General features: G+C 49.5%; 1 protein-coding gene across 2 annotated transcripts; it reads left to right on the top strand.

Annotated features, from left to right (window-relative positions):
* Window positions 1-21,881: 21,881 nt before the first annotated feature.
* LOC142258797 (uncharacterized) lies at window positions 21,882-66,575 on the top strand. Of its 2 annotated transcripts, none has more exons than XM_075331392.1 (3): window positions 21,882-22,303; window positions 22,387-22,605; window positions 63,891-66,575. In XM_075331392.1, exons 1-3 carry the CDS (start codon window positions 22,171-22,173, stop codon window positions 65,645-65,647), a joined length of 2,109 nt encoding a protein of 702 aa, XP_075187507.1. In that variant the 5' UTR covers window positions 21,882-22,170; the 3' UTR covers window positions 65,648-66,575. The 2 variants fall into 2 exon arrangements, with proteins under 2 accessions (XP_075187507.1, XP_075187506.1); XM_075331391.1 differs by having other exon boundaries at window positions 63,888-66,575.
* Window positions 66,576-72,089: the final 5,514 nt, after the last annotated feature.

Below are 72,089 nucleotides of genomic sequence, written 5' to 3'. Positions count from 1 at the left end.
GGACACTCGGAAGAGCTGTTCACATTTCAATTCGCACATTCTGGCCTCTCGCCAGCTCATGTTGAAGTGGGTCATGAGGAGATCGTATGTACAGATGCCCAAATATTTGAGCAGCCACGTTCTCACGAAGTTGGCAACGTGTCTCAACAAGGGGTGGACGATGATGAGACACAATTGTCAGGAAGTCAGGAGGAGGAGCAGGGTGCGGAAGAGGAAGACGACGTGGTGGATGATCCAGTAACTGACCCAACCTGGCAGGAGGATATGCAGAGCGAGGACAGCAGTGCACAGGGGGAGGGAGGCGTAGCATCCCAACAGGCAGTAAGAAGCAGGGTGGTGGCTCCAGGCAGAAGTCAGGCAACCGTTCCCCGGAACAACAACACGACATAAGGTGCCTGTACAAATGTTAGGTCTTCCCGAGTCTGGCAGTTTTTTAAGTTGGCTCCAGATGATTCTAAAAAGGCCATTTGCAACACCTGCCATGCCAGCATTAGCAGGGGTACCAAAACTAGCAGCCTGACCACCACCAGCATGATCAGGCACATGTCAGCCAAGCACCCGACTTTGTGGGAAGTACAACAGAGTCGAGGAGCAGTGCTTGCTGATGTCACTGCTACGACTTCACTGGTTGTGCATGCGAGCCAATCCCCTGTCCATGCTGCCTGCGAACAAGCCTCCTCCGGTCCTGCACCTGCAGTTGCCTACGCAGAAATAACACCATCATCAAGCACGTCCTTGTCCCAGCGCAGCGTTCAGTTATCCATTCAGCAAACCTTTGAACGCAGGCGCAAATACACTGCCAACGCCCCACATGCCACAGTTCTAAATGCTAACATTTCGTGACTGCTTGCGCTGGAAATGTTGCCTTTTAGGCTGGTGGAGACAGAAGCATTCCGCGACCTGATGGCGGCAGCTGTCCCACGTTACTCGGTCCCCAGCCGCCACTATTTCTCCCGGTGTGCCGTCCCCGCGTTGCATAACCACGTGTCACAAAACATCACACGTGCCCTGAACAACGCTGTTTCACCCAAAGTCCACCTAACCACAGACACGTGGACAAGTGCTTGTGGGCAAGGCCGCTACATCTCGTTGACGGCACACTGGGTTAATATTGTGGAAGCTGGGACCCAGTCTGAGCGAGGGACGGAACACATCCTTCCCACACCAAGGTTTGCAGGCCCTACCTCAGTCAGGGTTTCACCCACACTCTACAGCTCCGGAATGTCATGCTCTTCAGCCTCCTCCTCCTCATCCACTTTACCCTCCACACCAGTCCCAAGTTGGAAGCACTGCAGCACTGCCTCGGCGAAGCGGCAACAGGCTGTGCTGAAGCTAATCTGCATAGGTGACAAACCCCACAATGCAGAAGAGGTGTGGACAGCTCTGAAACAGCAGGCAGATCACTGGCTCACACCTCTGAACCTAAAGCCAGGAAAGGTCGTGCGTGACAATGGCCGGAGCCTGGTGGTGGCTTTGAGGCGAGGCCAGCTGACACATGTTCCATGCGTGGCCCATGTGCTCAACCTCGTGGTTCAGCGGTTTCTAAAGTCATACCCAGAGCTGTCTGATCTGCTGGTAAAAGTTCGCCGCCTGTCTGCACATTTTCGAAAGTCACCTACTGCTTCAGCCGGCCTTGCCGGCTTTCAGCGCCGTTTGCATCTTCCGGCTCACAGACTGGTGTGTGATGTCCCCACGCGTTGGAATTCAACTCTGCACATGTTGGTCAGGATATGTGAGCAGAAGAGGGCAGTTGTTGAGTACCTGCATCACCTAAGCCGTCGGGAAATGGGTCAAACTCCACACATAACACCTGAGGAGTGGAGATAGATGTCCGACCTATGTACCATCCTCCAAAACTTTGAGGACTCCACCAAGATGGTGAGTGGTGATGACGCCATTATTAGCGTCACCATACCACTACTCTGCCTTCTAAAATGGTCTCTGCTCAAAAACAAACATGATGCATTGCAGGCGGAGCGCGATGAGTTGCAGCAAGAAACAGTAGTGCGTGTGGGTGATAACACACAGCCCAGCCTCGTCTCATCACAACGTGCAGTGGAGGACTATGACGAGGAGGAGGATGAAGACATGGAGCAACTCTCCGGCCAAATTGAGGATATGACATGCACACCAGTCATATCCTCGGTTCAGCGTGGCTGGCCAGAGGACAGGGTAGATGAGGAGGAGGAGGAGGAGGACAGCATGTTCAGTCATCGTGTTGGTCAGGCTACTGAAGTCCTGGCTGTTAAGAGTCTGGCGCACATGGCTGACTTTATGGTAAGCTGCCTGTCTCGTGACCCTCGCGTTAAGAACATCTTGGCCGACAATCATTACTGGTTGGTAACACTGTTAGACCCACGCCTCAAGGAGAACTTTATGTCTCTTATTCCCAAGGTGGAGAGGTCAACCAAAATGCAGCAGTTCCGGAAGGCCATAGTCACGGAAGTAGGCAAAGCATTCCCCTCACAAAACGCTAGCGACATAGGTCAGGAATCAGTGGACAACCAAGGCGTACAGCCGAGAGAGGCACAAGTCCAATCCGCCAGAGGTAGGGGAACAGTCTTTAAGATGTGGGACAGTTTTCTCAGCCCCTCACGTACCACAGCCCCTGAGGTGCAGGGTAGTGCCACAAGAAATCCTAAGTTTGCCCAGATGCTCAAGGAGTACCTTGCAGATCGAACAACTGTACTCCGACATTCCTCTGTGCCTTACAATTATTGGGTATCCAAGGTGGACACGTGGCATGAATTGGCTCTCTACGCTTTGGAAGTCCTGGCCTGCCCTGCCGCTAGTGTTTTGTCAGAGCGTGTTTTTAGTGCCGCAGGTGGAATCATTACAGATAAACGCACCCGCCTGTCAACTGAAAATGCTGACAGGCTGACTCTGATCAAGATGAACAAGGGTTGGATTGGGCCAGACTTCACCACACCACCAGCAAATGAGAGCAGAATTTAAAGTTTGTAACGGGAATTTGCCATGTACCTCCACTCACCCATGGGTACACACTTCTGGACTTTGGATAATTGCTGGACTGCTCCTCCTTCTCCTCATGCGCCACCATGATGACCGTTACAATAGTTAGGCCTTTGTTTCAGGTATACCCCCAGTGGTAAATTTTTTCGCCCATTCTTTGCAGAATGGACATTACAACGACAGGAGACCCGCTCCTTTGCAATGGGAACAATGTTTTGAGGCCCTCATGCACGTCTCTATCCAGGGACAACGTGGAGCCTCCCAATTTTTGGCTGCCCTGCCTAAGGGCTATACTATAATACACCCACTTCCTGACAATGGACACTTAATGTTTTGAGGCCCTCATGCACGTCTCTATCCAGGGACAACGTGGAGCCTCCCAATTTTTGGCTGCCCTGCCAAAGGGCTATACTATAATACACCCACTTCCTGACAATGGACACTTAATGTTTTGAGGCCCTCATGCACGTCTCTATCCAGGGACAACGTGGAGCCTCCCAATTTTTGGCTGCCCTGCCTAAGGGCTATACTACAATACACCCACTTCCTGACAATGGACACTTAATGTTTTGAGGCCCTCATGCACGTCTCTATCCAGGGACAACGTGGAGCCTCCCAATTTTTGGCTGCCCTGCCTAAGGGCTATACTATAATACACCCACTTCTTGACAATGGACACTTAATGTTTTGAGGCCCTCATGCACGTCTCTATCCAGGGACAACGTGGAGCCTCCCAATTTTTGGCTGCCCTGCCTAAGGGCTATACTATAATACACCCACTTCCTGACAATGGACACTTAATGTTTTGAGGCCCTCATGCACGTCTCTATCCAGGGACAACGTGGAGCCTCCCAATTTTTGGCTGCCCTGCCTAAGGGCTATACTATAATACACCCACTTCCTGACAATGGACACTTAATGTTTTGAGGCCCTCATGCACGTCTCTATCCAGGGACAACGTGGAGCCTCCCAATTTTTGGCTGCCCTGCCTAAGGGCTATACTATAATACACCCACTTCCTGACAATGGACACTTAATGTTTTGAGGCCCTCATGCACGTCTCTATCCAGGGACAACGTGGAGCCTCCCAATTTTTGGCTGCCCTGCCTAAGGGCTATACTATAATACACCCACTTCCTGGCAATGGACACTTAATGTTTTGAGGCCCTCATGCACGACTCTATCCAGGGACAACGTGGAGCCTCCCAATTTTTGGCTGCCCTGGCAAAGGAAAATACTACAAAGACTCACTTCCTCAAAATAGGCACATTAGACTCAGAGGCCTTTATGTACGTCTCTTCTCAGGGACATCGGAGTGCCACACAATGTTTTACGTAAAATCTTTCATGTATTAATCTCAAAAAGTAACATACACCAGCTCTAGCTCACTATTGGGTATGTGCCCTTAACATTTCCGCCATGAAAATTCATTTTGGTGTCATTTTGGAAGGTTTTCTGGTGAGTCCGTAAAAATGGCGTAAAACACCGACAAAATTGTTCACAGCTGTGACTTTTGAGTGATAAATGCTTCAAGGGGTCTTCCCCATGCTGTTGCCATGTCATTTGAGCACTCTTCTGAGACTTTTGTGCTATTTTTAGGGTTTCTACATGCTGCCGGGGGTCATTTCACAAAAATACTCGGGTCTCCCATAGGATAACATTGGGCTCGGTGCTCGGGCCGAGTACACGAGTATCTTGGGATGCTCGGCCCGAGCCTCGAGCACCCGATTTTTTTAGTACTCGCTCATCACTAGTTGATACCTTTTAATGGCTAACTGAAAAGATGGTAATAATAGCAGCTTTCCAACTACTCAGGTCTCTTCATCAGGCTCAGTATAACACAAAATCTGAAGTCACATATTTATACACAACAGGACATAGAATAGAGCAGTAAATAAGACAAGTTATGTGAAGCAGAGCGATCAGTATGGGAAGGGGACAATCAGTTATGGCCATAAATATTGCAGCACTTCATAGATAAGGAGTGTGAAAGTTTTATCGTCCTCTGATTGAGGTCTGGTCCAGAGTTGTGATGCCCCCAGATGCTCTGAGGAGCACATTTCTTAATTGATGTAAAAAGACATTAAATCCATGTGACGCTTTCATTCCTGCTCTGAATGTGTCACCGGTCATCATAAGTTTGTACACCCAGACTCTCCTGTCTCTCTGGGATTTGAAGTTTCCTTTCAATACCAGCAATTTCATGTCCATGATGCTGTGCTCTGGGTACAGAAATGTTTGGCCACAGGTAGATCTATCCTTTTTTCTCTAATTGTGTGGTGATGAGAATTCATCCTTGTCCTGAGCTATTGTCCTGTCTCCCCTACATACAGACCCCCAGTTGCACATTTGGTACATATAATCAAGTACACCACATTAGTTGTGGTGCAGCCGAAGGTACCTGGGATCTTGTAGTCCTGATGTGATCTGGGAATCTTTATCTTGTCCGTTGTCAGTATAAATGGACAGGTCTTACATTTTTTCTGGTTGCAGGGAAATGTTCCTGTTGTTGGAGAGGACAAGGAGCTTCTGACAATGATGTTCCTTAGATTTGGGGGCTGCCTAAAACACAGAAGTGGGGGGTCTGGAAAAATAGATTATGATCAGGCATCTTTTTGCAGTAATGGTTGTAGTTTTCGTGCAGCTCCTCTTAACACCTCCAGATGTGGATTGTAGGTGATCACAAGAGGGACCCGGTTGTTTTCTTCTTTAGTTTTATAATGTAGGAGATGGTTTCTTGATATTCTGGTGGCTCTTGTAATCTGGTTTTCAATTGTTTTTTTGGGTAGCCTTGATTCAAAAAGGTCTTTCTGAGGCCCTGAAGGTGATTGTCTCTATCTGTAGTGTTGGAACATGTGTCATTCCGTGTCAAGTGGACCAGTGGTCTTCACTCGACCTTCTCCGATTTTGCTGAAAATATATAAGGATGTACATGTATGTTTGAAAAGAGGTTCTGTAAATTTTTAGTGCCAGATCTCAAGTATATTGGGCACTGTTGACCTTTCACTGGAGGCCCCCCCCAAGCCTGCGTCTTCAGCTAAGAGGATTTTGCAAACTTTGGCACATAGCCATTAGAGTTCTATACTGGCTATGATGCTGAAATTTGGCATACTAGCTCAACGTTTGCTGCTAAACACGATAAAATTATTACCGGCTATGACAAAACAATATTTCGGACGCAATTTTGTATCAAAGTAGCTTGTAAAATGTGTCACATAAAATGTATGCCTAACTTTGCCCATATATTACTCAAGACCAAAATCCAATAGTAACTGGTGCTTTGCCCTGTACACCAAACATCTACATGACTTTGCATTGCTGCAATATCACGGTCAAAGCATATGTATTTGTGGAAATATTCACACCCACATATGATGAAAAACTTTAAAAAAACGAATTTTACCTATTTTTAGGTCAAATTTCTCAAAAAGGGTACCCCTAAAATATATTAATTCTGATATCATTAGAAAGAGCACATTTTTCTCTACAAGGATCATTGGGGTTTTTTTTGCAGTCTCAGTTTAAGAAAAGAAAAATGCCACTGAACATGGTGTTATTTATTAATACGCAATGAATGGTAACTGCACTATTCAAACCCTGGCGTTGGTCCATGGTGGTTATACCACAACCAATTCACTAAGAATTGGTCTTATAATCCTATTAACCCCTTCACCCCCTGCCACTAAAACACCCTAATGACTGGGCCATTTTTTGCAATTCTGACCAGTGTCACTTTGACAGGTTATAACTCTGGAACGCTTCAACGGATCCTGGCGATTCTGAGATTGTTTTTTCGTGACATATTGTACTTCATGTCAGTGGTAAATCTAGGCCGATATTTTTTGCGTTTATTTGTGAAAATTTAGGAAATTGTGCAAAAATTTTGAAAATTTCGCAATTTTCAAACTTTGAAAATTTATGCCCATAAATCTGAGAGATATGTCACACAAAATAGTTACGAAATAACATTTCCCACTTGTCTACTTTACATCAGCGCAATTTTCGAAAGAAATTTTTTTTTCGTTAGGAAGTTAGAAGGGGTCAAAGTTCATCAGCAATTTCTAATTTTTCCAACAAAATTTACAAAATAATTTGTTTAGGGACCACATCACATTTGAAGTGACTTTGAGAGGCCGAGGTGACAGAAAATACCCAAAAGTGACCCCATTCTAAAAACTGCACCCCTCACACTGCTCAAAACCACATCCAAGAAGTTTATTAACCCTTTAGGTGCTTCACAGGAACCAAAGCAATGTGGAAGGAAAAAATGAAAATTTTACTTTTTAACACAAAAATGTTACTTTAGCCATAAAATTTTCATTTTTACAAGGGAGAAAAGAGAAAGTGCACCCTACAATTTATTGTGCATTTTCTCCTGAGTACGCTGATACCCCATATGGGGTAAAAATCAATTGTTTGGGTGCACGGCAGAGGTCGAAAGGCAAGGAGCGCCATTTGAATTTTTGAACGCAAAATTAGCTGCACTCATTAGCGGACGCCATGTCGGGTTTGAAGACCCCCTGAGGTGCCTAAACAATGGAGCTCCCCCACAAGTGACCCCATTTTGGAAACTAGAGCCCTCAAATAATTTTTCTAGATGTTTGGTGAGCACTTTGAACACCTGGGGGCTTCACAGAAATTTATAACGTTGAGCCGTGAAAAGAAAAAAAATTTTTTTTACCACAAAATTGTTGCTTCAACTAGGTAGCTTTTTTTTCACAAGGGTATCGGGAAAATATGCAACATAAAATGTATTGTCCATTTTCTCCTGAGTACGCAGATACCTCATATGTGGTGGAAATCAAATGTTTGGGCACATGGCAGATCTCGAAAGGGAAGGAGCGCCATTTGAATTTTTGAACGCAAAATTAGCTGCACTCATTAGCGGACGCCATGTCAGGTTTGAAGACCCCCTGAGGTGCCTAAACAATGGAGCTCCCCCACAAGTGACCCCATTTTGGAAACTAGAGCCCTCAAATAATTTTTCTAGATGTTTGGTGAGCACTTTGAACACCTGGGGGCTTCACAAAAGTTTATAAAGTTGAGCTGTGAAAATATTTTTTTTTTTTTACCACAAAACTGTTGCTTCAACTAAGCAGCTTTTATTTCCACAAGGGTATCAGGAAAAAATACACCATGAAATTTATAGTGCATTTTTTCCTGAGTACGACGATACCTCATATGTGGTGGAAAGTAATTGTTTGGGCGCATGGCGGGGCTCAGAAGAATAGGAGCACCATTTGACAGCAAAATTTGTTTGAATCATTAGCGGATACCATGTCACGTTTGGAGACCCCCTGAGGTGCCTAAACAGTGGAGCTCCCCCACAAGTGACCCCATTTTGGAAACTAGACCCCTCAAGGAGTTTATCTAGATGTTTGGTGAGCCCCAAGGGGCCCCACAGAAGTCGATAATGTTGAGCCATGAATACAATTTTCTTTTGTTTTACCACAGAACTGTTACTTGAACCAGGTAGCTTTTTTTTAAACAAGGGTATCAGGAAAAAATGCACCATAAAACGTATTGTGCAATTTCTCCTGAGTATGCAGATACCTCACATGTGGTGGAAAGTAATTGTTGGGCGCATGGCGTGGCTCAGAAGAGAAAGGCACCATTTCACAGCAAAATTGGTTGGAATCATTAGCGGACGCCATGTCACGTTTTTAGACCCCCCCTATGGTGCCTAAACAGTGGAGCTCCCCCACAAATTACCCCATTTTGGAACTAGACCCCTCAAGGAATTTATCTAGATGTTTAGTGAGCCCCTTGTACCCCCAGGGGCTCCACTGAAAGTTGATAACGTTGAACCGTGAAAATTATTTATTTTTTTTTAAATTTTTGCAGCAACAAGGTAGCTTTTTTTTTTCTTTTTACAACGGTATCAGGAAAAAATGCACCATAAAACGTATTGTGCAATTTTTCCCGAGTACGCAGATACCTCATATGTGGTGGAAATCAATTGTTTGGGCGCATGGCGGGGCTCAGAAGACAAGGAATGCCATTTGACTTTTCAAACGCACAGACGCAGTGCACTGATCGGCCGTTGCAGGAGGCACGGTCGGATGAGATACAAAAAGCGCTGGGGATACGGAAAAAAAAAAAAGTCACACCAAAAATTGAGCAGGGATGCTGATCCGCGCTCAGCGGGACGCACGGACAGATGCGATACTTTTTTTTCCGTATCCCCGACGCTTTTTGTATCGCATCAGTCCGTGCGTCCCGCCGAGCGCTGATCAGGGATGCACATAACGGATCGGCATCCCTGCTCAATTTTTGGCGTGACTTTTTTTTCTGTATCCCCGATGCTTTTTGTCACGCCAAAAATTGAGCAGGGATGCCGATCCGTTATGTGCATCCCTGATCAGCGCTCGGCGGGGCGCACGGACTGATGCGATACAAAAAGCGTCGGGGATACGGGAAAAAAAAGTCCCGCCGAAAACTGACCACGGATGCAGATACGTTATCTGCATCCCTGATCAGCGCTCGGCGGGACGCACGAGGTGTAAAAATGGGCAGGGGATAGAGGAATAAAAAGAAAAAAAAAAAAAGTTAGGCTATGTGCCCACGCTACAGGATTTATCGCGGATTTGCCGCGGATTTTGCCGCGGATTTATCGCGGATTTGCCGAAAATCTGCAGCAGCAGCACTTCCAAGCCATTTCAATGGCATTTTGGAAATGCTGTGCCCATGCTGCGGATTTTTCCGCTGCGGATTTTGCCGCGGATTTTGATGCGGAACAATCTGCAGCATGTCAATTGTTTGGTGCAGATTTTGTGCGGATTTTCTGTTTTGAATGGGGAAAAAAAAAAAAATAAAATCCGCATCAAAATCCGCGGCAAATCCGCGGTAAATCCGCGGTAAATCCGCGGTAAATCCGCGGTAAATCCGCGGCAAATCCGCGGGTGCGGATTTGCCGCGAAAGTCGCGGATTTTCAGGCAAAAAAATCCGCAGGGACCTTTTACTATTGGACACATAGCCTTATACTCACAGTACCCAGAGGATTAGCAGGAGGAACAGCTTTACAGCAGCAGCAGGCAGGAAGTTGGACAGCTCAGCAGAAGACCCAGGAAGAAGGACCCAGCGATGGAGGCAGATGTGATCGGCCGGTGAAGACAGGTAAGAGGACGTCGGGGGGACAGCAGAGGTCGGGGGGACAGCAGAGGGGGGGGAAGCAGAGGGGGTGGGACAGCAGAGGGGGAGGGGGAGAGCAGAGGGGGAGAGCAGAGGGGGAGGGAGAGAGCAGAGGGGGAGGGGGAGAGCAGAGGAGGAGGGAGATACCGGAGGAGCTGCAGAATAGAGATCACGGGGGAGGCCGGCAGATTGGGATGTCGGGGGGCAGATTGGGATGTCGGGGGGCAGATCGAGATGTCGGGGGGCAGATCGGGATGTCGGGGGGGGCAGATCGCAGTCGGGCACGGGCAGGGGCCATTACGGGAGCGCGCAGGAGCAATCACAAGAGCGCGCAGGGGCTGCAAGGAGAGCAGAGGAGGAGGGAGATACCGGAGGAGCTGCAGAATAGAGATGGTGGGGAGCAGATCGGGATGTCGGGGGGGGGCAGATCGGGATGTCGGGGGGGCAGATCGGGATGTCGGGGGGGGGCAGATCGCAGGGGGGCATGGGCAGGGGCCATTACGGGAGCGCGCAGGAGCAATCACAAGAGCGCGCAGGGGCTGCAAGGAGAGCAGAGGAGGAAGGAGATACTGGAGGAGCTGCAGAATAGAGATGGCGGGGGGCAGATCGGGATGTCGGGGGGGGTTGATCGGGATGTCGGGGGGGCAGATCGGGATGTCGGGGGGGCAGATCGCAGGGGGGCACGGGCAGGGGCCATTAAGGGAGCGCGCAGGAGCAATCACAAGAGCGCGCAGGGGCTGCAAGGAGAGCAGAGGAGGAGGGAGATACCGGAGGAGCTGCAGAATAGAGATGGCGGGGGGCAGATCGGGATGTCGGGGGGGGGCAGATCGGGATGTCGGGGGGGCAGATTGCAGGGGGGCACGAGCAAGGGCTATTACGGAAGCGCGCAGGAGCAATCACAAGAGCGCGCAGGGGCTGCAAGGTGAGCACAATACTCACCGCTCCTGCTCCGTGACGTGGCAGCAGCGGTGGCGTGGTACCACTAGTACCAGCCAGTGCTGCACGCTGCAGACATGTTGGGGGAGGGTCCCCAGACCAGCACAGGCCTGGGGAGGGCGGCCACCGGCAGATCAGACCGCCCCACTGCACACTGATTGGAGCGATTGCGCGTCATAGCACGATCGCTCCAATCAGTGCTGCAGGGGCTGGGGGCGGCATGTTTGAGATCCACCTATGATCTGCTGTACCTGCTACAGCACATCATAGCCGGATCTCATAGTATCGCACTAATTCCGGCATTATTTTTACCGAAATCAGTGCGAAAGATGTGGTTGGCGGTTCAGATTTGAACAGCCAATCACATCGATCGTCGATGGGGGGTGGCGATGCCACCCCCCCTGGGGTGAAGCAAAGGTCCCCTGCTGTAAGAAACAGCAGGGGACATAATTTGAAAGCCGTTGCTATGGCCACGGCAATCAAATGAACTTTAGTCCATAAAATTACATCCCTGGTCGTTAAGTCACGTTAAAATAGGACGTAATTTTACTGCCCGCGGTCGTGAAGGGGTTAAGAATTGTAATAATGCTGTCTTTCGAGAATTGGCAGCCCCATCGCCTAGGAGCCATGGCCATCAATTGGCACAAACTGGTGATTTTCTCTTGTTCCAGCAATTGTATTTCCATCTTTGAACCTTTCCTCTTGAACTACCCGTATTTTGTAAATTTTTTCTTTTGGAACAAAAAAAACCTTGATTCCATGCAGTTGCTCGTTGCAAAAGTTGAATAAATACACCGTGGTCAGTATTTGGTTTTCAGTTGGGTGTTGAAGACTGGCACGAGCTGCCAACCTCTTTGCTGTCCCTCCAAGCCCATCACAGGGCGACTTTCCTTGACTGGTACCAAAAAAATTCCATTCAGCGCTGATATTGAAATCAGCATTGCGGTGGCACAAGCTGAGAAAATTTTTGAAATTTTTGTACTGGGCTGCAGATCCATCGCTGAAGCAACAATTCCAGACCACTTAGACTGAACATTATGGCTTGGGAATCAACAAAAGATACCCAATATTAGGCTTGGGATCCAAGGCAAAGACACCCACCCTCAGGCTTCGGAACCTGTGATAGAGACCGCCCGCGGCTGGCCTTGCACGGCTATCGGCCATGGCTCCTAGGCAATGGGGCTGCCAATTCTCAAAAGACAGCATTATTACAATTGCTAATAGGATTATAAGACCAATTCTTAGTGAATTGGTTGTGGTATAACCACCATGGATCAACGCAAGGGTTTAAATAGTGCAGATACCATTCATTGCGTATTAATAAATAACACCATGTTCAGTGACATTTTTCTTTTCTTAAACTGAGAGACTCCAAAAAAAACCCCATTGATCCTTGTAGAGAAAAATGTGCTCTTTCTAATGATATCAGAATTAATATATTTTAAGGGTACCCTTTTTGAGAAATTTGACCTAAAAATAGGTAAAATTCGTTTTTTTAAAGTTTGTCATCATATGTGGGTGTGAATATTTCCACAAATACATATGCTTTGACCGTGATATTGCAGCAATGAAAAGTCATGTAGATGTTTGGTGTACAGGACAAAGCACCAGTTACTATTGGTTTTTGGTCTTGAGTTATATATGGGAAAAGTTAGGCATAAATTTTATGCGACACGTTTTACAAGCTACTTTGACACAAAATTGCATCCGAAATATTGTTTTGTCATAGCCGGTAATAATTTTATCGTGTTTAGCAGCAAAAGTTGAGCTAGTATGCCAAATTTCAGCATCATAGCCAGTATAGAACTCTAATGGCTATGTGCCAAAGTTTGCAAAATCCTCTTAGCTGAAGCCGCAGGCTTGGTGGGACCTCCAGTGAAAGGTCAACAGTGCCCAATGTATTTGAGATCTGGCCCTAAAAATCTACAGAACCTCTTTTCAAACATACATGTACATCATTATAAATTTTCAGCAAAATCTGAGAAGGTCGAGTGGGGACGGTTTTTAAAACTGGTCCACTTGATGTGGAATGACCCACATATCCGATTGTACCTGATGGCCTGACTGTACTGAACACTATAGAGTTTTTTATGTGTTTTGGATGAAAACTGTCCCATTTCAGGTATGTTGGACGGTCAATTGGCTTCTTGTACAGGGATGTCTCTATTTTATTGTTCCGTAGTTTGATGATAAACCAACAAAGTGGAACTTGCTGTGCTTTCTAGGGGACTTTCATTTTGTCCTACTAAAGCTCTAGATAAAACTGAACTCTGCAGGGACATGGAAGATTACTTCAGGAGACTACGCCTGAGGGAATATTTTAACGATGCAGATGATTTAGAATCCACCCAGACTGAAGGAAGATGGATCTTAACAACCAAGAAAAGGTCAGATTGGACATCTGCACCTAGACGCAACCCTCATTTGGATAACTATATAGACATTTTCAGACGTTTGGTAAAATCCACTATCCTAGACACACACAGGAGGCAACCATCCAACATCAGTGCCCAGCAGAGAAGGGCCATAAAATCTTTGAAAACAAATAAAGAAATCAAATCATAATTACACCTGCAGACTAGGGGGGTGCAATAGTCATGAAGAACAAATCAGACTACATGAAGGAAGCACACACACAACTGATGGACACACGCTACTATAAAAGATTGGAGTCTGACCCTACACAGGACTACTACGAGGAACTAAACAAGTTGGTCTCTTGTCTGCCTAACATATCCTTAAAAGCTGATGAACTGATACCGGTAAGTCCAAGAATAGGCACATTCTACATGTTCCCAAAATTCACAAATCTGGAAACCCAGGAAGACCCATCATTTCATGTGTGGGCACCCTCACTGAGCAAGTCTCTGGATGGGTAGAGGGTATACTTAAACCCTTGGTAAGGGATACAACCATCCACATCCAGGGCACGACTGACTTATTGAAGAAACTACCAGCAATAGGTCCTCTTCCAGAAGGAACCATCCTTGCCACTATGGATGTGGAATCCTTGTACTCAAATATTCCACACCAGGATTGAATAAATGCTTGCAAAGTCTTCCTGGAAAATACAGGAATTGATGCTGATTCTGTGGTAAAACTTACAAAATTCATCCTCACCCATAATTACTTTGCATTTGACAATAACATATATCTACAGGAGACTGGGACTGCAATGGGAAGCAAAATGGCACCACGATATGCAAATCTTTTCATGGCCAAGCTTGAGAGTGACTTTTTATCCTCTTGTCCTATCAGGCCTCTGGCCTACTACCGGTACATCGATGATATTTTAATCATCTGGACAGAGTCTGAGGAGCAGCTGAAGACCTTCCATAAACACTTTAGTCAGTTTCATCCCACCATCAACATACCTGAAATGGGACAGTTTCCATCCAAAACACATAAAAAAACTCTATTGTGTACAGTCAGGCCATCAGGTACAATCGGATATGTTCCAACACTACAGATAGAGACAATCACCTTCAGGGCCTCAGCAAGACCTTTTTGAATCAAGGCTATCCCCCAAGAACAATTGAAAACCAGATTACAAGAGCCACCAGAATATCAAGAAACCATTTCCTACATTATAAAACTAAAGAAGAAAACAACCGGATCCCTCTTGTGATCACCTACAATCCAAATCTGGAGGTGTTAAGAGGAGCTGTACGGAAACTACAACCATTACTGCAAAAAGATGCCTGATTAAAATCTATTTTTCCAGACCTTTCACTTCTGTGTTTTAGGCAGCCCCCAAATCTAAGAAGCAGCATTGTCAGAAGCTCCCTGTCCTCTCCAACAACAACAGGAACATTTCCCTGCAACCAGAAAAAATGTAAGACCTGTCCATTTATACTGACAACAGACAAGATAAAGATTCCCAGATCACATCAGGACTACAAGATCCCAGAGACCTTCAGCTGCACCACAACTAATGGGGTGTACTTGATTATATGTAGCAAATGTCCAACTGGGGTCTGTATGTAGGGGAGACAGGACAACAGCTCAGGACAAGGATGAATTCTCATCACCACATAATTGGAGAATAAAGGATAGATCTACCTGTGGCCAAACATTTCTGTAACCGTGATCACAGCATCATGGACATGAAATTGCTGGTATTGAAAGGAAATTTCAAATCCCAGAGAGACAGAAGACTATGGGAATACAAACTTATGATGACCGGTGACACATTCAGAGCAGGAATGAAGGTGTCACATGGATTTATGTCTTTTTACATCAATTAAGAAATGTGCTCCTCAGAGCATCTGGGGGCATCACAACTCTGGACCAGACCTCAGTCAGAGGACAATAAAACTTTCACACTCCTTATCTATGAAGTGCTGCAATATTTATGGCCACAACAGTTTGCCCCCTTCCCATACTGATCGCTCTGCTTCACATAACTTTTCTTATTTACTGCACTAATCTATGTCCTGTTGTGTATAAATATGCAACTCTTCAGATCTTGTGTTATACTGAGCCTGATGAAGAGACCTGAGTAGTCTGGAAAGCTTCTATTATTACCATCTTTTTAGTTATCCATTAAAAGGTATCAACCAATGAGGACTTCAGTTCTTTTAAAGAACTTTATTTATTGTTAAAAATATATCCCTTAAATATAATTTTCTTCGAATACGTGATAAACGCATGAAAGACAAACTTCAAAAAATGTAAAAATAAATAGATGTATTTTATATCTAATAAATCTAATAAAATGGTTGCCAAAAATTCAGTTACAGAAAGAAAAAAACAATATTCTTTGTTAGCTTACGTAAAGAGTTCAATAATAGTCCATACTAAATCAATAAAAATCTTCATCCATCTTTCCTTAGTTCCTGAATGGACGGCAAGGATGATATGCTGTAGGCCTGACAGCATGTGTTACTTCATCTTGGGTGGGCTGGATGGATTCTGGCACAGCTGGCGACATGTGCAAGAGGGAGAGCGCCCCTCCCACCGTGTCATGTTTATATACAGCTGTCCAAATCCATGTAGGGTGATTCTGCTGAATGCATGTTACACATGATGTAACCCTCTGGAAAATTCCAGATAGAATGGTATATATATATATATTCCATACTATGTCAGCATTTATCTATATTCAATATAGATAGCTTAATTTAATTTATTGTTATCAATAAATTCTGCCACTATAGCTCTATTATCTGGATATATTATATTATAAATTATTTAATAAATGTGAACTTTTTACATTTATCCTATTGTTTTGTACATTCAGGTTAATGATCTGTGAAAATCTTTTTTTCTTGTTCGGACATTCCAGTAAATTTTGTGTCTTTTTCCAGTATTTTCTCGGCTTCATTTTTCTGTTTCTGTCGTCGTCTTTATTATTTGTTTGCTTTTATAACGATGCTGAAGTCGGTTTCGTATTCGGCAGGAGTTTTTTGTGTTTTTTTTTTTTTTTTAAAAAAGGAAAATTCTGGCACCAGGCGTCTCTTCATTAAAATCTTCAATATTTATTTGCATGTCAAGAATAAAAAATTCATGTGGGGACAAAGACCATAAACACCTGAAGCGTTTCGAACAAAGTTCTTAATCATAGGCATGTGAACAATACATAAAACATCCTTATATACCTATTCCATTAGATAAAACCATATACACCTGTTACTTGACAAAGTTAATTGTGAACATTGTAACTTAAATGTGAGGCAGCCTACCCAAAAATCATGACACCAGCATAGACTGTCGACCCTCCCTCTACTTAGACTAGCAAAAAGCATTCCTATACACCAATTTATTGAATGGAGGAACGAGAAAAAAACAAAACACACCCAAATACATTTAATAAAAATGGCTGATGTCACTGCATATATTATTCCCAAGGGGAATATAGCCTCCAACTCAATTATCCAAGGCATTCCCATATACCAATCTATTCAATAGAAGGTTTAACAACAAAAATAAAAAATGACAACAATATAACCCTGCAGTGCGGAGCTCGGATGTGAATACACTGAGGAGCAGCAACAAAAATCATAAAACTGGCACAAACATGGGCATCTAACTGGCACCGAAGGGCGTTATGGAAAGGGCTAAATGGCCTTGGGCCACTGATCGATATAGGTAAAACCATAATAATTTGCTCATAGACTGAAATCAGAGAACAATGGCGGCTTTCCCTTTGTGATTACTAATTAGTGACACAAACCCATTTACATCAGCCGAAAGTGAACTTTACAAAACATCAGCTACTTATTCAATCTGTGAAAATTGGCTATTTGCTCACTTTGCTGCCAGTTCTGATGCCCAGAACCCATTTGGGCCGGGCTGGAGTGACCTGAATTTGATGTGAGACATCACTATATAATGATGGTGTGAGATCAGTGACCCAAAGTCATTTAACCCTTTCAAAAATGTTCTTCGGTGCCCACTTTTATGCCCATTTTTGTGCCAGTTTTATAATTTTTGTAGCTGCTTTTAAGAGTATTCACATCCGGGCTCCTCGCTGTATTCTACTTTATTATTGTGATTTTTTTACGTTTGTTGTTAAACCTAAAAAGAGAAAAAACAAAAAAAATCCAAATAAGAAACCAACCTCAGCCCCGAATAAGAAACTGGACCAATAAGAAACCAACTTCAGCCCCGAATAAGAAACTGGACCAATAAGAAACCAACTTCAGCCCCGAATAAGAAACTGGACCAATAAGAAACCAACTTCAGCATTGAGTTTTTATTGCTGGTGTCGAGCGATACTGGTGGGAAAATAAGGGAAATGTCTGTTATTACCACATACCGTATTTTTCGTTTTATAAGGCGCACTGGATTATAAGACGCAACCCAAATTTAGAGCTAAAAAAAGGTAAAAAAAAAAATGTGGTCCGTCTTATAATCCAGTGTCCTCTTACCGGAGGAGGGCAGCAGTGGGGGTCACAGGAGGCAGAGGTTGTGCTGGTAGCCGCGGCGGGTTAGAAGCGTCAGCCGCAGCGGGTCCGTGGTGACAGCGGCGGTCAGTGGCGGCAGTTGCGGCGGCATCCATGGTGGGAGCCGCGGCGGCATCCGTGGTGGGAGCCGCGGCGGGTCTGTGGTGGGAGCCGCGGCGGGTCCGTGGCGGCGGGTGACACGTGGAGCAGGCCGGTAAAGTAAGTGTCTCAGTGTGTCCGCGGTCCCGCTTCAAATGATGGCGCCTGGAGCGGCGCATGCGCAGATAGAGCGCTCATCCAAGTCTTCATTTGCGCATGCGCTGACTCCCGGGGCGGCGCGTGCGCAGATGGAGCTCTCATCCAAGAGATCCATATGCGCACGCATTGACTCCCGGCGCCATCATTTGAAACTGGGAGCGCGGACACACTGGGACACCTGCCGCACAGGCGCCCCCACGTACGCACAGAGAGGCAGCCGGCACCGACGGGCACTCGGCTGCCCGCCCGCCCGCACACACGTACAGAGAGCCAGCCGGCACCGACGGGCACCCGGCTGCCCACATGCACGTACAGAGAGGCAGCCGGCACCTACAGGCACCCGCCGCCCGTCCGCACGCACATTCGCCCGCACGCACGTACAGGGAGGTAGCCGGCACCAATGGCCACCCGGCTGCCCACACGCACGTCCGCCTGCACGCATGTACAGAGAGGCAGCCGGCACCGTCGGGCACCCGGCTGCCTGCACGCAGCCACAGGCAACTGGCCACCAGAATGCACCCGGTTGCCACACAAACAGCACCCCGGTAAGCTGTATTCGGATTTTAAGACGCACCCCTCATTTTTCTTCCAAATTTTTGGGAGGAAAAGTGCATCTTATAATCCGAAAAATACGGAATATACCCTGCCCCCCTCCCCCTGCAGTGACTGACAGCCACTCAGCATTGGAACCTGCTGTCAGTCAGTGCCCAGAGCACGGTATACTGAGCGGTGATTAAAATCTCATCGGTGCCATCCATATGACTGAAAGCTGAATGCTGTCATAATATATGTTGTTTGAGTTAAAATAATTTGGGGATCTAAGTAACTTTAAGGTCAATTACGGAAATCAGAAGCCTTGAATGTTACTTTGAGCCCCCCGGAGGTATCTATGGCCAAAATTAACTTCTCTTTTAAGTTCCAGTCCAGGGCAATCAAATTTGTTAGGTATCTCCATCCTTGCTAATGTAGACTCCCTCTACTCCATGAACTATCAGGCGCTTTTGTCACATACTGTAAAGGATCTTCTAGCATATCATAAAAAAATCATCTCTTGGTTCGGGCGTACTAATAAATTCAAAATGGATATACTCCCTCATTTCTTATGTGTCTTCCAAGCAGTCCCAATACTCGCCAGTTTTTTTTCCCACTTTGAAGTCCACCCTGCATAAATTATGTGGGGACACTCTAGAGCCAGGATTAAGTATCAGATATTCACACGCCATACCTCTACAGGTGGCATCAGTCTCCCAGACTTCCGTAGATATCATTAGGCTGTACTACTAGTGCACATGTTTGACTGTCATTTCCATGCAGGTACTAAAAAGTGAGTTACCTTGGAACAGGAAGTACCGAATTTTTCGTTTTATAAGACGCACCCCAAATTTAGAGATAAAAAAGTAAAAAAAAAATGGTGTCCTTCTTATACTCCGGTGTTGTCTTACCGGAGGGGGGTGACAGCAGTGGTGGAGCGGGGTCACAGGAGGCAGAGGCTGTGCTGGCAGCGGCGGCAAGTCAGTGGTGGCAGCATTGCAGAGGGTCAGTGGTGGCAGTGGCAGGTCAGTGGTGGCAGCGGAGGCGGCGGATCAATGGTGGAGCAGGCCGGTGCGGCTAGTGTCCCAGTCTGTCTGTGGTCCCGGCTTCAAATGATGGCGCCTGGAGCGGTGCGTGCGCACATGGAGCTCTCATCCAAGAGCTCCATCTGTGCATGAGCTGACTCCCGGAGCGCTGCGTGCACAGATGGAGCTTTCATCCAAGAGCTCCATCTGCGCACGCGCTGACTCCCGGCACCATCACTTGAAGCCGGGACCGCGGACAGACTGGGACACCCACCACACTGCTACTGCAGTCTGCAAAGCCACCCGCCCGCACAGAGTGACAGCCAGCAGGCCGCCTGCTAGCCCGCCTGCACAGAGAGGGAGCCGGCCACCGGGACAGGGACAGCCAGCCGCCGGCATTGACAGGCACCCGGCTGCCCGTATGCGCTGACAGACACCAATCCGCGCCCGCACACAGAGCCGCACAGAGTGGCAGCCAGCAGGCCGCCTGCCAGAGCACCCGCACAGAAAGGCAAACGGCCATCAGGACAGATAGACAGCTGGTCGCCGGCATTGACAGGCACCCGGCCGCCCGCACGCACCATCACGCACCCATCCGCCTGCCCGCACACAGAGCCACACAGACAGCCTCCGGACAATTCTCCACCTCCCAGTAAGCTATATTCGGATTTTAAGACGCATCTCTCATTTTCCTCTCACATTGTAGAACATCACTGCAGAGTAAGTGCTAGATGGCATGAACAATTAAAGCCTACGAGCTCCAAAACTAGTAAAGAATAGCTGATCTTTGTTATTTACATAGTTTTTCTAGTTTAGGAGTGAAATATAATGTGGGCACATTTTGTAATCGGGTTAATTTTCACTCTTTTGCTGCCTTAATACAAGAAATAGGTGGTAAATTGTGCATGGGACCCCGCTACGGTCACACTTGTCTCCATGATCAGATTTCCGTACAAGCGCTCTCACTGTGCCGTATCACTATAGTCTTGAGATGAACAAAACGATTCTCAGACCCCTGGTGTAGAGGCCAGGTCAGTAATCCACGGGGGCTGAACAGGAGCCATGTGAATTTTTTTTTTTATTCTTAAAATAAACAACAAAAGGAAATCGAACAGACCCCATATGAATCAATGCTGGGCCCCTCTGCTTCTGTTAGAAACAACAATACCTAATTCCATTGCTCTGTTCCTAACCAAAAACTGGGACATTTTTTGTTTTTACTCTTTTGTATTTTCCTGCTCTTATTCCGGGAGTAATAATTGCTTTTATTTTTCCGCCCACATGCCATATGAAGGATTTTTTTTTTTTTTAAATGGATAAAGTTTAAGTAAAAGTTCAAGTATGGTGAAATGGTGAATAAATAGTGGGTGCACACTACATCCGATCACGCTGTTACCCCCAGTGCGAGCCGATCAAACACTGCAAGCGGCTCACACCGGGCTGAGCACCGAGCGCACCCGAGCACAGCGATGCTCGCGAGAGTGGTTTACATTCGTAAAGCATCCGATCTCTGCACCTTCTTGGAAAAGTCTGAGTTTGTACCAAACACTGAACTTCAGGTTCACTCATCTCTAGTGGTGAATAAAAATCACTTTTGTAAAAAAAATCAGTTTGTGTCTCCATTTTCCGACACCGGTAACATTATTATTTTTGCATCGATTGAGTTGAGTGAGGACTTGTTTTGTGCTTGATGAGCCGACATTTTCATTGATACCATTCTAGGTGCAATATGGATAATTGATCACTTTTCATTGTATTTATATTGCTATAAAAATAATGTGCTACCTTTATGGGTCAGTTTTACTACTTAAATAGCACATTTCATGATAACATTTTTTTCTTACCTCCATTATTATCTGCAGTATTTTACATATCGGCTCATCTCCTTCCCATTCAGGTCCTTACAATATCGGATCCTCTCAGTGGAGATCTTCTATAGAAGAGAATTCTCCTGATTGCCCCGTGAAGGATGGATATGGACAGGGACAAGATGGCGGAGAGGATATTACACCTCACCCTAGAGATCCTCTTCCGGCTTACTGGAGAGGTGAGAGATTCTGATGAAGTCACATTACATCATTCTTATCTATGGGAATAACAGATGGACAGAACTGGAGAGGTGAGGACTCTGGAAATGTCTGGAGTGAGATTTATTACTGTGTCTCTCCATAACCAGGATTACACAGTAGTGAAGAAGACCTCTAGTGAGCGCTGTCAGGCCCCTGTGTCTGAGGGATGGGGAAGACCCCTGAGCCCAATCACGGGGCCTCCACCTCACCCCCCGATACATGAGGACATCAATGACCAGAAGATCCTAGAACTCACCTACAAGATGATTGAGCTGCTGACTGGAGAGGTGACACTGCTGGGAATGCTGGGACATTATACAGTAACGCTATGAAGGGATCGGGGGTGACGGTATCATTGTATGTGTCAGGTTCCTATGAGGTGTCAGGACGTCACCGTCTATTTCTCCATGGAGGAGTGGGAGTATTTAGAAGGACACAAAGATCTGTACAAGGACGTCATGATGGAGATTCCCCAGCCCCTCACATCACCAGGTAATAGACAGGACTAAATACACACGGCCTATAATTATCTGTATGTAAGGAATGAATTCAATCCCTGTATTTTTCTCCTCCAGTTCTATCCAGTAAGAGGACAACACCAGAGAGATGTCCCCGTCCTCTTCTCCCACAGGTCTGTAACCAAGAAGACCACGATGTTCCTCAGGATATGTTTCCTCCAGATCTATCCAGTAAGAGGACAACACCAGAGAGATGTCCCCGTCCTCTTCTCGCACAGGACTGTAACCAAGAAGATCCTGATGTTCCTCAGGATGTGTTTCCTCCACCTCTATCCAGTAAGAGATATCTACTCATGTACTTTCTGCACTAATTTTGTGTTTACATTTTTAGACTTTCTGCTCTGGGTTTTGACATGATGTAACCAAAGGTCTCTTAATTACAGAAGTCTAAATTCAATTTCATAGAAGACAGACTGGCATTAGGGGAAAGGGAGAGCAAACTAACCCATTCTCTTAGCAGCCCCAGTATTTATATGCTGATTATAGGACTGCTTATGTGGCGCCCTGGACAAGCCAGGTCATCACAGGTACTACACCATCACACCCTACACCCCAGTCAAGCACACCGAAGCCAAACACAAATCCTTGTTGCCTCCCTCCAGGGGCTGATGTCCACACCAGGGGGTGGAGCCAGGCGGTTGGCACCACCCGCCGATGAGTTCACAGTCCTGGAGGTGGGAAAAGGAAGTTAGTTGAAGCGACAGTGGAGTTCTGAGGAGTTGAGGTAGCAGTGAGAGATAGTGAGAGGAGAGTGAAAGAGAAGGAAGTAGAGTGGTAAAGGAGCAAAGAGACTGACGGTGTCCGGGTGTGTGGCCCGGGCACAAACAGCAAGGTTGGCAGACGGTGGTGACCGTCTGCAGGAGAGGCTAATTGGAGCGAACCGTATGGACCGTGGACGGGCGGTGGCCCGGCGGTACCGGATCGGTTCTAATGAGCATGCTCAGCATGTCCAGGAGAACTATCTAAATAGTTTAAAATCACTCCTGGTCTCTCTGTCGGTCGGACTCTCTCTCTCTGTCGGTCTCTCTCTCTGTGGGTCGGTCTCTCTCTGTCGGTTGGTCTCTCTCGCTCTCTATCTCTCTCTGTCGATTGGTCTCTCTCTCTCACCCCCTCTCTCATACTCATCTCTCTCTGTCAGTCGGTCTCTCCCTCTCACCCCCTCTCTCATACTCACCGATCACCGGCGTGGCACTGCACAGCTGTCACACTGCTTTAGCGGCTTCTCCTGCTTTTGAAAATGCCGACCGCGGGGAGGCGTAGGTGGACATGACTAAGTAAAGACGCTGTTTCTTTGAGCTCCTCTCTATAATCCCCCATAAAGCTGGTTTTTACATCTAAAATGGGCAAATTTTCAACCAAAAAGGTCAAGCCTCGCACCCCAAGATGACCACCCTCATCCCAGAGCAACTTTGGATCTTATCTCACCCGCTCTCGGGAGCCTGGGACAGTATCACAGCCAGGGCGGGAGCTGAGGCCTGCAGATCCTGAACTAGTATTGGATCCGATGCCCGAAACTGCAGCGGTTCTGGAGACCCGGAGGATGGGAGAAGCGGCGGGGAGCCCCCGTGATGCAGAGGGACCCACAGTCAGATCCACGGTGGCGGCAGGAAGCAGCAGAAGCTCCGCGCAGAGCGAGGTGGTAAATCCAGTGGCGCCATTACAAGATGGCGGCCGCGTACATGGAGAGCAGGCCGGCGGTTCAGTGTTGGAGGATGGGACATCCACAGCCATAGCCTCACCTGCCGCACGCTCCGCTGTGACTCTGCTGGGACCGGAGAGCCCTCACAACCCACCTGCGGTCGGCGCCCGTGGGAATCGGACGGTTGCGGCCGGTGATAGCAGGGTGCACATGCGCTCGGGCACAGGCGCTGACTCACCGCTGCAGCCCCGGGCTATGGGGAAGCTGTCAACGCGCCGAGCAAAAGGGGAGAAGAAGCCATCAACCCTGCATACAGGTGCTGTGGAGGGGGGGAGGAAAGGGCTGCATTTAACTCCGATGGATGGCCTGTTTGCAGCTCTCAGGCGCTCTGACTGCGGTAGGACCTGGTGAAGGGGGCCCAAGCTAGGGACTGTGGCAACAATCTCAGCCCCACTCCCCTATTAGAGGTCTCAAGCTCCACAGTGGGCTTTGGGGACGGAGAGGGGCCACATAGTCCCCTGGTGGCTACTAATGAGTCCAGGGGAATCCCCCAGAGGGAGACATCCCCCACCCATTCAGAGAGCTGGTTTATGGGTTCCTCCTGGGCAGAGAGCCTGACAGGCCCAGATGGGGATCTGGATAGGGGTACACTGATGCCCGTGAACAGAGGGCCCAGGGTGCTCGGGTCCCCCACACTTCGACTTACGACAATGCCACAGGCATGGGAAGGCATAAACAACCCCCAAGGTACGCAGAAATTGATATATGGTCCAGCTCTACAGGACTCTTTCTGTGCATATCCCAACATGTCTCATACTGCTGCCTCAATGGGCAAGGACCATCCGGCATCCTTGGCAGATCTGCGGTCATTGTTACAAGCGATTCCCACCAAGAATGATATTGCAGCACTGGCCAATCAAGTGGTAGCAGAGTGTAAACAGGAATTCATCCAATTGCGGACTGAACTTTCTTTACCCATAGGGTCTATGCCCTTGATGAGCGGCAATCAAATTCTCAGGTTTCTATTCAATCTATCCAAGAGACAGTAAAGAACCAGTCCAAGCAATTATTTGCCCTCCAACAGCATGTAGATGATTTGGAGAACAGAAACAGAAGGAACGTGTTAGGGGCCTTCCTGAATCCATTGCCACTCCTGATATTCCTGCAGTCCTCCGTTCAATTTTTAATAACTTACTAAAGAGGCCACCAGGAGCCCCTCTTGAACTTGACAGAGCCCACAGGGCCCTGCATCCCCCAGATACAGAGGATTTTTGCCCAAGAGATGTTGTGTGCAGGGTGCATTTTTTTGCCGCCAAGGAGGCCATTTTGCAAGCTGCTCGGAGGAAACAGAACTTATCATACAATGGCTCTGCCATTCAAATAATGCCGGATCTTTCAAGGCACACCCTAGCTTAACGTTCTACTCTTAAACCCCTTCTGGATGTCTTAAAAGAGAAGGGTCTACCGTTCCGGTGGGGATTGCCCTTTTCCCTATCGGTACAGAAGGACTCACAGTGGTGGGTCTTTTACGTTCCCCAGAGGACTTTCCGGCATTCATCTCAAGCCTGGATCTGCCTACAATCTCCATTTCAGCATGGCCTACCACTTTGCTCCAGCCTTGGGTCCCCAGGGGATGAACTGGCACCTCCGGGCCGATCCCACCTGCAGAGTCCAGTAGGGGGCTACTCCCGAGAGGCGAAAGGGGTCGCAGACCAGCCCGTCCTCGGCAGACAACATAGATAAGCTCAGAGGCTGTGCGTGCCTTTATGACCTATACTACCTACAGTTATTTAAGTTGAAGGGCTTTTACATGTTGCCTTAAAGTCTATTCATCGCCCATGTTGCATAAGCATTTGATACCTTTACTGGTGTTTATGGCTATCTTTAAAGTTTTAAGTATATTTAGAGCTCAGTTCGGTTATGTCTGACATCTTTTTTCTACAAATGGGTTGGGATCCTCTGTCCTGCCCTGATGAGGCGGATATATTCCCTAGGAACATTTGTTTGGACTTAGGGCTACTTTGCACACTATGACATCGCACGTGCGATGTCGGTGGGGTCAAATCGAAAGTGACGCACATCCGGCGTCACTTGCGATGTCGTAGTGTGTAAAACCTTTTTGATACGATGAACGAGCGCAAAAGCATTGTTATCGTATCATCGGTGTAGTCTCCAACATTTCGATAATGCTGGTGCAGCGACAGGTACGATGTTGTTCCTCGTTCCTGCGGCAGCACACATCGCTGTGTATGAAGCCGCAAGAGCGAGGAACATCACCTTACCTGCGTCCCGGCTGCTATGAGAAGGAAGGAAAGGAGGTGGGCGGGATGTTTACATCCTGCTCATCTCCGCCCCTCCGCTGCTATTTCCGCCTGCTGTGTGACGTCGCTGTGACACCGCACAGCCCGCCCCCTTAGTAAGGAGGCGGTTCGCCGGCCAGAGCTACGTCGCAGGACAGGTGAGTACATGTGAAGCTGGTGTAGCGACAATGTTCGCTACGCCAGCAATCACAAGATATCGCACGTACGACGGGGGCAGGGACTATCGCACTCGACATCGCAGCATCGGCTTGTCGTAATGTGCAAAGTCCGCCTTAGATTATTGTGCAAGGTCTTTATGCCTGCTGTTCTCTTTGTTTTTTTCCCTGCTACACTCTACCCACCTCAAGTATTTTCTTCTCTCTACCTTTGGCGGCCGGGCTGATCGTGTTCGATTCCTTCTCTCATGTATCTCTAATGTCTCATCCTCTTATAGATGGCGGACCTAACCATCGCTTCTTTAATGCCAAGGGCCTCAACGTTCCGGAGAAACGGACACAGATACTTTACCACCTCCATAAACGGAAGGTGAGAATAGTATGTTTCCAGGAGACCCATTTCAAACAAGAACATGCCCCATTATTAAAAATAAGTATTACCAGACATGGGTATCCTCAGACAACCCAGATTCCCGTTCTAAAGGAGTGGCGATAGCCATTCATAAATCCTTTCCACATCAAATCTTAAAGTGCCCGACAGATAGTCTTGGAAGGTATATTATCCTCTCGCTGAAGGTGGGGGACCAAACATTCATAATAATTAATACATACGCCCCAAATCAAAAGCAGGACAGCTTTGTTGCTCGTTTGGTCGACGCCGCGATCCCCTTTATACAAGGTACAGCAATTTTATGCGGCAACCTCAATGTTACCCTTGACCCCACATTGGATAATTCTAGGGGGAAATGCAGCATTACATACACTACCATTAAATGTATCAAAAAAGCTTTATTGCGCATTCAATTGTTAGACACATGGAGACTAAAACACCCGTCGGACAGAGACTATAGTTTCTATTCCCACACACAGGACTCATATATTCGTATAGGCTACATACTATTACAGCACAATGCCCTCCCCTTGATCCAACATACTGGGATTAATAACATACTGTGGTCACACCACGCGCCGGCCTATTGTACGATTGAGATTCCTTCTCTCTCGGCCCCAGAGGGTCGTGGCGGCTGAATGAGTCGTTGCTGCTGGATGAGCTCTGTGTTACCGATGTTCAGACCTCTATCACAAGGTTCATAGAGGACCACTCAGTGGATGACACAGCCCCCACTTATAAGTGGGAAGCATTGAAGTGTGTCCTACTGTAACATCCTGGAGGTGGATTCACGGGACCGTGCACCGGACTCCCCCAGAGAGGCAACCCGGAGCTAACCCCTATACAGGGACTGTCCGATCACCCCACCAGAGGGCCTAGATGCACGGTAGCCGGAACACTCGGGGTACGGAGTACGGGTCCTACAGAAGTCTCTAAGGGAGATGACTAAGAGTCCAATGGGAGGGGGCGTGGCTATGGCCTGGAGCTAGGAGGACGCGTGTCTGGCAAGCTCCGTTATCCTGAATCCTGGATATATCCCAGCGGGGGAGACTGTAATTAACCCCTTGAAGGTCCCTGGAGAGAGACACAAGCAGTGGAGAGGTCGGGGGTGCGGTGTGGCGACCGGGAGAGCTGAGAGGAGGGACGGAGTTACAGTGCCTTGCTGTGTTTTCAATCAGCTGCAGCCATTTTACAAACGGTGACCTGTGGTGGCAAGGAAGTAAGGAGGGGGCCTGGTGCGGAGGTGGAAAAAGAGCCTACCTGCTAAGGGAGCCAGAGCTGCAGCAATTGATCCTGGTAGCGGGCAGAAAGAGGAGCACTGTCAGTGTGGGGATTTCAGCCTGAAAGACGCCAAGGAAAGACTGAGGTGAACTGGATCCTAGTGCCCTCCATTTTCTCCCTGAGGTTCAGAGGCAACGTTACATCAGTGCCAGCGGTGGTGAGTGAGAAGCTGCAGAGAGGGCCCCTGGGATTACACACCAGCAGTGGGGGAGTGTGATACCAATGTGATATGACTGAAGACTGAATGTGATTTAGATAGGGATCATAATCAAAAGATATAGTGATCCCAGATATTATTTGATCCATCAATAATTCAGTATCAAAGAGATGTCCTCTGGATTAACCTATCTCACTATGACCAAAGAATACATGTCAAACAGATCTTAAGATAATGAGGAAGTAACATTTACAGTTCCACTTACCGGAAACTTGTGGTTGGCTTAAAGACAGGTATAAGGAAGCTTGCATATAAAATTTACGGCTCATTGCAATATTTCACTAAAACTATGGTCAACTATGGTCGGTCAGTTGTCAACTGGCGGGATGTACAAGTAAATGTGCAGGAAGCTGCTGGTGCCCACAGCAGTTTATGGTCAAGTTATATGAACATGACTCAGCTGTCACATGCTGGTGACCATTTAAACACAACCTACAAAGTTTTCCTATAAAAATACACCGGACTCGCTTAATGTTAGGGAAACCTTCCAGGACATTGAAGTGTACGTACGCACTGTTCCTGTGATGCAAGAGGCCGGGTTGTTGTTTCCTTATCATTAAATCGAGTCCCTCCAATGAGAAGGATTGCTGCAACAAACGGTAATGTTGATGCATATTTCTATTATTGTATAAGATTCTATGACTAAAAAATAGTTCTTATGCCTATATGTAGCATTGACTATTCATATGCTATTAAAATAAATAGTATCTTGCTATAAAGAATATTAGTATTCGTGCCTGATTAGGATATCAGTGAGCGCTTCGTAAGTACGGTCTTTCAGCCCCCTTTTTAGTAGAATTTAGCAAGACAGGGAGAAGGGAGAGGAAGCGATGGGACCACCCAGGGCTGTAGGGAAGGCCACCCAAGATGGCGCTGCTGGTGCTGGAGTAGCGGGAAAGGGAGGCAGAGCTGCATCTGCGTCACAGCAGAAGGCTGCTGCAGGACGCTTGGCCCAATATGCCAGGAATAGCTCCTCGGAATCTGACTCTGGTAATAGGGAGACAGCTTCGGGGTCATCCCATGCTGGTCAGCAGAGGCAGCGGCAGGAAAATGCCCGGGAATTACAAGACCCACAGGCCACAATGGAGGATGGGAAGGGGAGCTCGTCTTCGCCTCCCCCGTCACCCCCAATAGATGAATTGCGGCGGGCGCTCCTGCAATCAGATTCTTCTGCACAGGAAGCTGCAGCTCCCCAAAGAGAACCTACTCTATCAGGTGTCATGGCGGCTCTAGGAATTTGCAACACCTCCCTCAATAACCTCACGTACCAAATGAGCTGTATTAAGAGAGATTTGGCTAGTGTGACACAAGATTTGAAGCGGCAAGCTGAAAAAACCACAGCCCTGGAGGAGAGAGTGAGCGAAATTGATGATGTACTGTGGCCCATGACGCAGAAGGTGCAGGGATATGGCAGAAATATCGATGCCATCCAAGCCAAACAGGATGATCTGGAGAACCGCCTGCGCAGAAATAATATACGCATAGTAGGGGTGCCGGAGAAGGTGGAGGGAACAAAGCCTGCTGAGTATTTTGAAGACTGGATTACACAGACTTTTGGAAAAGACACACTTACGCCGTTATTTGCGATTGAACAGGCTCACAGGGTTCCTACCCGACCCCTTCCACCAGGGGGCCCCCCTCGCACGGTGCTTATGAAGATCCTGCATTACAGAGATAGAGACATTATCTTGAGAGCAGCTAAAAACAACCCAAATCTATCCATAAATGGTCAGAAAGTGCCGCTCTATCCTGACTACTCAGCAGAGGTCCAAAAGAAGAGGGCACAATTCTTGGACATCAAGCGCAGATTGCGCCAACTGGATATTCCCTACTCAATGCTGTACCCAGCGCGACTCCGAGTGGTGGCTATGAATTCTACACATTTCTTTGAGGCTTCAAAAGACGTAATGGAATGGCTGAACCAACATGAGAAAACCATCCGGGAGTCAAGGAGGCAGCGGAGCCCACTGGCTGAATGAAGCTGCCTTTTGTTGTATGTCTGTTTTTCTCTCTCATTGGGAGATGGAGCCCTTTCCCTTTGCTTGTAGCTCTCTACCAGCCCCGGTTTTAGTTGACATTGCTGCTGAAAAAGGTCATCTTCCGGAACCGTGGCTGGGAGGAGAGGAAATGGTTGGTGGGAAGTGGCGACGTGGACTGCCTCGCCTGATGGACAACTACACTTGGGTAATAATTCTACATGAAGGATTGATTATATTGTAATGCTAAATTCAAAGTTTGTCCCCCGGGGCTGCCTATGGTCCATGGGCTTTCTTAGTCTCCCCTCTGTGAGTGGGGTCCTCCTTTTTTTTCTTTTTTTTTCTTTTTTTTATTATTTATAGTCTCTCGTCTCTTCTCATTCCTATTTCTATATTTGAGATGCAGGGATGTCGCAATATTGAGGCTTCATGTGGGGGACGGAGGGGGGGTTGTAAAAAGGGAATGAAAAGCTTAGTTCTATGAACAGTGTCGGGAGAAGTTTGCCACGGTTATTTTACATTGCTGAATGCAAGTATGTCTCCCGGGGCTTCCTGTGGTCCACGGGCTTTATTGGTTGCTCTCCTATATTCTTTCCTCTTCCTTCCTCCTCCATCCCCTCCTCCCCCCCTTTTTTTTTTCTTTCTCTCTCTCTTTTTTTCTTCCTCTTCTTCTCTTATCTTTTCTCTCTCTCTCCGCTCCCACTCTATTTTCTATATAGATATTGTTATAACAATGATAAGGTTTGATGCGGGAGGGGGGGAGGGGGTTACAATGTTATACTTAAAAAGTAGCCTTATGTAAAGTTTTAAAAGGAGCTTGCAATTGGACAAAAAAGGTCCTTTGAGTTGCACACGTTCCCCAAAGGGTAGGAGTAGTATTTTTGGACAGTAGTTTATTTCTCGGTCTGGACTCCTACTGGAGAGGAGTATTTTGATAGACCCTACTGTCAACTTGTTTTTGGTTATGGTTGTTAGGATGTTGGGAGGGTGGGAGAGGGAGTAGGGGAACTATGTTTGTCTACAAAATGGAAGGCTATATCGGTGGTCCAGACGTCATGAGGGTGTCTGTGGGACAGTCCAAGCTGCACTTATTTGGTTTGCTGTGACATAATGGCTGAACAGGTGATGATGTTGACTTGGAATGTGAGAGGGTTGAATGATAGGGTGAAGCGCAGGGCGGTGTTGGATTATGTGAAGACTTTCCCATCTTCAATAGTATGTTTGCAAGAGACTCATCTGACTAAAGACAGGACTCATCTGTTGAAGTCGGGGTGGATTGGTCATAGTTTCCATGCCACTTCAAACTACTCCAGAGGGGTCAGTCTGTTGGTGCATCTTAATGTACCCTTTGTCTATCAATCGGTCAAAATAGATGTGGATGGGAGGTATATTTGTCTCCTGGCACAGTTGGCAGGGATGGTATACATAATAGTGGTGGTTTACGTTCCTCCTCCATATTCGGGACAAGTCCTTCAGGATGCTCTTCACTTTGCGGCGCAAGCACCCTTGTTGCCCTTGTTGATCCTCGGAGATTTTAACAACATAATTGATGTGGAATTAGACAAAATGGGGGAAGGAGAGGGTGGGGGACTGACGCCGTTTGGGAAACTGCTGTTAGAAGTGGAGTTGATGGATTTATGGAGAGTACGGAACCCGGGGGTGAAGGTTTACTCATGTTTGTCTGCCTCTTTCGGCTCGCTCTCAAGAATTGATATGGGCCTGGGCAATGCGCAAATGGCAAGGGCGGTGAGCTTAGTGGAGTATTTACCTCGTAGCATTTCAGACCATACTCCACTTCGGGTTGTGATACAGTTAGGGATAAGGGAGGGGGGAGTACCATTCCTTGGAGGTTTAATCCGTTTTGGTTAACTTTATTCCCTAAGAGTAGTAAGATTCCCACCCTACTTGAGGAATTTTTCACTTATAATGTGGGGTCGGCCTCGAAGGCTATGGTATGGGACACAATGAAAGCGTTCCTTAGGGGTACCCTGATTAAAGAGGTAAATGGAATTAAGAGCGTGTCCAGAGAATTTGGGAACACTCTGCGGAAAGAGGTTCAGGAGGCTGAATTACTTTATGTTACACATCCGTCAGACGGTAATAAGGCCACGCTGGAACATGCACAGACACAGCTATCCCAACATATGTTGACAACAGCAGGGGATAAGTTATTCTTTAAAAAACAAAGCTATTTTGAAGAAGGAGAAAGGGTGGGACATTTGTTGGCAGTGGTGTCGCGGGCCCAGCAGGGAGTGTCCTTCATTGCTGAATTGAAAAAGAGTGATGGCTCACTGACACGATCTGATAGGGAGGGGATGATGGTGTCGCGGGCGGAGGAGGGGACGCTGCGCTCTCCCACTGCTCGGGTCCGGCTGCCGCTGCTGCTGCGGCCTCTGCTGCTCGGTGGCTCGAGTGATGGGCCGGATCCCGGGGACTCGAGCGGCGCTCCTCGCCCGTGAGTGAAAAGGGGATTGGTTTTGGGGATTTATTGCCCCTGCCAATGGTGCTGGCTTCTCCTTGTGTACCGGTCCGGTACCGCCGGGCCACCACCCGTCCAGGGTCCTTACGGCACCTCCGATAGGCCACTCCTGCAGACGGTCACCGCCATCTGCTAACCTTGCTGTCTCTGTCCGGGGCACACACCCGGACCAACTTCAGGCTGCTCTTTTACTACTTTCTTAGCGTCACTCCCACTCCTCTCACTTGCTCCTCTACCACTCAACTCCAACTTCAAAACCCTTCTCTCCCTGTTCTGCCTGGTTTTCCCGCCTCCAGGACTGTGAACTCCTCGGTGGGCAGAGCCAACCGCCTGGCCCACCCTCTGGTGTGGACATCAGCCCCTGGAGGAAGGCAACAAGGATTTCTGGTCTAGCTTAGGTGTACCTAACCGGGGTGTAGGGTGTGGTGATGTCATTACCTGTGACCCCTGGCTTGCCCAGGGCGTCACATTCCCCCTTAGCAAAATGCAGACCGTCCGCGGGCTGCCCGTCCAACACCGGTTTTATTTTTCTGAAAAAGATAAAAAACGGTAACACATACAGTCATATTAACATCATCCCACAACGGGAGGCACTTTTCTTAAACGTTGCAAACAGTTTCAAACGGTTAACGGTTTCCGCTCTCTCCCACCCAAGCAACCTGGCCCTGATGCTGCCCCTAAGAAATAGGCAGCACCCCTTGACCCCAGTCCAGTACCAAGTTACCCGAGCGGGATCTGTCCTTTCCAGGGGACCCACATCCATGGGGAGCCCCTGGAACCCCCAGAGGGTAGCCACCAGTTCCGGTGGTGGCTGGGCCCCAGCCTGCTCCACTCCGGGCCCTCCCTCTAATCTGCCTCTCTGGAGGCGGCAACGGTAAAGCCATAAACATTTTTATTTACATTCCACAAGTTTGTGGTTGCCCTGCAAGTTCTCGGGCCTGTTCATAGAAGTTTCTATGCAAGGTGAAGGGGGTCCCAACGGGGACCAGTTGCCGGCTGCAACCGGTTCCAAATCAGATGACTTCCTCAGTTGATCACTTATCATTTTCTCATAACTTTCAACTTTAAAACCTTTAACACACATGTTCACCCCCCCTCTAATTAGTAGTTTCCCTGTACCTAAGTGGGGGTCTACCTAGGTTGGGGCGAGTGGACCTCCGGGGTCCAGTGTCTGTGGTGACAGGCAGCGGGGGAGAGGGAACAATCAGTCCCTCTTCCCTGTTATTGTGTGGGACAGGCGGAGGCATAGGGGAGCTGGGCACAGGTTCATCCCTGGGCACTGGCACTGGCTCTGGCTCACGGTTGACCACCTCCATCATTTCTTCATCCATGGGTTGTGGGAATAGTATCACTGGAAGAATCACCGCGCCGTTCTGTGTAGGACAGTCCGCTGGGAAGTCACCCATCACGGTGTGGATTACCTCTTTTGCCTTCTCTGCTGGTGGAGGAACCGGTACTTCAGCCGTTGCCCTCAATGCTGGCGGGCACCTTTTCAGATGATCCCGGGAAACCGTGGCCAAAGTGCCTCGGTCGGAGCTTTCGGCTAGCTGGCTGTGCTGGCTTCTCCTTGTGTACCGGTCCGGTACCGCCGGGCCACCACCCGTCCAGGGTCCTTACGGCACCTCCGATAGGCCACTCCTGCAGACGGTCACCGCCGTCTGCTAACCTTGCTGTCTCTGTCCGGGGCACACACCCGGACCAACTTCAGGCTGCTCTTTTACTACTTTCTTAGCGTCACTCCCACTCCTCTCACTTGCTCCTCTACCACTCAACTCCAACTTCAAAACCCTTCTCTCCCTGTTCTGCCTGGTTTTCCCGCCTCCAGGACTGTGAACTCCTCGGTGGGCGGAGCCAACCGCCTGGCCCACCCTCTGGTGTGGACATCAGCCCCTGGAGGAAGGCAACAAGGATTTCTGGTCTAGCTTAGGTGTACCTAACCGGGGTGTAGGGTGTGGTGATGTCATTACCTGTGACCCCTGGCTTGCCCAGGGCGTCACATTCCCCCTTAGCAAAATGCAGACCGTCCGCGGGCTGCCCGTCCAACACCGGTTTTATTTTTCTGAAAAAGATAAAAAACGGTAACACATACAGTCATATTAACATCATCCCACAACGGGAGGCACTTTTCTTAAACGTTGCAAACAGTTTCAAACGGTTAACGGTTTCCGCTCTCTCCCACCCAAGCAACCTGGCCCTGATGCTGCCCCTAAGAAATAGGCAGCACCCCTTGACCCCAGTCCAGTACCAAGTTACCCGAGCGGGATCTGTCCTTTCCAGGGGACCCACATCCATGGGGAGCCCCTGGAACCCCCAGAGGGTAGCCACCAGTTCCGGTGGTGGCTGGGCCCCAGCCTGCTCCACTCCGGGCCCTCCCTCTAATCTGCCTCTCTGGAGGCGGCAACGGTAAAGCCATAAACATTTTTATTTACATTCCACAAGTTTGTGGTTGCCCTGCAAGTTCTCGGGCCTGTTCATAGAAGTTTCTATGCAAGGTGAAGGGGGTCCCAACGGGGACCAGTTGCCGGCTGCAACCGGTTCCAAATCAGATGACTTCCTCAGTTGATCACTTATCATTTTCTCATAACTTTCAACTTTAAAACCTTTAACACACATGTTCACCCCCCCTCTAATTAGTAGTTTCCCTGTACCTAAGTGGGGGTCTACCTAGGTTGGGGCGAGTGGACCTCCGGGGTCCAGTGTCTGTGGTGACAGGCAGCGGGGGAGAGGGAACAATCAGTCCCTCTTCCCTGTTATTGTGTGGGACAGGCGGAGGCATAGGGGAGCTGGGCACAGGTTCATCCCTGGGCACTGGCACTGGCTCTGGCTCACGGTTGACCACCTCCATCATTTCTTCATCCATGGGTTGTGGGAATAGTATCACTGGAAGAATCACCGCGCCGTTCTGTGTAGGACAGTCCGCTGGGAAGTCACCCATCACGGTGTGGATTACCTCTTTTGCCTTCTCTGCTGGTGGAGGAACCGGTACTTCAGCCGTTGCCCTCAATGCTGGCGGGCACCTTTTCAGATGATCCCGGGAAACCGTGGCCAAAGTGCCTTGGTCGGAGCTTTCGGCTAGCTGGCTGTGCTGGCTTCTCCTTGTGTACCGGTCCGGTACCGCCGGGCCACCACCCGTCCAGGGTCCTTACGGCACCTCCGATAGGCCACTCCTGCAGACGGTCACCGCCGTCTGCTAACCTTGCTGTCTCTGTCCGGGGCACACACCCGGACCAACTTCAGGCTGCTCTTTTACTACTTTCTTAGCGTCACTCCCACTCCTCTCACTTGCTCCTCTACCACTCAACTCCAACTTCAAAACCCTTCTCTCCCTGTTCTGCCTGGTTTTCCCGCCTCCAGGACTGTGAACTCCTCGGTGGGCGGAGCCAACCGCCTGGCCCACCCTCTGGTGTGGACATCAGCCCCTGGAGGAAGGCAACAAGGATTTCTGGTCTAGCTTAGGTGTACCTAACCGGGGTGTAGGGTGTGGTGATGTCATTACCTGTGACCCCTGGCTTGCCCAGGGCGTCACATTCCCCCTTAGCAAAATGCAGACCGTCCGCGGGCTGCCCGTCCAACACCGGTTTTATTTTTCTGAAAAAGATAAAAAACGGTAACACATACAGTCATATTAACATCATCCCACAACGGGAGGCACTTTTCTTAAACGTTGCAAACAGTTTCAAACGGTTAACGGTTTCCGCTCTCTCCCACCCAAGCAACCTGGCCCTGATGCTGCCCCTAAGAAATAGGCAGCACCCCTTGACCCCAGTCCAGTACCAAGTTACCCGAGCGGGATCTGTCCTTTCCAGGGGACCCACATCCATGGGGAGCCCCTGGAACCCCCAGAGGGTAGCCACCAGTTCCGGTGGTGGCTGGGCCCCAGCCTGCTCCACTCCGGGCCCTCCCTCTAATCTGCCTCTCTGGAGGCGGCAACGGTAAAGCCATAAACATTTTTATTTACATTCCACAAGTTTGTGGTTGCCCTGCAAGTTCTCGGGCCTGTTCATAGAAGTTTCTATGCAAGGTGAAGGGGGTCCCAACGGGGACCAGTTGCCGGCTGCGACCGGTTCCAAATCAGATGACTTCCTCAGTTGATCACTTATCATTTTCTCATAACTTTCAACTTTAAAACCTTTAACACACATGTTCACCCCCCCTCTAATTAGTAGTTTCCCTGTACCTAAGTGGGGGTCTACCTAGGTTGGGGCGAGTGGACCTCCGGGGTCCAGTGTCTGTGGTGACAGGCAGCGGGGGAGAGGGAACAATCAGTCCCTCTTCCCTGTTATTGTGTGGGACAGGCGGAGGCATAGGGGAGCTGGGCACAGGTTCATCCCTGGGCACTGGCACTGGCTCTGGCTCACGGTTGACCACCTCCATCATTTCTTCATCCACGGGTTGTGGGAATAGTATCACTGGAAGAATCACCGCGCCGTTCTGTGTAGGACAGTCCGCTGGGAAGTCACCCATCACGGTGTGGATTACCTCTTTTGCCTTCTCTGCTGGTGGAGGAACCGGTACTTCAGCCGTTGCCCTCAATGCTGGCGGGCACCTTTTCAGATGATCCCGGGAACCCGTGGCCAAAGTGCCTTGGTCGGAGCTTTCGGCTAGCTGGCTGTGCTGGCTTCTCCTTGTGTACCGGTCCGGTACCGCCGGGCCACCACCCGTCCAGGGTCCTTACGGCACCTCCGATAGGCCACTCCTGCAGACGGTCACCGCCGTCTGCTAACCTTGCTGTCTCTGTCCGGGGCACACACCCGGACCAACTTCAGGCTGCTCTTTTACTACTTTCTTAGCGTCACTCCCACTCCTCTCACTTGCTCCTCTACCACTCAACTCCAACTTCAAAACCCTTCTCTCCCTGTTCTGCCTGGTTTTCCCGCCTCCAGGACTGTAAACTCCTCGGTGGGCGGAGCCAACCGCCTGGCCCACCCTCTGGTGTGGACATCAGCCCCTGGAGGAAGGCAACAAGGATTTCTGGTCTAGCTTAGGTGTACCTAACCGGGGTGTAGGGTGTGGTGATGTCATTACCTGTGACCCCTGGCTTGCCCAGGGCGTCACATTCCCCCTTAGCAAAATGCAGACCGTCCGCGGGCTGCCCGTCCAACACCGGTTTTATTTTTCTGAAAAAGATAAAAAACGGTAACACATACAGTCATATTAACATCATCCCACAACGGGAGGCACTTTTCTTAAACGTTGCAAACAGTTTCAAACGGTTAACGGTTTCCGCTCTCTCCCACCCAAGCAACCTGGCCCTGATGCTGCCCCTAAGAAATAGGCAGCACCCCTTGACCCCAGTCCAGTACCAAGTTACCCGAGCGGGATCTGTCCTTTCCAGGGGACCCACATCCATGGGGAGCCCCTGGAACCCCCAGAGGGTAGCCACCAGTTCCGGTGGTGGCTGGGCCCCAGCCTGCTCCACTCCGGGCCCTCCCTCTAATCTGCCTCTCTGGAGGCGGCAACGGTAAAGCCATAAACATTTTTATTTACATTCCACAAGTTTGTGGTTGCCCTGCAAGTTCTCGGGCCTGTTCATAGAAGTTTCTATGCAAGGTGAAGGGGGTCCCAACGGGGACCAGTTGCCGGCTGCGACCGGTTCCAAATCAGATGACTTCCTCAGTTGATCACTTATCATTTTCTCATAACTTTCAACTTTAAAACCTTTAACACACATGTTCACCCCCCCTCTAATTAGTAGTTTCCCTGTACCTAAGTGGGGGTCTACCTACGTTGGGGCGAGTGGACCTCCGGGGTCCAGTGTCTGTGGTGACAGGCAGCGGGGGAGAGGGAACAATCAGTCCCTCTTCCCTGTTATTGTGTGGGACAGGCGGAGGCATAGGGGAGCTGGGCACAGGTTCATCCCTGGGCACTGGCACTGGCTCTGGCTCACGGTTGACCACCTCCATCATTTCTTCATCCACGGGTTGTGGGAATAGTATCACTGGAAGAATCACCGCGCCGTTCTGTGTAGGACAGTCCGCTGGGAAGTCACCCATCACGGTGTGGATTACCTCTTTTGCCTTCTCTGCTGGTGGAGGAACCGGTACTTCAGCCGTTGCCCTCAATGCTGGCGGGCACCTTTTCAGATGATCCCGGGAAACCGTGGCCAAAGTGCCTCGGTCGGAGCTTTCGGCTAGCTGGCTGTGCTGGCTTCTCCTTGTGTACCGGTCCGGTACCGCCGGGCCACCACCCGTCCAGGGTCCTTACGGCACCTCCGATAGGCCACTCCTGCAGACGGTCACCGCCGTCTGCTAACCTTGCTGTCTCTGTCCGGGGCACACACCCGGACCAACTTCAGGCTGCTCTTTTACTACTTTCTTAGCGTCACTCCCACTCCTCTCACTTGCTCCTCTACCACTCAACTCCAACTTCAAAACCCTTCTCTCCCTGTTCTGCCTGGTTTTCCCGCCTCCAGGACTGTGAACTCCTCGGTGGGCGGAGCCAACCGCCTGGCCCACCCTCTGGTGTGGACATCAGCCCCTGGAGGAAGGCAACAAGGATTTCTGGTCTAGCTTAGGTGTACCTAACCGGGGTGTAGGGTGTGGTGATGTCATTACCTGTGACCCCTGGCTTGCCCAGGGCGTCACATTCCCCCTTAGCAAAATGCAGACCGTCCGCGGGCTGCCCGTCCAACACCGGTTTTATTTTTCTGAAAAAGATAAAAAACGGTAACACATACAGTCATATTAACATCATCCCACAACGGGAGGCACTTTTCTTAAACGTTGCAAACAGTTTCAAACGGTTAACGGTTTCCGCTCTCTCCCACCCAAGCAACCTGGCCCTGATGCTGCCCCTAAGAAATAGGCAGCACCCCTTGACCCCAGTCCAGTACCAAGTTACCCGAGCGGGATCTGTCCTTTCCAGGGGACCCACATCCATGGGGAGCCCCTGGAACCCCCAGAGGGTAGCCACCAGTTCCGGTGGTGGCTGGGCCCCAGCCTGCTCCACTCCGGGCCCTCCCTCTAATCTGCCTCTCTGGAGGCGGCAACGGTAAAGCCATAAACATTTTTATTTACATTCCACAAGTTTGTGGTTGCCCTGCAAGTTCTCGGGCCTGTTCATAGAAGTTTCTATGCAAGGTGAAGGGGGTCCCAACGGGGACCAGTTGCCGGCTGCGACCGGTTCCAAATCAGATGACTTCCTCAGTTGATCACTTATCATTTTCTCATAACTTTCAACTTTAAAACCTTTAACACACATGTTCACCCCCCCTCTAATTAGTAGTTTCCCTGTACCTAAGTGGGGGTCTACCTAGGTTGGGGCGAGTGGACCTCCGGGGTCCAGTGTCTGTGGTGACAGGCAGCGGGGGAGAGGGAACAATCAGTCCCTCTTCCCTGTTATTGTGTGGGACAGGCGGAGGCATAGGGGAGCTGGGCACAGGTTCATCCCTGGGCACTGGCACTGGCTCTGGCTCACGGTTGACCACCTCCATCATTTCTTCATCCACGGGTTGTGGGAATAGTATCACTGGAAGAATCACCGCGCCGTTCTGTGTAGGACAGTCCGCTGGGAAGTCACCCATCACGGTGTGGATTACCTCTTTTGCCTTCTCTGCTGGTGGAGGAACCGGTACTTCAGCCGTTGCCCTCAATGCTGGCGGGCACCTTTTCAGATGATCCCGGGAACCCGTGGCCAAAGTGCCTTGGTCGGAGCTTTCGGCTAGCTGGCTGTGCTGGCTTCTCCTTGTGTACCGGTCCGGTACCGCCGGGCCACCACCCGTCCAGGGTCCTTACGGCACCTCCGATAGGCCACTCCTGCAGACGGTCACCGCCGTCTGCTAACCTTGCTGTCTCTGTCCGGGGCACACACCCGGACCAACTTCAGGCTGCTCTTTTACTACTTTCTTAGCGTCACTCCCACTCCTCTCACTTGCTCCTCTACCACTCAACTCCAACTTCAAAACCCTTCTCTCCCTGTTCTGCCTGGTTTTCCCGCCTCCAGGACTGTAAACTCCTCGGTGGGCGGAGCCAACCGCCTGGCCCACCCTCTGGTGTGGACATCAGCCCCTGGAGGAAGGCAACAAGGATTTCTGGTCTAGCTTAGGTGTACCTAACCGGGGTGTAGGGTGTGGTGATGTCATTACCTGTGACCCCTGGCTTGCCCAGGGCGTCACATTCCCCCTTAGCAAAATGCAGACCGTCCGCGGGCTGCCCGTCCAACACCGGTTTTATTTTTCTGAAAAAGATAAAAAACGGTAACACATACAGTCATATTAACATCATCCCACAACGGGAGGCACTTTTCTTAAACGTTGCAAACAGTTTCAAACGGTTAACGGTTTCCGCTCTCTCCCACCCAAGCAACCTGGCCCTGATGCTGCCCCTAAGAAATAGGCAGCACCCCTTGACCCCAGTCCAGTACCAAGTTACCCGAGCGGGATCTGTCCTTTCCAGGGGACCCACATCCATGGGGAGCCCCTGGAACCCCCAGAGGGTAGCCACCAGTTCCGGTGGTGGCTGGGCCCCAGCCTGCTCCACTCCGGGCCCTCCCTCTAATCTGCCTCTCTGGAGGCGGCAACGGTAAAGCCATAAACATTTTTATTTACATTCCACAAGTTTGTGGTTGCCCTGCAAGTTCTCGGGCCTGTTCATAGAAGTTTCTATGCAAGGTGAAGGGGGTCCCAACGGGGACCAGTTGCCGGCTGCGACCGGTTCCAAATCAGATGACTTCCTCAGTTGATCACTTATCATTTTCTCATAACTTTCAACTTTAAAACCTTTAACACACATGTTCACCCCCCCTCTAATTAGTAGTTTCCCTGTACCTAAGTGGGGGTCTACCTACGTTGGGGCGAGTGGACCTCCGGGGTCCAGTGTCTGTGGTGACAGGCAGCGGGGGAGAGGGAACAATCAGTCCCTCTTCCCTGTTATTGTGTGGGACAGGCGGAGGCATAGGGGAGCTGGGCACAGGTTCATCCCTGGGCACTGGCACTGGCTCTGGCTCACGGTTGACCACCTCCATCATTTCTTCATCCACGGGTTGTGGGAATAGTATCACTGGAAGAATCACCGCGCCGTTCTGTGTAGGACAGTCCGCTGGGAAGTCACCCATCACGGTGTGGATTACCTCTTTTGCCTTCTCTGCTGGTGGAGGAACCGGTACTTCAGCCGTTGCCCTCAATGCTGGCGGGCACCTTTTCAGATGATCCCGGGAAACCGTGGCCAAAGTGCCTCGGTCGGAGCTTTCGGCTAGCTGGCTGTGCTGGCTTCTCCTTGTGTACCGGTCCGGTACCGCCGGGCCACCACCCGTCCAGGGTCCTTACGGCACCTCCGATAGGCCACTCCTGCAGACGGTCACCGCCGTCTGCTAACCTTGCTGTCTCTGTCCGGGGCACACACCCGGACCAACTTCAGGCTGCTCTTTTACTACTTTCTTAGCGTCACTCCCACTCCTCTCACTTGCTCCTCTACCACTCAACTCCAACTTCAAAACCCTTCTCTCCCTGTTCTGCCTGGTTTTCCCGCCTCCAGGACTGTGAACTCCTCGGTGGGCGGAGCCAACCGCCTGGCCCACCCTCTGGTGTGGACATCAGCCCCTGGAGGAAGGCAACAAGGATTTCTGGTCTAGCTTAGGTGTACCTAACCGGGGTGTAGGGTGTGGTGATGTCATTACCTGTGACCCCTGGCTTGCCCAGGGCGTCACATTCCCCCTTAGCAAAATGCAGACCGTCCGCGGGCTGCCCGTCCAACACCGGTTTTATTTTTCTGAAAAAGATAAAAAACGGTAACACATACAGTCATATTAACATCATCCCACAACGGGAGGCACTTTTCTTAAACGTTGCAAACAGTTTCAAACGGTTAACGGTTTCCGCTCTCTCCCACCCAAGCAACCTGGCCCTGATGCTGCCCCTAAGAAATAGGCAGCACCCCTTGACCCCAGTCCAGTACCAAGTTACCCGAGCGGGATCTGTCCTTTCCAGGGGACCCACATCCATGGGGAGCCCCTGGAACCCCCAGAGGGTAGCCACCAGTTCCGGTGGTGGCTGGGCCCCAGCCTGCTCCACTCCGGGCCCTCCCTCTAATCTGCCTCTCTGGAGGCGGCAACGGTAAAGCCATAAACATTTTTATTTACATTCCACAAGTTTGTGGTTGCCCTGCAAGTTCTCGGGCCTGTTCATAGAAGTTTCTATGCAAGGTGAAGGGGGTCCCAACGGGGACCAGTTGCCGGCTGCGACCGGTTCCAAATCAGATGACTTCCTCAGTTGATCACTTATCATTTTCTCATAACTTTCAACTTTAAAACCTTTAACACACATGTTCACCCCCCCTCTAATTAGTAGTTTCCCTGTACCTAAGTGGGGGTCTACCTAGGTTGGGGCGAGTGGACCTCTGGGGTCCAGTGTCTGTGGTGACAGGCAGCGGGGGAGAGGGAACAATCAGTCCCTCTTCCCTGTTATTGTGTGGGACAGGCGGAGGCATAGGGGAGCTGGGCACAGGTTCATCCCTGGGCACTGGCACTGGCTCTGGCTCACGGTTGACCACCTCCATCATTTCTTCATCCACGGGTTGTGGGAATAGTATCACTGGAAGAATCACCGCGCCGTTCTGTGTAGGACAGTCCGCTGGGAAGTCACCCATCACGGTGTGGATTACCTCTTTTGCCTTCTCTGCTGGTGGAGGAACCGGTACTTCACCCGTTGCCCTCAATGCTGGCGGGCACCTTTTCAGATGATCCTGGGAAACCGTGGCCAAAGTGCCTCGGTCGGAGCTTTCGGCTAGCTTTCGGCTAGCATAGGCAATCACTTTTTCCTTCCCATCCTGGACCTGAGACAAGACTGCCCCCAAGCCCACATTGCTGGCATCGGTGTAGAGGATGAACGGGTGGCTGTAATCAGGATACGCTAGGATCTCCTCCCCGGTCAAGGCCGCTTTCAGCTGATGGAAGGATTCCTCATGCCTCTCTTCCCACACCAGTGGGGCTCTGAGGGGTCTACCACCTTTGGTCTGTCCCACGAGCAGGTCTTGCATGGGGGCAGCCTTCTTCGTGTATCCCTTGATGAAGCGACGGTAGTACCCTACCAGACCCAGAAACTGCCTTACTTCCCTCACTGTGGTTGGCCTCGGCCAGTCTTGGATGGCAGTGACCTTCTCGGGGTCGGGGGCGACACCTTCTGCTCCCACCACATGCCCCAGATACTGCACTCTGGGTTTCAGCAGATGACACTTGGAGAGCTTCAACTTCATCCCGTACTTGGCAAGGGACGCGAACACCTCGGCTAGGTGTTCCAGATGGGCTTCATATGTCTGTGAATACACAATTACATCATCCAGATACAATAGGACGGTCTCAAAATTCAGGTGCCCCAAACAGCACTCCATCAGCCGTTGGAAGGTACCCGGGGCATTGCACAGCCCGAACGGCATACTGTTGAATTCACAGAGTCCCATAGGGGTGGTAAAGGCAGTTTTCTCTCGGTCTTCGGGCGCCACGGCCACCTGCCAGTACCCACTGGTGAGGTCAAGGGTGGAGAAGTAGTTGGCGGTTCTCAGTGCGGACAAGGACTCCTCGATACGGGGCAGAGGGTAGGCATCCTTATGTGTTATCTGGTTAATCTTCTGGTAATCCACGCACATCCGCATGGTGCCGTCTTTCTTCTTAACCAGCACCAACGGGGCGGCCCAGGGACTACAGCTGTCCCTGATAACCCCTGCCTCCCTCATATTCCTCAACATGTCCTTGGCGCACTGGTAGTGTGCAGGGGGAATGGGCCTGTACCTCTCTTTGATAGGGGGATGTTCACCGGTAGGGATATAGTGTTGGACCCCTTTAATCTGCCCAAAGTCTAGGGGATGTTTGCTAAAAACGTGCTCGTACTCCCGTACCACCCTGTATACCCCTTCTTTGTGATGTGTAGGAGTATCGTCAGTGCCCACGTGTAGCTGTTGGTGCCACTCCTCTGACTCCCCTTGGGGCGGGTGAGTGCTGGCAGTAGGTAGTGAAACTGGAGGAGCTGCTTCATGGATGGTGTGGGGATCTAGGGTGAGCAACTTGGCAAGTGTAGCATACCGGGGAAGCCTGACTTCTTCCTCCCCACAGTTCAGCACCCTCACGGGCACTCTCCCCTTCTTTACATCTACCACCCCTCGGGCGGCCATTACCGTGGGCCAGTGTTCAGAGGGCATGGGCTCTATCATGGCAGGGTAGTCACGCCCCTGAGGCCCTACTGCTGCCCTACACCAAATCATCATCTCACTCCTAGGGGGCACAGTCAACGGGGCAACATCCATCACTCTCACTCCACCAATCTCCCCTCCCGTCGAGTTTACATGCTGGCGGTACATCAAGGCACGGATCTCACGCTGCACAGCTCTTTGTCGGCTCCCCGCCGCCGTGGCGGCAAGCTGCTGCAGTAGGGCCAACACATCACTCATACAGTGCTCCATCTCATTGGTTCCCAGCACTATCTTCGGTTTATGATCACTGGGTTCATTCATGATCACAATCATACCCTGGTGTTGCAGTTCAGCTCGCCCCACCATCATGGTCACTTGTTTATACCCCACTTGGTTCAGTGGGAGTCCATCAGCAGCAATCAGTGTTATACTAGTATCTGGGGGAGCCAGCTCGTCTGTCCCCCAATACCGTTGGTACAATGTGTATGGTATGGTGGTTACCTGTGATCCAGTGTCCAAGAGAGCCATCACCGGTATGCCGTCCACAGCCACGGGGATGATGGGCCGGGCCCCGATATACCAGTCCCGCCAGTCTGGGGGGCCACGGGGTTCTACTCCTGAGGATTGGCCCATGGCCCCAGGGGTTGCTCGTTTAACGGGCACTGTCGGAAGTAATGGCCAGGCTTGCTGCACCTGTAGCAGGTTGGAGGTCTGTTCCGCGAGTTGTTAGCACTTCTCCGCTGCATCCAGGGAACATCCTCAGGGCTGTCGGCGAGCTGTATCTTGGTTGGAGGCTGGGATCTGGTCAGAGGTTGGAGTGCGGCGAGAATCTTGGCGAGGTCTCCATCCATGCGGCGGACCTGGGCAGCCAGTTCTTCCATCGTGCTGCTTGGAGCTGTAGGTACTGGAGAGGCTGGTAGGGCAGGGGCCACCATGACGGGGGCCGTCTCAACTGGCCACGGGGCTGGTTCCAAGACTTCCGAAGCTGGGGGTTGCAGAGCTTTAATGGCCCGTTCCTTTAACACAGCAAAGTCCACATCAGGGTGTTCTAGGGCCCACAGCCGGAGTTGTTTGCGATCCTCAGAGGACCTCATCCCCTGCACAAATTGCTCTACTAACATTTTGTTGCTGTCCGCCTCATTGATGGTGTCCACCCGCTTCAGTGTGCGGAGGGCGGTTTGCAGACGTAAAGCGTAGTCCTGAATGCTGTCCACAGACCATTGCCAACATTGGTAAAACTGCATCCTCAGCTCAGCTTCGGTACGGGTCTCGGGCAGTCTGTAGTTTCTCAAAGATGGTGGCTACAGAGAACCGGTCCCCCTCGGCCCAGGTCTCCGCCTCCTGCTCAGCCGCGCCGGTTAGCTGGCCCAGCACTACCGCTGCACGTTGCTTATCAGTCAGGGGGTACAATTCCAGGAGCGGGTTAAGCTTTTTCCGGAAGACCTGTAACGCATCAGGTTTCCCGTCGTACTGCGGTAGCCAGGTAGATCCGGGCACATAGGGCAAGGAGAACGGCATCACCTGAGCGAGAGCTGGGACCGCGGCACCCCCCGCCAGCGCGGCCGGGACCTGGGCAGGCCCATTCCCATCCACGGGTGCCACTGCGGTTGCGACCGCCGCTCCTCCAGCAGCTCCGTCGGGCGCAGACATCTTGCTTCCGTCCCCCTTAGCCTCTTTCCGACTCCTCCTCTATCGGGGCGGGATTTTGGCCTTCGCGCCTCCACTACTCGAGGAGACGCTCGAGCAGGAACTTTTCGCGCCAAAGATGGCGGCTTCTCAAATTTTCTGGCCGGACACCTCCGGCGGTAACAAGGCGCACCTCTACCTAACGGCAGAGCGGTAAGATCCTGTTCGTGACGCCAAGTTGTCGCGGGCAGAGGAGGGGACTCTGCGCTCTCCCACTGCTCGGGTCCGGCTGCCGCTGCTGCTGCGGCCTCTGCTGCTCGGTGGCTCGAGCAATGGGCCGGATCCCGGGGACTCGAGCGGCGCTCCTCGCCTGTGAGTGAAAAGGGGATTGGTTTTGGGGATTTATTGTCCGTGATGCCACCCACGGTTGTGGTGATTGTGTGGGCACCACCGCTGCTCTGTATGGGGATCTCAGGAGCGGTGACAGGGAGCAGCAGAGTTGTTAGTTCTCCCCTCCGTGGGTAGGGGTTGGTTGTCCCGGGGCCCAGTGATGGGGTGGAGGATGAGGGATGGAAGGCCAGGTGCGGGGCCTGGTGAGGTGCAGGGTCGCGGGGGGGGGGCAGCGCTGTGCCTCACGGCACGGTGGTACTCACTCAGCCTGAGACGGTGACACAGTTCTCGGTAAAACACACGGCTGGAAAGACGGTTCCCACGGACGGCTGCTGTTGCTTTTCCCCGGTAGTTAACGGTGACTGTCTCTCCCTGCACCTTGTGTAATGTTGGTAGCGATGGGTTCCCACCGGTAACCCGCTCCCCGACTTGGATATGGGCCGGAGGAGCCCCTCTTTGCCCGCAGGCGCTGGCCCTGAGAAACTGGTGCCTTGGCGGTGGCGGTGTCTCTCTCATACGGTTGGACGGTTGCCTTCAATCGGGACTTAGTTGTTTGGAGACCCGGAGGTCCCCTTCACTGACGGATTTGGCAAATTCACGGCGACTCCTAGCCTTGCCGGGATCCGAAAGGCCCCTGCCAATGGTGCTGGCTTCTCCTTGTGTACCGGTCCGGTACCGCCGGGCCACCACCCGTCCACGGTCCTTACGGCACCTCCGATAGGCCACTCCTGCAGACGGTCACCGCCGTCTGCTAACCTTGCTGTCTCTGTCCGGGGCACACACCTGGACCAACTTCAGGCTGCTCTTTTACTACTTTCCTAGCTTCACTCCCACTCCTCTCACTTGCTCCTCTACCACTCAACTCCAACTTCAAAACCCTTCTCTTCCTGTTCTGCCTGGTTTTCCCGCCTCCAGGACTGTGAACTCCTCGGTGGGTGGAGCCAACCACCTGTCCCACCCCCTGGTGTGGACATCAGCCCCTGGAGGAAGGCAACAAGGATTTCTGGTCTAGCTTAGGTGTACCTAACCGGGGTGTAGGGTGTGGTGATGTCATTACCTGTGACCCCTGGCTTGCCCAGGGCATCACAATGGTGTTTCAGGAATTCTTTGGGAGCTCTATAGTTCTAAAGTGTCCCCTGCTGTGGAGGATATACAAGATTTTTTGATGCAGGGAGATCTACCGACTCTCCTGCAGGACGATGCACGGGCATTAGATGCCCCATTTCGTCTGGAAGAGCTGGAGCTTGCGTTGTCATCAATGTCTAGTAATAAGTCCCCAGGTGCGGATGGCCTGCCGGCTGAGGTCTTTAAGTCTTATGGCTCAGTACTACTCCCCCAGCTGCTGGAAGTGTTCAATGAGGCCCTAGAGATTGGAAGGCTGCCACCCTCCATGAACGAAGCCATAATTGTGGTAATTCCTAAACAGGATAAGGACCCCAGTCTGCCGGAATCCTACCGCCTGATATCCCTTCTCCCCGTGGATGTTAAAATTCTGGCAAAAGTCTTGGCTAACCGGTTAGCACGGATAATATCCTCCTTTATACATCCTGACCAAACGGGCTTTATGCCAAATAAATATACGGCCATTAATATCTGACGGCTCTATCTAAATCTGCAGCTACCAGCGGAAGGGGATCAGTTTAAAGCGGTGGTCTCTCTGGATGCTGCTAAGGCATTTGATAGTGTCGAGTGGAATTTTCTATGGGTGATATTGGATACAATGGGCTTTGGCGAAAGATTTATTTCATGGGTAAAGGTAAACGGGCTGTTGTCAGAGGGGTTTTCATTGCCTAGACTCTAGAGGGACTAGGCAGGGATGCCCATTGTCCCCACTGTTGTTTGCCATTGCCATTGAGCCACTTGCCGCGGTCCTGAGAACATCAAGAGGCGTGAAAGGTTTCCATCATGGTAACTTAACAGAGAAAGTCGCACTCTATGCGGACGATATGCTCCTTTTTTAGATGACTGGCTAAACTCCCTAAGAGAAGCCATAGATGTTATTGATCGTTTTGGCGCACTATCGGGTCTGACAATTAATTGGGGGAAATCATCTTTGATGACTTTGGGACCCGTCCCCCCTACCCCTGAGAACTTGGTAGGGCAGTTGATGATTACTCTTTCATTTAAGTACCTGGGAATCTTGATCAGTGAGAAGGTGGCAGACTTTGAGAAATTGAATATTACCCCTCTCTTGAGCAGATTTCAGCAGAAAACCAAGGCGTGGTGTAAACTCCCTTTGTCGGTGGTTAGCAGAGCTAATTTAGTGAAAATGATTCTAATGCCACAAGCTCTGTACCAGTTACATAATGCACCAATTTGGTTACCTCAACGGATTTTTCACAAAATCAACAGTATTTTCAGAGAGTTAATTTGGAAAAGGGGAATTGCGTGGATAAAATTGCAAACCCTTCAAAAGTCTAAAATGAGGGGGGGGGGGGAGGGGGCTGGCGGTTCCAGACCCATTTCTTTATTATCTGGCAGCCCAGTTACAACATTTTAAGAACTGGGAGGGGGAGGGTATGGGAACCCCATCGTCAATAGTATCAGTATTGCGTCATACTTTGAGGAAGAGAGCCTTACCTACGGAATTAGATTCAGGGGGATTTCTGAGAACCCCTGCCCCCGAACACCATACCTTAAGAGAAATGGGGAAGACCTGGGTAAAAGTAAAAGAAGTACTAAAGGTGGGGGTAGTCACTATGTGCTCACTCATATGGGGAAACCCGAATCTTCCTGAACTGGACAAACTATGTGGGTTTGAGCTATTGCAGCGGAAAGGGATCAAGAAGGTACAGCAACTGTTTGAGGAGGGGCGGGTTAAGACGTTTGAAGTGCTTAAAGGGGAATTTGGGATTCTGAACAACAGGTTTTTCCAATACCTTCAGGTGAGTCATGCGTGCGAGGTACAATCGGTATCTGTGAATATGTCGCCGGTGAATCGGACGCTGTTGTTGGACGCCTCGGTGGCGGCTGGGGACACTAAGGGCGCAATATCCTGGTATCACATGTACCTCCAAGATGCCAAATATAGGGGGGTGACCTGCGGTCTTAGGGATAGATGGCAGGGAGACATAGGGGCCGTTTCAGAGGAAATATGGGAGGAGGTATTGCAAAATATTCCACTGGTGTCGGTCAGTGAGTCACAGAGGCTGTCACAAGTGTTCTTAGTACATAGGAAATATAGAACTCCGGCCTTTTTATTCAAAATAGGTGTCAGCCCTGACTCGTGCTGCTGGAAGTGTGGAGCTCCGGATGCGGATCTAATTCATCTTATGTGGAATTGTCCACGTTTGAGAAGATATTGGGTGGGGGTCCTTGACCTTATTGATTCGGTCTATTACTGCCGTATGGACCGCAAACCACTGACATGTATTCTTGGCTATACGGCGGAACTTCCTGTCCAGGAGGGGCATAAGATTGCTATCACGCGCATACTGTACCAGGCACGGAAAGTCATTGCACGGTACTGGAAGGATAGCAAGATCCCTGATATCAAAGAGTTAATTGATAAGGTGAACTACACACTTCGGATGGAGAAATACACTTATCAAAAAAGAAGGGCATATAGGAAATTTGAGGAGTTGTGGGCCCCGTGGCTTGATATCCCGAATTTGGCTCCAAGGACACTGACTTGGGCTAGAGCCCTGACGGCAAACCTGTCCTAAGCCATAATGCATAAGAATGGGTATGAATGTTGGGTTGGATTGCAGATGCTCCAGTTGGATACTCTCAGTAGCTACTGTTCGATCACTGATACATGCCTTAATGTACCTTAGGATATAAAGTATTCAAATAAATATATACTGATTGGGGATCCTGTTTGGGGGAGGGAGGGAGGGGGATGGGAAGGGGTTTGTTGTGCATACCTGTGTGTATGCGGAATTTACCTGTTAAACCGAAATGTTAATAAAAAATTATTTGATTTAAAAAAAAGAGTCCAATGGGAACCGTAGGCAGGACGGATGACTGGAACCGGGTACAGGTGCTGGGTAGTAATAGCAGACGGGGTCCGGATCCAGCGGGATGTGCAGGCTGAAGTATCCAGATGGGATCCAGGATCGGTGACGGGTTCAAGCTGACGGAAGATGGCAGGATCCACAGCAGACAGTCACCGGGACACCTCCTGGGAAACCGGCATGCTGGACACAGTTGGGACGGCAGACAGGCACTGCGGAGGAGACAGGGTTAATCTGGGTACACAAGACAGAGGGACCTGAACACCTAGCTACAGGAACACGTTGAACAGGCACCGCCCACACGAAAAAGGAAGTGTTATATACCCTGTACATCAGCCATATCCTGTTCCTGGGACGCTGGCGATTTAAGAAGAGGTGAGTGAGCGCGCCCGCGCCCTAATGCGCATGCGCGAGGCCCGAGTGCTGGAGACCAGTGCAGGAAGCAGAGAGGAAGGTGAAGGAGATGCAGGGGAGCCAGGCATAGAGTCCTGGGTCGCAGCGGGACCCCGAGAGCGGCGGACGGGAGGCATGGAGGACACACAGGAGGGGGAGTGAGAGGTGCAGCCGCGGGCAGGAGGACCGGGGACGGGAGCGGTGAGTGACAGGCGGCGCCGGGATCCGGGGAGCGTGACACCTACGAGGTATTTTTATTAAACATGGGTCCCGAATCAAAAGAGAAAGGGCGCAAGACATAGTAAAAGCTCTTCATAGGGTTTCTGTACTGGAGCTCATGCACAACCGAGCCTTATCAGCCACGAATTTACAAGCTCTTCTACAAGCTAGGATAGAGGTAAAAAAACTATTAGATTCCTCATATAAGCGCCTAATACAGGTGGGGAAGGCGAGGTTTTATGAGTTTGGGGATAAGCCAGGCAGACTGTTGGCTAATGCGTTGAGAGAAGGGAGAGCTCATACCCTCATTCCTTGCATCAAAAATTCACGCGACAAACTACTTTATGCCACCCCTGACATCTCAAATACATTTCACGACTTTTAATCCAAGCTATATAATTTATCTGTTGAGCCCCCTGAGTCGAGTGATGGATGTCCTTTTAGACATTTTAATAGCTCTATAATTGAAGACCTAGAAAGCCCATTTTCATTGGAGGATATATTGGCGGTGATTCGCGACACACCTGGTAATAAGAGTCCTGGACCTGACGGGTTCCCCTCCAAATTTTACAAATCCTTTTCAGAACAGTTAGCATCCTTAATGCTTCTCTCCTTCAATTCAATTTCTGAGTCTGTCCCTTTCTGCCTCATTCCACCACGGTCCATATCTCTCTCCTCCGTAAGGCTGGAAAAGACCCCACGGCGTGTAGCAGATTTAGACCAATATCACTTCTTAATGTAGATTTAAAAATCTATGCCAAACTTTAGGCAAATAGACTTGGCCCCCTGCTCCCTGACCTGATTCATTTAGACCAGGTCGGATTTGTCCCGGGCAGGGAGGCAAGGGACAATACAATAAAGACCCTGGACCTAATCCAACAGGCACACACTAAAAAGCTCTCACTGATGTTGTTATCTTTGGATGCCGAGAAGGCTTTTGACAGACTCCTGGCAGTCACTTTCACAGACACTGGACCATATAGTCCTGGGGCCAGTTTTCTCGTCTAAGATTATGGCCTTATATCATTCTCCGACTGCGTATCTTAAAATCAACGGCACTCTGTCAGGACCCTTCTCCATCTGAAACGGGACCGGCAGGGGTGTCCTTTGTCACCTTTACTATATAAAGTTAGGTCCAGAAATATTTGGACAGTGACACAAGTTTTGTTATTTTAGCTGTTTACAAAAACATGCTCAGAAATACAATTATATATATAATATGGGCTGAAAGTGCACACTCCCAGCTGCAATATGAGAGTTTTCACATCCAAATCGGAGAAAGGGTTTAGGAATCATAGCTCTGTAATGCATAGCCTCCTCTTTTTCAAGGGACCAAAAGTAATTGGACAAGGGACTCTAAGGGCTGCAATTAACTCAGAAGGCGTCTCCCTCGTTAACTTGTAATCAATGAAGTAGTTAAAAGGTCTGGGGTTGATTACAGGTGTGTGGTTTTGCATTTGGAAGCTGTTGCTGTGACCAGACAACATGCGGTCTAAGGAACTCTCAATTGAGGTGAAGCAGAACATCCTGAGGCTGAAAAAAAAGAAAAAATCCATCAGAGAGATAGCAGACATGCTTGGAGTAGCAAAATCAACAGTCGGGTACATTCTGAGAAAAAAGGAATTGACTGGTGAGCTTGGGAACTCAAAAAGGCCTGGGCGTCCACGGATGACAACAGTGGTGGATGATCGCCGCATACTTTCTTTGGTGAAGAAGAACCCGATCACAACATCAACTGAAGTCCAGAACACTCTCAGTGAAGTAGGTGTATCTGTCTCTAAGTCAACAGTAAAGAGAAGACTCCATGAAAGTAAATACAAAGGGTTCACATCTAGATGCAAACCATTCATCAATTCCAAAAATAGACAGGCCAGAGTTAAATTTGCTGAAAAACACCTCATGAAGCCAGCTCAGTTCTGGAAAAGTATTCTATGGACAGATGAGACAAAGATCAACCTGTACCAGAATGATGGGAAGAAAAAAGTTTGGAGAAGAAAGGGAACGGCACATGATCCAAGGCACACCACATCCTCTGTAAAACATGGTGGAGGCAACGTGATGGCATGGGCATGCATGGCTTTCAATGGCACTGGGTCACTTGTGTTTATTGATGACATAACAGCAGACAAGAGTAGCCGGATGAATTCTGAAGTGTACCGGGATATACTTTCAGCCCAGATTCAGCCAAATGCCGCAAAGTTGATCGGACGGCGCTTCATAGTACAGATGGACAATGACCCCAAGCATACAGCCAAAGCTACCCAGGAGTTCATGAGTGCAAAAAAGTGGAACATTCTGCAATGGCCAAGTCAATCACCAGATCTTAACCCAATTGAGCATGCATTTCACTTGCTCAAATCCAGACTTAAGACGGAAAGACCCACAAACAAGCAAGACCTGAAGGCTGCGGCTGTAAAGGCCTGGCAAAGCATTAAGATGGAGGAAACCCAGCGTTTGGTGATGTCCATGGGTTCCAGACTTAAGGCAGTGATTGCCTCCAAAGGATTCGCAACAAAATATTGAAAATAAAAAATTTTTTTTGGGGTTTGGTTTATTTGTCCAATTACTTTTGACCTCCTAAAATGTGGAGTGTTTGTAAAGAAATGTTTACAATTCCTACAATTTCTATCAGATATTTTTGTTCAAACCTTCAAATTAAACGTTACAATCTGCACTTGAATTCTGTTGTAGAGATTTCATTTCAAATCCAATGTGGTGGCATGCTGAGCCCAACTCGCGAAAATTGTGTCACTGTCCAAATATTTCTGGACCTAACTGTATTTTAGTCATGGAACACTTGTTTTCGGCCATTAGGACCAACCCGGATATACAGGGAATTAAGCGGGCTTTACATGTTGCGACATCGGCAACGAGATATCGTCGGAGTCACGTCGTTAGTGACGCACATCCGGCGCCGTTACTGACATCGCAGCGTGTAACGCAAATGAGCGACGATCAACGAGCACAAAAAAGTCACAAATCGTTGCTTGTTGTCACGTCGCTCATTTCCATAATATCGCTGCAGCGACAGGTATGATGTTGTTTGTCGTTCCTGCGGCAGCACACATCGCTATGTGTGACGCCGTTGGACCGACAAACATCACCTTACCTGCGTCCACCAGAAAAGGAGGAAGGAAGGAGGTGGGCGGCATGTTTCGGCCGCTCATCTCCGCCTCTCCTTTTCTATTGGGCGGCGGTTCAGTGACACTGCTGTGGCGTCGCTTTGATGCTGAACGAACCGCCCCCTTAGAAAGGAGGCAGATCGCCGGTCACAGCGACGTCGCAGAGCAGGTATGTACGTGTGACGCTGCTTTAGCGATAATGTTTGCTACAGCAGCGATCACCACTTATCGCATGTGCGACGGGGCGGGTGTTATCACGCTCGGCATCGCTAGCATCGGCTAGCGATGTCGCAATGTGTAAAGCCCGCTTTAGGATCGCCAATCGGGAGCATAAATGCGCCGCGTTTGCTGACAATCTCCTTGTATATCTGTGTAATCCCCTCACATCTCTCCCGTCCCTAATGCTGGAACTAAACCGCTTTAGCAAGTGGTCCAACTTTAAAATCAATTTTGATAAATCAGAGGCCCTAAATATCTCTTTGCCTCAAACAACAGTAAATGCTATAAAACCAAACTTCCCCTTTAGATGGCCACCTCACGGCAGTATTGGATACTTGGGCATTAATATCACATCCGATCTGACCAGGCTCTTTCAACTAAATTATCACAGTTTTCTGTCAAAACTTGAGGGAGACTTAGGGGTACTTTGCACACTGCGACATCGCTAGCCGATGCTAGCGATGCCGAGTGCGATAGTACCCGCCCCCATCGCACATGCGATATCTTGTGATACCTGCCGTAGCAAACATTATCGCTATGGCAGCTTACTTGCCCTGCGACGTCGCTCTGGCCGGCGAACCGCCTCCTTCCTAAGGATGCGGGTCGTGCGGCGTCACAGCGACGTCACACGGCAGGTGGCCAATAGAAGCGGAGAGGCTGAGATGAGCGGGACGTAAACATCCCACCCACTTCCTCTCTTCCGCATAGCCGGTGGAGGCAGGTAAGGAGATGTTCCTCGCTCCTGCGGCTTCACACACAGCGATGTGTGCTGCCGCAGGAACGAGGAACAACATTGTACCTGCGGTCGACCCGACATTATAGAAATGGCCGACGCTATACAGATCGCCGATTTACGACGCTTTTGCGATCGTTTATCGGCGCATCTAGGCTTTACACGTTGCAACATCGTTACTGGTGCCGGATGTGCATCACTTTCGATTTGACCCCGACAATATCGCAGTAGCGATGTCGCAACGGGCAAAGTACCTCTTAAGGCCGTTTTATAAGCTACTACATCGCTAAAGCGAGGTCGTTGGGGTCACGAATTTTGTGACGCACATCCGGCCGCGTTAGCGATGTCGTGTGTGACACCTAGTAGCGATTTTGAATCGTCGCAAAAACGTGCAAAATCGCTAATCGGTGACATGCCCCCCTATTCCCAATTATCGTTGCTGCTGCAGGTACAATGTTGTTCGTCGTTCCTACGGCAGCACACATCGCTATGTGTGACACCGCAGGAACAAGGAACCTCACCTTACCTGCGTCCCGCTGGCAATGAGGAAGGAAGGAGGTGGGCGGGATGTTCGTCCCGCTCATCTCCGCCCCTCCTCTTTGATTGGGCGGCTGCTTAGTGACGTCGCTGTGACACCGAACGAACCACCCCCTTAGAAAGGAGGCAGTACGCCGGTCACAGCGATGTCGCTATGCAGATAAGTATGTGTGATGAGTCCATGCGATTTTGTGCGCCACGTGCAGCGATATGCCCGTGATGCACAAACGATGGGGGCAGGTATGCACGCTAGCAATCACGCTAGCGAGATCGCAGCGTGTAAAGCGGCCCTTAGCCTCATGGCAAAGGGGTACTCTTTCATGGTTCGGCAGGATTAGCGCTCTCAGGATGACGGCCCTGCCAAGATTGCTGTATTTGATACAGACGGTCCCGGTTTACATTCCGGCAGCCTACCGGGCTAGGATACAGCGCTTATTCAATCAATTTGTTTGGTCAAAGATGCGCGCCCGTCTCGGGAGTAGCATCTTAACTAGGACCAAGAACGCATGAGGAGCGGGGTTGCCCGATTGTAGGCGGTATTACATGGCGGCCGTTCACGCCAGAGTTCTGGACCTTTTGCATAGCTCTAGATCTAAGCTTTGGGTTTGTCTGGCACAGTGCCGACCCTGCCGTGAACCTGGCCACTCCTTACCAAACATAAGATTGAGATGTCCTATAGCACTAAACAAATATTGAAAACTGTACACTCCACATCTTTACGCAATCGCCTGATTCAGTCCAGAGGACCCCTTATGCCATTAACCGATAACCCAGAGTTTTTACCGGGGGCATCATCCAACAATTTTCTGGGAAGCACGAAACAGAACCCCTTTAGATTGAACCAGGTGGCCCCGGGGGGATCCCTCCTACCACTCCTGGAGATTGTTGTGCTCAACTCAAACACTTCATAACTTCACAAGACATTGTCATGGCTCATCCCTCACTCCAAACACCTTTTGAAAACCTTTGTACTGTGTCCTCCGATACACGTCAAGCAATATCAAAAGTGTACAAGCTCATAACAAGCGCAGCAGAGGCGTCTCTTCCTCGCTTCTGTGCGGCTTGGGAGGCAAAGCTCAATCAGACGTTCCTTGGGAATCAGTGGGAGCGTTGTTTCCGTCTGACCCACAAGTCCGTGGTTGCCACCAGGATGCAAGAAAGCAGCTATAAAATACTTTCTAGGTGGTACAGGGTCCCAACTTCTCTTCATGCGTGGTGTCCCGAAGTACCTGATACCTGTTGGCGTTGTGGAGCGCAGGGGGGCACCATGTCCCACATCTGGTGGTACTTCCCGAGCTTAGCGGTCTTTTGGAACAAAGTACTAGCAGCCATACAGGAGGTCACCGGGATCACAGTCCCTATTTGCCCACAGGCAGTTTTATTGTACATCTTTAACGTATCGCAAAAGGCCTATAAAAAATCCCTCTTGGGCCACCTTCTTCAGGCACCAAGACAGTGATTCTTCGGCGTTGGAAGGATCCTACTCCCCCTACGCTAGAGGAGTGGGTAATGGAGGTGAATGTGATTCATCGCATGGAAATGGTGATGGCCTAGTCGTGTGGCCAGACAGTAGAGACGGCCACTAAATGGTTTCAGTGGGAATCATTCCTGTCTGGTAGAACATTTCTTGAACTAATTTAATCTCCGGAAAATAGGCACTTTGGCCCTATCTCCCTCAGTCACCATACACCACCTTTCTGACAAGTTTTGGTCCAACGGACAATGTATCAGACCCGGCCGACGCGTTCTACTCTTTACCTCTCCTCCTCTTTCTCCAACTTATTCTTTCTTTTCTATATATCGTGAATGCCCCTCTCCTTAACCTCTCTTCTTTGTTTTATTATTTTTTGTGGTTTAAAATGACTATCCATGTATTATGTCAATCATCTACCTACTGTTATGAAGTCTGCGAATGTGTTGTATCGTATAGACTTTTGATTCGCAATATTTGTGATAGCATGGACCAATGTTCTTGTGCCACCCTCGTGCCAGCAGCCAGTCGCTGCTCGGACCCGGACCTTCAGGGTTGGTGGCTTGAGGGTCTCTGGACCCGGGGGTCTCGTGGACACGGCGAATAAAAATAGGGAGACGTAGATGTACGGGCTAGGTCGTAATAAGTTCGTGACGCCACCCACGGTGTGTGGAGAGGTGGGACATCACCGCTGCTGTTACAGGGCACTCGGGGGGAGATGTTGTGCAGCAAGATGTTAACCCCTCTGTGGGCAGGATTGGTGGCCCCGGGACCCGATGGCTCTGGAGCAAGGGGGATGACGACCGTAGGGGGTGCTGGTGTACTCCCTGTCAGTAGTAAAACACGCAAGTCTCTGGTAAACGAAGGTGGTGGTGGCCAGTGCTGCGGCCGGTTGCGTTCGGGATCCCCCACCCGGCTGGTGGTCTCTATCCTTTTCCTGCACCTTTTTGTGTCAAATGGATCTTCCCGGTATGAAACTCGGGAGTCCGCTCCAGGCTGGGTGTGGCCTAAGGAGCCGTGCCCGCAGACGCTGACCCTTGGGATCTCTGGGCCCTGGCGGTGACCTCTTATCCTGAATTAGGTGGGCTGTTGTCTTCTATGAGGGACTTTGGGTGGGACAGGACCTCTAGTCCTGGCCTCAATCGGTTAATTAATTAGTTCTAGTAGGTTCTGGTTCTGGCTTCAGGTGTCCGAGTACCCCCCTTTGTGCACGGTTTCCGGTCAGGTCCCCGGTGTAGGTACCGGCGGGCTACAACCCTGTCCTGGTTCACCTCGGTTCTGCCGAGCCGTCTTCCCGTCTCCTGTCGATGGAGACCACCATCTGCCTCCTAGCCAGTGGCACCAGGGCTCCTACCCTTGTACCTGTCAGTTTACTTCAGGCCTGAAACACAGGCCTGACCTCCACTCTCACTGAACTCTGAAACTCCACTGCTTGCTTTCCCGCCCCGGGCAGTCTAAACCCTTGGGTGGGCGAGCACCAATCACCTGGCCACGCCCACTGTTGTGTCTATCTGTCCCTAAGAGGGTGACTAGGTTTTAATGGTTGGCTGTGTGTTTCCTAGTGTGGGAAAGGTGTAATGCGGGGACCTACCTGTGACTACCTGGTTTTGCCAGGGCATCACACTGCCCCTTGGTTAAACACAGACCGTCAGTGGGCTGTCCGACCACCACCGGTTTATTTTTACTGCAGAAAGATAAAAGAATAAAACATTTTTTAAACATAATAACATATTTACATTGTAAGAATATTTTGAATTCTTCCTTTACGGGAGGCAGGCTACTTAAACGTTACATAACATAACCGGGACGTGACGGGACCGGGTCCTTCTCGCCTTTACCACCCAAACAAACCTAACCCTGGTGCCACCGCTAAGCACTGGTGCGCACCCCTTGCCAAAGTCCAGGTTAAGTCCGGGTGCCGAAACGGGCTGGGTAAAAAGTTCCTTACCCGGCAGTCCTTTCAAGGACCCCATGTCCAGGGGACCCCTGACCCGGAGGATAGTCACTGGTCCCAATGGTGACAGGGCCTCGGTCTACTCTACCGCAGGCCCATCCTCCAATCAGCCTCTCCGGAGACTGCTGCAAAATGAAAAGGACGGTCAATCATAACATTTAAACTCCGCTGCCGGAACAGCCTCCTTCTGCAGCTTTTCCCCAGACCACCACTGGACAGCACGAGTCCCCAATGCCACCTTCGCTCACAGGCAGCACTGTCCAAAAGACTCCGTCTTCAGCTTCCGGCAGTGCGGGTACGACTGCTCCTCCATACCGGGCTCCATCCTCCACCTGGGGCTCCCACCCCAGATGGCGTCTCCACTTAGAACTTGCAGGGGTGAAGACGTTCAACAAGAACGGAGCGCTGTGTCATTTAACTCTTCAACTGCCCTGCTACCCTCCACCTGTCATGCAGATGGCCTCCTCCGGAACATGAGGACGTTCAACAAGGGTCGCAAGTCCCTTAAACAGTTAACTTTCAACTTTAAAACTTGGTGTGAGCTCTTTTAAAACCGGCCATTCTCAGGGCACGCACTGGCAAAGTGACCAGGCTGTCTGCAGTATCTACAGATTGGTATTATCATACCCCCAGCGGCAGTCGGGGCCTCCGTATCACCCTCGGAGCCGCTGTCATCCGTCTCTGAGCTAGACGCCATTCCCGGGCGGACTGCGGACTGCCGGAGCCGACATCCTTCCTGTGGCAGGCGGCTCACCGCCAGCTGCTACACGGGGAATCATTACCAGAGCCCAAGGGTCCACGCTCCTGCGACCGGAGCAGGAGCTGCAGCTTCCTCACCGGCTGCTTCATTTGCGGGCGCCGCCGCTCCGGCGGTCGGCGCGGGGTCGGCATCAAGTTTAGGAGCCGACATCTTCCCGCTTCTCCCCCTTGGTCTTTTGCCGGCACTCCTCTTTCAGGCCTGTAAGTTTCGTTTTTCGACTTCTGGCCTCGCTTTCCGGCTGCGTTACCAGGGGGCGGCGCTTCGGTTTTCGCGCCCTTTTCGCGGGGAAGAAGATGATGGGCTGTAGTTTTTTGCGCCAAAATGGTAAACAAAATGGCAACTTCTGAAATTTCGGCAACGGATCACCGCTGACTGTCCAAGACAAGGCGCACTTCCACAAGGTAAGTGGATGGGTAAGTATCCTGTTTGTGACGCCAAGTTTCAGGATGTGCCGTCCCCGTGCCAGCAGCCGGTTGCTGCTCGGGCCCGAACCTTCAGGGGTGGTGGCTCGAGGGTCTCTGGACCCGGGGGTCTCGCGGACACGCTGAATTAAAATGGGGGGACGTAGATGTACGGGCTAGGCCGTAATAAGTTTGTGACGACACCCACGGTGTGTGGTGAGGTGGGACACCACCGCTGCTGTTACAGGGCACCCGGGGGGAGATGTTGTGCAAAAAGATGTTAACCCCTCCATGGGCAGGGATGGTGGCCCCGGGACCCGAGGCTCTGGAGCAGGGGGGATGACGACCGTAGGGGGTGCTGGTGTACTCACTGTCAGCAGTAAAACACGCAAGTCTCTGGTAAACCAAGGTAGTGGTGGCCTGTGCCGTGGCCGGTTGAGTTCGGGATCCCCCACCCGGCTGGTGGTCTCTATCCTTCTCCTGCACCTTTTTGTGTCAAATGGATCTTCCCGGTATGAAACTCGGGAGTCCGCTCCCGGCTGGATGTGGCCTAAGGAGCCGTGCCCACAGACGCTGGCCCGTGGGATCTCTGGGCCCTGGCGGTGACCTCTTATCCCGAATCAGTGGGCTGTTGTCTTCTATGAGGGACTTTGGGTGGGACAGGACATTTAGTCCTGGCCTCAATCGGTTAATTAACCAGTTCAAGTAGGTTCTGGTTCTGGCTTCAGGGTCCGAGTACCCCCCTTTGTGCACGGCTTCCGGTTGGGTCCCCGGTGTAGGTACCGGTGGGCTACAACCCTGTCCCGGTCCACCTTGGTTCTGCCGAGCCATCTTCCCATCTCCTGTCGAAGGAGACCACCGTCTGCCTCCTAGCCAGTGGCACCAGGGCTCCTACCCTGGTACCTGTCAGTTTACTTCAGGCCTGACACACAGGCCTGACCTCCACTCTCTCTGAACTCTGAAACTCCACTGCTTGCTTTCCCGCCCCGGGCAGTCTAAACCCCTGGGTGGGAATGCACCAACCACCTGGCCATGCCCACTGGTATGTCTATCTGTCCCTAAGGGGGTGACTAGGTTTTAATGGTTGGCTGTGTGTTTCCTAGTGTGGGAAAGGTGTAATGCGGGTGCTTACCTGTGACTACCTGCTTTTACCAGGGCGTCACATTCTCTTTATGTATTGTTTTAAAATTCAATAAAACTTTAAAGTGGAAAAAAAAAAAAGAAAATGCCAGCCGCTCATTATTCCATCTCATATTCACTGCTTCCCCCACCCACCGGCGCCTATGATTATTTGCAGTCAGACACACCCCCACGCTGAGTGACAGCTGTCTCACTGCAACCAATCACAGCCGCCGGTGGGTGGGTCTCTTTCATGCAGTACAATAAATAAATAATTTAAAAAAAAACGGCGTGCGGTCCCCCTCAATTTTGATACCAGCCGAGATAAAGCCACACGGGTGAAGGCTGGTATTCTGAGGATGGGGAGCCCCATGTTATGGGGAGCCAACCAGCCTAAAAATATCAGCCAGCAGCTGCCCGGAATTGCCGCATCCATTAGATGCGACAGTCCCAGGACTTTTACCCGGCTCATCCCGAATTGCCCTGGTGCTGTGGCAATCGGGGTAATAAGGAGTTAAAGGTAGCCCATAGCTGCCACTAAGTCTTAGGTTAATCATGGCAGGCATCTATGAGACACCCCCCATGATTAACCTGTAAGAGAAAGTAAATAAACACCTACACCCGAAAAAATCCTTTTTTTTTAATAAAAGACAAAAAAACACCATCTTACACCACTTTATTTATCACCAAATACCCCTCCAGGTCCGGCGTAATCCACATGAGGTCCCACAATGCTTTCATCTCTGCTACATCAGAAGCTGACAGGAGCGGCAGTAAAACACCACCGCAATCTGTGAGCTCCACGCAGAAACTGTAGTGAATAGCTCTGTCAGCGGGTACGTCACTGAAGTAGTGGCGGGGTATGTGCGGTGATGATGGGGGCGGTAGTGCCGATGTATGTGCGGTGATGATGGGGGGCGGTAGTGCCGGTGTGTGTGCAATGATGATGGGGCTGTAGTGCCTGTGTGTGTGCGGTGATGATGGGGGTTGGTAGTGCCGGTGTGTGTGCGATGATGATGGGGGTGGTAGTGCCGATGTGTGCAGTGATGATGGGGGCGGTAGTGCCAGTGTGTGCGGTGATGATGGGGGCGGTAGTGCCTGCTTGTGTGCGGTGATGATGGGGCGGTAGTGCCGGTGTGAGCGGTGATGATGGGGGCGGTAGTGCCAGTGTGTGCAGTGATGATGGGGGCGGTAGTGCTTGCATATGCGGTGATGATAAAGGTGGTAGTGCCGGTGTGTGTGCAGTGATCATGGGGGCGGTAGTGCCGCTGACAGATTTCAGCAAAATTACGCATCCGTTGGGTCTGTTAGCAACACAAAAATTGACGGATGCGTCATTTCGACGCAGCAACGGACCTGGCAGGTGAGACACAACACAAGTGTGAAAACAGCCTAAAGGCCGCTTTGCACGCTACAATATATCTTACGATGTGTCGGCGAGGTCACGTCGTAAGTGACGCACATCCGGCATCGTAAGGTACATTGTAGTGTGTGACAGGTACGTGCGATTGCGATTGAACGTTAAAACGTTCATCGCATGCACGTCGTTCAATTCCTAAAAATGGAACGGCAGATTGTTCATCGTACCCGGTGTAGCACACATCGCAGTGTGTGACACCCTGGGAACGATGAACAGATCTTACCTGCGTCCCACATCTCCTGGCTGACAATGCGGAAGGAAGGAGGTGGGCGGGATGTTTACGTCCCACTCATCTCCGTCCCTCCGCCTCTATTGGCCAGCTGCCGCGTGACGTCGATGTGACGCCGAACGTCCCTCCCACTCCAGAAAGTGGACGTTTGCCGCGCACATCGAGGTCGTATGGACGGGTAAGTACGTGTGACAGGAAAAAATCGTATGTGCAACACGTTCAACAAATTGAACGTGCCGCACATACGATGGGGGCGGTTACGATCGCATACAATATCGTATGCTGAATCGTAACATGTAAAGCAGGCTTAAGATGTTGAAATTGGACAACAGATTCAGAATACATTTTTTCAGAATTTCTGATGTTATGGTTTAAAAACAAAAAATGTACTTTTAAGATAATATCATTGAGAAATAATAACTGTTTATTTTTAGCAGATGTCTGTATTGGGACTTCAGATGGAAATCTAATATCGTCAGAATTTAAAACAGATGATCAAAGTATCACACATGATACATATGAAGAGCATGCTGTTGTTCCAGATATACCTCCAGTCCTTCCTCGGAAAGCTTTATCATCTGATCTTTTAAAACAAGTCCAAAAGTCCGATTTATCACAGAATTTTAATCAAAATGAAAGTTGCAGAAGGGATGTGGAACATGTAACGACTCCTACAAGGGAGAAACCATTTTCATGTTCAAAATGTGGGAAATGTTTTATCAGGAGATCAACTCTTAATATCCATCAAAAAACTCACACAGGGGAGAAGCCATTTTCATGCCCAGAATGTGGTAAATGTTTTACTCAGAAAACAAACCTTGCTAATCATCAAAAAATTCACACAGGGGAGAAGCCATTTTCATGTTCAGAGTGTGGGAAATGTTTTATTCGGAAATCGTCTCTTGTTGAGCATCAAAGAATTCACACAGGAGAGAAGCTATTTTCATGTTCAGAGTGTGGGAAATGTTTTATTCGGAAATCGGATCTTGTTGAACATCAAAGATCTCACACAGGGGAGAAGCCATTTTCATGCCCAGAATGTGGAAAATGTTTTACTCAGAGAACAACCCTTGATAATCATCAAAAAATTCACACAGGGGAGAAGCCATTTTCATGTTCAGAGTGTAAGAAATGTTTTATTCGGAAACCGGCTCTTGTTGAGCATCAAAGAATTCACACAGTGGATAAGCAATTTCCATGTTCAGAGTGTGGGAAATGTTTTATTCGGAAATCGTCTCTTGTTGAGCATCAAAGTTCTCACACAGGGGTGAAGCCATTTTCATGTTCAGAGTGTGGGAAATGTTTTTTTCGGAAATTGTATCTTGTTGCGCATCAAAGATCTCACACAGGGGAGAAGCCATTTTCATGTTCAGAGTGTGGGAAATGTTTTATTCGGAAATCAGATCTTGTTGAGCATCAAAAAATTCACACAGGGAAGAAGCCATTTTCATGTTCAGAATGTGAGAAATGTTTTAGTCGGAAATCATATCTTTTTGTTCATCAAAGATCTCACACAGGGGAGAAGCCATTTTCATGTTCAGAATGTGGGAAATGTTTTATTCGGAAATCAGATCTTGTTGAGCATCAAAAATTTCACACAGGGGAGAAGCCATTTTCATGTTCAGAATGTGGGAAATTTTTTACCATGAAATCACGTCTTATTGAACACCAAAACACTCACACAGAAGAGAAAGAATATTCTTGTTCAGAGTGTGGGAAATGTTTTACTCAGAAATCATATCTTAATATCCATCAAAGATCTCACAAAGAGGAGAAGCTATTTTCATGTTCAGAATGTGAGAAATGTTTTACTCGGAGATCACTTCTTGTTAGACATGAGAAAATTCACACAGGGGAGAAGCCATTTTCATGTTCAGAATGTGGGAAATGTTTTACTCGGAGATCACTTCTTGTTAGACATGAGAAAATTCACACAGGGGAGAAGCCATTTTCATGTTCAGAATGTGGGAAATGTTTTACTCTGAGATCACTTCTTGTTAGACATGAGAAAATTCACACAGGGGAGAAGCCATTTTCATGTTCAGAATGTGGGAAATGTTTTATTCAGAAAACACACCTTGTTGCTCATCAAAGATCTCACACAGGGGAGAAGCCATTTTCATGCCCAGAATGTGGTAAATGTTTTACTAGGAAATCACGTCTTGTTTACCATAAAAAAATTCACACAAAATAAATCATTTTTATGTTCTGAATGTGGAAAATGTAATTCTCAGAAATCAGATCTTGGTAAACATCTGAAGAAGCCGCACAGGGCAGGAACCTTTTTCATGTTGTGAATAATTGAAATGTTTAACTGGTAAATCAAGTCTTGCCAACATCAGAAAACCAACAGAGCGGAGCAGTTATTTTTGCTTTCAGAATTTAGCAAATGTTTTTATCATTAATCAGGTCCTGTTGTTAAATGAGTCACACGGGAGAAGCCATCATGATGTACCATAATTCAAAGGGTTTTATCCAAAAATTGGCTACAATTGCTCAAGTAAGAATTGTTGAGGGAAAGAACCATTTTCTTTCTTTTTAAACCTATCGTATTTTTCAGACCATAAGATGCACCTAGGTTTTAAAGGAGGAAAATAGGGGAATAAATTGAAGCAAAAAATGTGTTCATGATGCACTGTTGTGGGGGGATCTGCTACTGACACTGTTACAGGGGTAATATCCCTCAATTTTCTAGCGCAATGTGTTTTTTGTCTTTCCCTTTAAATAGTGCTTATCACAAATCTGTGGCTGCCTTTTTTATTTACTAAAGCAGAGGAGAGCCGCAGATTAGTGAATTTTCTAAATATAATCCAGTACCAAAACGTTTAGAAGTGCCCCTAATGTCCCCCAAAATGAACTTCCAGGTTGCGAGATCCCAAAAGCCTCAGTGATCACTGTCAGTGAAAGAGTGAGCTCTACGACCCCAGCACTGCAGCAAGCTTCTTAAGCAGCTCAGCAAAAAACCTTAAAAGAGTATGTGACAGCGATGGATTAGTTGAGAGAGCAATGTCTCATGCTTAGAGCAGCTGCAGAGATTTGTGGGATCCCGCTCTGCACACTGAGATCCCACAAAATGGAAATTCGGGCTCAACTCTGCTAGTAAGGCTATGTGCGCACTGGGAAATGGAATTTTCTTGAGAAAATTCCGCATGCTCTCAAAGATTACCGCACCCGCGGTAAAAAACCGCGGCAAACCGCACCCGAAAACCGCATGCGGTTTGCCGCGGTTTGCTGCGGTTTCACCGCGGTATTGTTCGCGGTATTGCCGCGGTTTTGCCGCGTGCGGGTTGGGATGTGCTTTATTGCATTCAATGCAATAAAGCACATTGAAAAAAAAAAAAGTCATTTAATTCTGAGATAGTAGATAGATAGACAGAAGAATAGATAGAGGGATAGATAGATAGACAGACAGATAGAGGGATAGATAGACACATAGATAGAGGACAGATCGCTACATTTCCCACGGTCGGCTGTGAGTTCACATTACCGGCCGTGGGAAATGACCGGTAATTACCTCTGCTGTCTGCTGCATTCATTCAGCGCTGTGTCTGTGACAGTTGCGGCTGGATGTAAGCAGCGCAGGACCTGTGGATTATGCTGGAGCTGTGGATTACGCCGGAGCTTTGGTGCGGGAGGGGTTAATAAAATGGTGAACGAGGCTTGTTTGTTTTATTTAAAATAAAGGATTTTTCTGTGTGTTTTATTCACTTTACTTACGGGTTGATCATGTCAGCTGTCTCATAGACGCTGCCATGATCAAGCCTGGAGTTAATGGCGGTGATCCACCACCATTAACCCCTTGTATTACCCTGCTGCCACTGCTACACGGCGGCAGGAAGAGCCGGGGACACGCCGGTACTGCTGCATAATGCATGCGACAGTCCCGGGGCAGCTGCGGCTGATATTCTCGGCTGCGGGAGGGGGAGTGAGGCGGGGGACATTAACCCTGCCCCTCTCCCTCCCCAGCCTGAGAATACCGGGCCGCCGCTGTGTGCTTACCTCGGCTGGAAGGTGAATATGCAGCGGAGCCCACGTTCTTTGTTTTCTATATTTCCGTTTTCTTTCTATGTGTGTTCTATGTGTCTGTGATCTGTGTCTGTGATGTCTGTGTCTATGTGTTCTGTGTGTTTGTTTACTCTCTGCAAGGCTTCCTCTTCCTGTAATGACATCACTTCCCTGCAAAACCGCAGACAGGCGATGTACATTACCGGAGGTAAACCGCGAAATACCGCAGGGAATAACGCAGGAAAACGCACAGAATTTGCTTCCTGCGTTATTCCCTGTGGGATTTCACGATTAACATTGGAGTCAATGGAGTGAAATCCCGCAGCGACGTGCGTAAAAGAATTGACATGCAATTGTTTTTGCTGCGGGAATCCCGCAGCAAAACATGCAGCTGTCAAATTCCGCCTAGTGCGCACAGGATTTTTTTGCCCATAGGTTTTGCTGGTGATTCACTGCAGAGATGTTATGCCTAAGGCTATGTGCGCACTTACCGGATTTTGCCGCGGATTTTTTGCGGTTTTGCTGCATGTTTCGCTGCAGAAAATGTTCATAACATCTCTGCAGTGAATCACCAGCAAAACCTATGGGCAAAAAAAATCCTGTGCGCACTAGACGGAATTTGACAGCTGCATGTTTTGCTGTGGGATTCCCGCAGCAAAAACAATTGCATGTCAATTCTTTTCCGCACATCGCTGCGGGATTTCACTCCATTGACTCCAATGTTAATCGTGAAATCCCACAGGGAATAACGCAGGAAGCAAATTCTGTGCGGTTCACTGCGTTTTCCTGCGTTATTCCCTGCGGTATTTCGCGGTTTACCTCCGGTAATGTACATCACCTGTCTGCGGTTTTGCAGGGAAGTGATGTCATTATGCCTGGAAGAGATAGCCGTGCAGAGAGTAAACACACACAAATCACACTCACACACAGACATCACAGACATAGAACACAGACACAGACATAGAACATACATAGAAAGAAAACGGAAATATAGAAAACAAAGAACGTGGGCTCCGCTGTATATTTACCTTCCAGCCGAGGTAAGCACACAGCGGCGGCCCGGTATTCTCAGGCTGGGGAGGGAGAGGGGCAGGGTTAATGTCCCCCGCCTCACTCCCCCTCCCGCAGCCGAGAATATCAGCCGCAGCTGCCCCGGGACTGTCGCATGCATTATGCGGCAGCACCGGCGTGTCCCCGGCTCTTCCTGCCGCCGTGTAGCAGTGGCAGCAGGGTAATACAAGGGGTTAATGGTGGTGGATCACCGCCATTAACTCCAGGCTTGATCATGGTAGCGTCTATGTGACAGCTGACATGATCAACCCGTATGTAAAGTGAAAAAACAGAGACACCGAAAAATCCTTTATTTTAAATAAAACAAACAAGCCTCATTCACCGTTTTATTAACCCCTCCCGCACCAAAGCTCCGGCGTAATCCACAGGTCCTGCGCTGCTTACATCCAGCCGCGACTGTCACAGACACAGCGCTGAATGAATGCAGCAGACAGCAGAGGTAATTACCGGTCATTTCCCACGGCCAGTAATGTGAACTCACTGCCGACCGTGGGAAATGCAGCGATCTGTCCTCTATCTATCTATCTATCCTTCTATCTATTCTTCTGTCTATCTATCTACTATCTCAGAATTAAATGACTTTTTTTTTTTTTCAATGTGCTTTATTGCATTGAATGCAATAAAGCACATCCCAACCCGCACGCGGCAAAACCGCGGCAATACCGCAAACAATACCGCGGTGAAACCGCAGCAAACCGCATGCGGTTCTCGGGTGCGGTTTGACGCGGTTTTTTACCGCGGGTGCGGTAATCTTTGAGAGCATGCGGAATTTTCTCAAGAAAATTCCATTTCCCAGTGCGCACATAGCCTTAGTTGGGTATTTTAAGAACCTTTAGGAACATTTGTGAAAGGTTTTGATACTGGATTATATTTAAATAATTCACTAATCTCAGTTTACCCACTGGTTTATTTACTAATAAGTGCAGTATATCAGAGTGTATATAATTGCATTTCAAAACTTGTTTTGTTAATAAATGTTTGTAAAATATATATATATATATATTCTTCATGCCTATCTTTCCCTATTGTGATGATTTTGCCTCAGAATCTCAGGAGTTGAGGCAGAGCTGTAGACATTTTGCACAAAAATAGTGAGGGGATGTCACAGAGGTATCATGGCCGGCAGACAATCCGGTAGCAGCGAGTGTTAAAAAATTCCCAGAGATTAGCAGCATGTGTTGTTATCTGACAGGTTTCTGTTTCTTCAGCAGCAGACTCTATGACCCTGAGAAACTAAGTTTTTCCCTTCACTTACCAGTCTCTGACTTCCTGTATAAACCTCACCCAGGGGTGCTTTGGGTGCAGTTTATAGTTGTGTCTGGTTGTGGTCTGCAGCTGTTGTCTCCTCTTGTTGTTCCAGAGACTTCTGTGGTAGCTGCTCCTAAGATAAGTGTTTAACCTTTGATATCTACCTGGGCTCAGGTGGTAGCATTGTGTTTCCCCTGTATTGTTTCCTTTTGTCTCCCTTAGCGTTAGTGGTTTTGACAAATAGCTCATACCTGCCATTCTTACTTTGGGCCCAGATCAGGATTTTCCTAGGGTGAGGTATTCCTGCTCGGCGACAGGTGCGGAACTTGTATAGGGTTGGTGAGGACAGTGAGGGTGAGCTGCAGGTTGTCAGGGGCCACCACTTCCCCCTTTCCCTAGTGATAGGGCATTCTTTTCCCCTTCCCTTTGTATTGTATTATACGGCCAGTATTGCTTCTATCCACAGCAGGGACAGGGGAGAATTGAATCACACTATACATCCTAGATATGTGAAAGTTGTTAACACTCTGGTCCCAATTCATCAAAGCTTTTATGCCAAAAAAGTGGTACGAAAGCTTTGAAAAGTCACAACAATTTGGATAAATTGAGTTGTGCCAAATTTTGGCGGCTTTTGGCTTTTTAACTCCAAAATTTGCAGAGCTTAGGTGTGAAGGGGGTGTGACAGCACACCTCCTTTAAATTCATGACAAGCTGTGGTGTTCCCTATGCCAGAAATCTCACTCCAGTCCCTGAAGGGAGTAATATTTCTAGCATGGCACAAGGAGACATATGCCAATTGTTAAACGCTCCAGATTCATAATTTGGACCCTTTATGTCATAAAAATGATCCCTTTACAAAGTATAAATGGTGTAATTGAAAAACGAAAGGATTTTATATGTCTGATAGCCAAGTGTTTATTTTTTTAATGGGGCTACCCACGCATAGAGATATACGGACCCGTTGAAGTTTGGGTTCAGCTTTTTCAGATGGACTTTAGATAAAGTTCAATTTGTGAACCGGACTTGACCTGAACACCATTGGAAGTCACTGATTGGGCAATTTGGGTCTCCGTCCACATGCAACCGGTCATAAACAGAGCATTTCCAGGGGAGGGAGAGTGGGATTTCTTTTTTGTACACAGTACATCATTTAGCAATGTTTTTACCCCGTGAAAACCATTGAGACACTGAAAGCGGCTCACACTGTGCCGAGTAGAGATGAGCGAACCTCTAGAGGCTCGAGTTCGAGTTGGTTCGTCGAACGGAGGCCGCGTTCCAGTTCGGTTCGGCGAACCGTTCGACGAACCTCTCGAACCCCATTGAAAACAATGGGAGGCAATCACAAACACATAAAAACACATAGAAAACACCCTCAAAGGTGTCCAAAAGGTGACAAACAACTCACAAGACAACACAAACACATGGGAAAGTGACAAGAACAAATTCTTATGCGAAAACAAAACAGCTTGACGAGGAAAAAGAGGACGAGACACAGATATAGGCATGGCATGCCCTTCTAAAATCATGTAAAACACCGCAAGGGTTACTCCAAGCGGAGTCTCCCTTTTTACCAAAAATTTGGCCACACAGACACCCCTTCAGTGGCAGTACTTGTGCCCTAGTTGCAAACAGGATGTTTTTGTGGAGACACGGGGCTCAGTGGGTGCTCTCGTCCACTAAAACCTGCCGCCTTTAGAAAGACAGCGTGGCTCAGGGCTCATCCCAACTGAACGCCGGCCTCCTTAACCGTGGGCGTAACACTACTCAGACAACACAGGGTGAGGGAACCACAATAATTAGACTTTATTGGATCCCCAAACAATTAACGGCACATAACACATAACCAGCAAAACACACAAATGTAACAGGCAACAGTGTCTCACCCTTCCGCTGGCTCACCAAGGATTTAGAATGTCCATGCCTCAGAGCTTCCAGGGCCGCTTACTCAAGTCCAGCAGCACCCCGCTTTTGGCGGGCACCCACCGAGAAAGGAATAATGCCAGATTCAGGAAGCTGTGTGAGGTCTGCAAAGTCTGTAACAGGTGACTGAACTGTCCCAACCTGAGTGTCCTCCTTAGGTAGTCCTGGTATGATAATACAGTCCTGGCAGCCGGGGTCGAAATCCCTAGGCTGTGGATATGGTCTCCAACCGGAACCGGAGCCCCTAGATTGAAGCCATAAGCTATCCTGATCCTCTAGTCAGCTCCAAAGAGCTTAGACTGGATCCATCAGCATCCATCAACCTTCATCAACCCTGGTGGCTTACAGAAGTCCCTTTTATAGCCATAACCTTCCCTTAGGATACACTGCGT

The sequence above is a fragment of the Anomaloglossus baeobatrachus genome, assembly GCF_048569485.1.
Source record: "Anomaloglossus baeobatrachus isolate aAnoBae1 chromosome 5 unlocalized genomic scaffold, aAnoBae1.hap1 SUPER_5_unloc_11, whole genome shotgun sequence".
Taxonomy (NCBI): Eukaryota; Metazoa; Chordata; class Amphibia; order Anura; family Aromobatidae; genus Anomaloglossus; species Anomaloglossus baeobatrachus.
This window is presented reverse-complemented; position numbering and strand designations above follow the sequence as displayed.

What these genes read in the sequence shown, in the direction of transcription:
- LOC142258797 (XM_075331391.1), top strand. Translation starts at nt 22,171, where the DNA reads ATGTGTCAGGTTCCTATGAGGTGTCAGGACGTCACCGTCTATTTCTCC. An exon ending in CCAGCCCCTCACATCACCAG is followed by an intron (nt 22,304 to 22,386) that starts GTAATAGACAGG and finishes TTTCTCCTCCAG; the next exon opens with TTCTATCCAGTAAGAGGACA. An exon ending in GTTTCCTCCACCTCTATCCA is followed by an intron (nt 22,606 to 63,887) that starts GTAAGAGATATC and finishes GTTTATTTTTAG; the next exon opens with CAGATGTCTGTATTGGGACT.